Below are 70,363 nucleotides of genomic sequence, written 5' to 3'. Positions count from 1 at the left end.
CATCCAATAGCACAGCTATATACAAGATACTGGATACTGTACAGCAAATCATAACAAAAGGACTTTTCAAAGTTAACCCAATTAACAAATAATGTGATGATAACATTAACTATCGATTGTCTTTTTGAACCCTAAGACAGCAGGAACCTCACATCTCCACTATAGAGCCCCTACTTCCCCCAGTCCTGGAACCCTTGGATAGGGCCCACTTTCCTGTATGCATCTCCCAATCCAAACCAAATAATATTGCATCCGCCAATCACAACCTAACCAACGCAAAGATTGCCACCTCAACATGCTTCACCTCAGACTGTGTCCAGAGACTTCACGTGTGGAATGATAACCCTTCAGCTTCACTACTCGGGTGAGACCTTTCCTTTTATAGTACACTCTAATTTCATCTCAGGTAGTTCACTTTCTAACAAAGTCCCATAACCTAGATATACACCAGTTTCTGTGAGAGAGAGCTTATGTTCACACGTATCCATAAACTATTGCAAAATATATACCTGAAAGCAGAAGTACACTAGAGTTTGCAGTGAGTACCTCCCTAACACTTCCTCTCCACTATTCCAAGCTTGGGATCCATGATTGCTCAACAAATTGTTTGGCTTCGTATGTTAACTCTCTTTTCAATCACCAGGTTCCAGATGCCACCAGGATGCTGGCCAGGCTTCCCTGGATTGAAGACCCCACCAATGTGTCCTGGAGCTCAGCTTCCCCAGAGACACACCTTACTAGGGAAAGAGAGAGGCAGACTGGGAGTATGGACCGACCAGTCAACGCCCATGTTCAGTGGGGAAGCAATTACAGAAGCCAGACCTTCTACCTTCTGCAACCCTCAACGACCCTGGGTCCATGCTCCCAGAGGGCTAGATAATGGGAAAGCTATCATGGGAGGGGGTGGGTTATGGAGACTGGGTGGTGGGAATTGTGTGGAGTTGTACCCCTCCTACCTTATGTTTTTGTTCATTAATCCTTTCTTAAATAAAAAATTTTAAATAAATAAAGAAGCCATCTAAATATATCAAACTTCTACTGAAAGAGCTACAGCAATATATTAACAGTAACACAATCATAGTAGGGGACTTCAACACCCCACTCTCTCAACTTGGCAGATCATCCAGGCAGAAAATCAATAAAGACATAAGGGAGATAAATGAAGAGATAGATAAACTAGAACTATTGGACATTTTCAGAGTCATTCACCCCAAGAAATTGGAATACACATTTTACTCAAATCCACATGGGTCATTCTCAAGGATAGACCATATGTTAGGCCACAAAGACAGCATCAGCCAATTCAAGAGCATTGAAATCATCCCAAGTATCTTCTCAGACCACAATGCAATTAAACTAACGCTTAACAATCAACAAAAGATTAGTAACAGTCCCAAAATGTGGAAGCTCAACAGTACACTTCTTAACAACTTCTGGGTCAAAGAAGAAATCAAGGAAGAAATCAAAATGTTTCGAGAGTTCAATGAAAATGAAGACACAAGCTATGAAAATACTTGGGACACTGCTAAAGCAGTCCTAAGAGGGAAGTTCATAGCTATACAAACACACATTAGGAAATAAGAAAAAGCACAAAGAAACAGCCTGATTGCACATCTTAAAGACCTAGAAGAAGAACAACAAAGGAACCCTAAAGCAACCAGAAGGTCAGAAATCACTAAAGTTAGGGCAGAAATAAATAACATTGAGAATAGGAAAACCATACAAAAGATCAACGAAAGTAAATGTTGGTTCTTCAAAAGAGTAAACAAAATCGACAAACCTTTAGCCAGACTCACAAAACAAAAAAGGAAGAAGACCCAAATAAATCAGATACTAAATGAAAGAGGAGATATCACAACAGACACTGCAGAAATTCAACATATCATGCGAGGCTTCTATGAACAACTATATGCCACCAAGCTAGAGAACCTGGAAGAAATGGACGATTTCCTAGATACCTACCAACTTCCAAAACTAAGTAAAGAGGAAGTGGATAGCATGAACAGGCCCATCACAGCTAATGAAATTAAAACAGTTACCAAAAATCTCCCCAAAAATAAAAGTCCTGGACCAGATGGTTTTACAAATGAATTCTACAAAACCTTCAAAGAAGAACTAATACCTCTACTTTTAAAAGTATTCCAGAAGATTGAAGACACTGGAATACTCCCTGCCAGCTTCTATGAAGCCAACATCACCCTGATACCAAAAGCATACAGGGACACAACCAAAAAAGAGAACTACAGACCAATATCTCTGATGAACATAGGTGTGAAAATATTAAACAAAATTCTAGCCAACCAGATACAGCAGTATATCAAAAAGATTGTTCATCATGACCAAGTGGGGTTTATACCAGGCATGCAAGGTTGGTTTAATATACATAAATCAACCAATGTGATCCACCACATCAACAAAAGCAAGACCAAAAACCACATGGTCATATCAATAGATGCAGAGAAAGCCTTTGACAAAATCCAACATCCCTTTATGATCAAAACACTACAAAAATGGGAATAGATGGAAAATTCCTGAAGATAGTGGAGTCTATATATAGCAAACCTACAGCCAACATCATACTCAATGGTGAAAAACTGGAAGCATTTCCACTCAGATCAGGTACTAGACAGGGATGCCCACTATCACCATTACTATTCAACATAGTGTTGGAAGCTCTTGCCATAGCAATCAGGCAGGAGCAAGGAATTAAAGGGATACAGATTGGAAGAGAAGAAGTCAAACTCTCCTTATTTGCAGATGACATGACAGTATACATGGAAAAACCTAAAGAAGCCAGCAAGAAGCTTTTGGAAATCATCAGGCAATACAGTAAGGTGTCAGGCTATAAAATTAACATTCAAAAGTCAGTGGCATTCCTCTATGCAAACACTAAGTTAGAAGAAATTGAAATCCAGAAATAAATTCCTTTTACTATAGCAACAAAAACAATAAAATATCTAGGAGTAAATCTAACCAAGGAAGTGAAAGACTTGTATACTGAAAATTATGAGTCACTACTCAAAGAAATTGAAAAAGACACAAAGAAGTGGAAAGATATTCCATGTTCATGGGTTGGAAGAATTAACATCATCAAAATGAATATATTACCCAGAGCCATCTACAAATTTAATGCTATCCCCATCAAGATCCCAAGCACATTTTTTAGGAGAATAGAAAAAATGCTACAAATGTTTATCTGGAACCAGAAAAGACCTAGAATTGCCAAAACAATCTTGAGAAAAAAGAAGAGAACTGGAGGCATCACACTCCCAGATCTCAAACTATATTATAGGGCCGCTGTCATCAAAACTGCTTGGTACTGGAACATAAATAGACACACTGACCAGTGGAATAGAATTGAAAGCCCAGAAGTGAGCCCCCACACCTATGGACATCTAATCTTTGACAAAGGGGCCCAGACTATTACATGGGTATTACTATTACAGAGTCTCTTCAACAAATGGTGTTGGAAACAATGGGTTGAAACATGCAGAAGAATGAAACTGAATCACTGTATTTTACCAAATACAAAAGTCAATTCCAAGTGGATCAAGGACTTGGATGTTAGACCACAAACTATCAAATACTTAGAGGAAAATATTGGCAGAACTCTTTTCCACATAAATTTTAAAGACATTTTCAATGAAACGAATCCAATTACAAAGAAGACTAAGGCAAGTATAAACCTATGGGACTACATCAAATTAAAAAGCTTCTTCACAGCAAAAGAAACCACTACCCACAGGTGGCACAAAGCACAAGGACCGGCGTAAGTATCCCGGTTCAAGCCCCCGGATCCCCACCTGCAGGGGAGTCGCTTCACAAGTGGTGAAGCAGGTCTGCAGGTGTCTGTCTTTCTCTCCCCCTTTCTGTCTTCCCCTCCTCTCTCCATTTCTCTCTGTCCTATCCAACAACGACATCAATAACAACAACAATAATAACTACAACAATAAAACAACAAGGGCAACAAAAGAGTAAATAAATAAATAAATAAAAATTTAAAAAAACCACTACCCATACCAAGAGACCCATCACAGAATAGGAGAAGATCTTTACACGCCATACATCAGATAAAAGTTTAATAACCAACATATATAAAGAGCTTGCCAGACTCAACAAATAACCCCATCCAAAAATTGGGGGAGGACTTGGACAGAATATTCACCACAGAAGAGATCCAAAAGGCCGAGAAACACATGAAAAAATGCTCCAAGTCTCTGATTGTCAGAGAAATGCAAATAAAGACAACAATGAGATATCACTTCACTCCTGTGAGAATGTCATACATCAAAAAAGGGAACAGCAGCAAATGCTGGAGAGGGTGTGAGGTCAAAGGAACCCTCCTACACTGCTGGTGGGAATGCAAATTGATCCAACCTCTGTGGAGTGTCTGGAGAACTCTCAGAAGGCTAGAAATGGACCTACCCTATGATCCTACAATTCCTCTCCTGGGGATATATCCTAAGGAACCCAACACATCCATCCAAAAAGATCTGTGTACACATATGTTTTTGGCAGCACAATTTGTAATAGCCAAAACCTGGAAGCAACCCAGGTGTCCAACAACAGATGTGTGGCTGAGCAAGTTGTGGTATATATACACAATGGAATACTACTCAGCTGTAAAAAATGGTGACTTCACCGTTTTCAGCCGATCTTGGATGGACCTTGAAAAAATCATGTTGAGTGAAATAAGTCAGAAACAGAAGGGTGAATATGGGATGAGCTCACTCTCAGGCAGAAGTTGAAAAACAAGATCAGAAGAGAAAACACAAGTAGAACCTGAAATGGAATTGGCGTATTGCACCCAAGTAAAAGACTCTGGGGTGGGTGGGTGGGGAGAATACAGGTCCATGAAGGATAATAAATGACATAGTGGGGGTTGTATTGTTAAATGGGAAACTGGGGAATGTTATGCATGTACAAACTATTGTATTTACTGTTGAATGTAAAACATTAATTCCCCAATAAAGAAATAAATTTTTAAAAAAGCCAAAAAAAGATATTTAAAAAAAGAAAAGAAAAAATGAAGAAAAAAAATAAAAATAAAATTTATAAAAATAATGACAGTATTAAACAAAATTTTTAATTTTTAATCTGGGAGATGGTGCAGTGAATAAAACATTGAACTCTCAAGAATGAGGCCCTGAGTTTGACCTGTGGCTTTGCATGTACCCAAAGTGATGCTCTGGTTCTCTCTCACTATCTGTCTCATTAAAAAAATATTTATAGGGGGAGGGCCAGGCAGTAGAACACCTGGTTAAGTGCTCACATCACAGTGCACAAGGACACAGGTTCAAGACTCTGGTCCCAACCTGAAGGGGGGAAGCTTTACAAGTAGTGAAGAAGGGCTGCAGGTGTCTATCTATCTATCTATCTATCTATCTATCTATCTATCTATCTATATCTATCTATCTATCATCTATTTATCTATCTTCTCCTACCCTCTTAATTTGTGGCTGTCTGTATTCAATAAGTAAATATAAATTAAAAATTAAAAATGTATATTTATGGGGTTAGATAGAATAATGTTTATGCAAATAGATTTTTAATGCCTGAAACTTCAAAATCCCAGATTCAGTCCCCTGCACCACCATAAGCCAGAGTTGATCGGTGCTCTGGTCAAGAAAGAAATTGAAATTTATTAATGGGGCTGGGGAAATAGCGTGATGGTTATGCAAAAGACTTTCATGCTTGAGGCTCTGAGGACCCAGGTTCAATCCCCAGCACCATCATAAACCAGCATAAACCAGAGATAATAAGTTCTCTTGTTAAAAAAAAAAAAGGGAGTCGGGCTGTAGCGCAGCGGGTTAAGCGCAGGGGGCGCAAAGCACAAGGACCGGCATAAGGATCCCGGTTCTAACCCCGGCTCCCCACCTGCAGGGGAGTCGCTTCACAGGCGGTGAAGCAGGTCTGCAGGTGTCTATCTTTCTCTCCCCTTCTTTGTCTTCCCCTCCTCTCTCCATTTCTCTCTGTCCTATCCAACAACGACAACAACAATAATAACTACAACAATAAAACAACAAGGGCAGCAAAAGGGAATAAATAAATAAAATAAATATTTAAAATATATATATATATATGCTTGAGGCACCAAAGGTCCCAACTCCAATATCTAACACCACCATAAGCCAAAGCTGAGTTGTGCTCTGGCAATATATATGAATTAATGAGAGAGAATCATCACTCTGGTGTAATGCCAGGCATCAACTCAGGGCTTACTGTCTGAGGGTTCAACACTTAATATACAGGGCCACCTCCCAGGTCTTAGGATGAAAACATTTAGTATTAACTACTAGCAACTTTTTTCCAGCAATGTTGAATAAATTCAGGATTTCACACATATTCAATGTGAGAAAGGAGAGAGTGAGGCAGAGAGGGGGGGGGGAGAGACACCACCAACACCATTCTACCATTCATGGAGCTCCCATTAGTGCTGCCCAGGGTGCTCCCATGTGGTTGGTCCCTGAAGTTGAAAGCCAGGGCCTCAAACGTGGTAGAGGAGGTGAACTATCTCTGGTCGGTCTCTCTGTCTCTCTCTGTCTCTCCCTCTCTGTCTCCCTCCTTCCCTCCAGGGTTATTGTTGGGTCTTGGTACATGCACTAAGAATCCAATGCTCCTGGAGGCCATTTCTTACATTTTGTTGTTGTTGTCAGATAGGAGAGAGAGAGAAATGGAGAGAGGAGGGGAAGACAGAGGAGGAGAGAAAGCCTGCAGACCTGCTTCACCGCTTGTGAAGCAACTCCCTTGCAGGTGGGGAGCCAGAGGCTCGAACTGGGATCCTTATGCCCATCCTTGTGCTTTGTGCCATGTGTGCTTAACCCAATGTGTTATCGCCCGGCTCTCTCTCTCTCTCTCTCTCTCTCTCTTTCTTTCCCTCTTCCTCTCTCTCTTTTTCTTTCTTTCTCCAGAATATTGCTCAACAGTGGTTTATGGTGGTGCTGCGGATTGAATCTGGGACCTTGAAGTTTTCATCTTGAAAGCCTTTTTGCAGAACAACCACTATGCTCACTCTCACTCTCAGTAACTAACTTTCAGATACACAGTTGCACTAAGTGAAGTAAACATGCTGTACATGACTCCCCAGAACCATTTGTTTTATAACTAGAAAGAAGTCTGTACCTGTCAGCAGTATCTTTCACCCACATCACCCAGCTTCCACCACCTGCCTCTGGCAATACCCTCCTCCCCCCATCCCACCCCCAGGCCCCAAATGAGCTCGGTTTGTTTTTTGTTTTTGTTCTTTTCAGATTCCAAGTCCAAGAAGCTTCCAAGTCAAGTGAAATCACAACAGATGAATTTCCCTTGAGAATGTAAGCCCCGGAGGGGAAATGAGCCAGTTTTGTTCTGTGCCAGGCAGTGGTGCGGTTAACTGAGAGTTGATTTAGGCTGATTTCCTGTTCTGAAGCTGTTTTTTATTTTGTTTGCTTGGTTTGTTTTTTTTTCCATGGGATCGCTCTTTGGGGGGACAGGTGGGCGGAGGGGTCATTTTTACCGTGAGGATTGCTCTGTGCCACCAATGTTCTGTTCTGTGTCACGTTTCAGCAACGATACCCACGGTCCAGATGTCCCCTCTGTCTCAGGCTGCTCCTGGAACAGAGCGGACACTGGAATGCTCCAGGGACTGTACTGGCTGTTCTCTCGGCCCCATAGGCTTTGGCATCTGCCGCTCTCATCTCCCACTGCCTTCACGGGTTTGTTTTTTTTTTGTTTTGTTTTTGTTGTCTATTTTTTTTCTTGCTCTCCCTCTAAAAAAAAAAAAATCACTTTTCGACAAGGCCTGAGCTGATTATACCAAATATTTAGGTCTCCAACCTCAGTAGCATACCCCTTTTTCCTAAAAAAAAAAAAAAAAATTCTTTTGGGGCCAGGTGGTGGTGCACCTGATTGATCACACATGGTACCGTGCACGAAGGACCCAGGTTCGAGCCCCAGTCCCCACCTGCAGGGGAAAGCTTTACGAGTGGTGAAACAGGGCTTTCTATCTTCCCATTTTGATTTCTGTCTGTTTCTATCCAAAAAAAAAATAAAGACAAAATTTTTTTTAATTCTTTGGGGGGCTGGGGAGATAATAATAATAAAACAAACTTTCTTTTAGGTAGGGGAGACAGCATGATGGTTCTGCAAAAATTCTTTCATGCCGGAGGCTCTGAGGTCCCATATTCAGTCACCAGAACGTCGTGATAAACTAGAGCTGAGCAGTGCGCTGGTCAAAAATAAATAATAATAAAGAAAAATAAACAACAAAAAAACTTTCTTTTGCGTAGGAGACACAGCATAATAGTTCTGTAAAAAGACTCTCATGCCTGAGGCTCTGAGGCCCCACATTCAATCTCCAGATACTCCAAAAACCGAAGCTGAGCAAGTGCTCTGGTGTGTCTCTCTCTGTCTCACTCTCGCTCTATATCTTTCTCTCTATCTTTTTCTCACTAAACTAACATAAATACAATCTTAAATTATTTTATTCTTTTTATTTCTTGGCTATAGACAGCCAGAAATTGGGAGGGAAGAGGGAGATAGAGAGGAAGAGAGATCGAGAGACACCTGCCACAACTGCAACATTCCTTCACCATTCACAGAGCTTCTCCCCTGCAGATGGGGACTGGGGGCTCGAACACCAGTCCTTGTCATTGTAACATGTGCACTCAACCAGGTGCACCACAACCTGGTCAGTTAAATTTTTTTTTTTATTGTTGTAGTTACTGTTGTTGTTGTCATTGCTGTCATTGTTTTTGGATAGGACAGAGAGAAATGGAGAGAGGAGGGGAAGACAGAGGGGGAGAGAAAGATAGACACCTGCAGACCTGCTTCACCGCCTGTGAAGCGACTCCCCTGCAGGTGGGGAGCCTGGGGCTCGAACCGGGATCCTTATGCCGGTCCTTGCGCTTTGCGCCACCTGCGCTTAACCCGCTGCGCTACCGCCCGACTCCCAGTTAAATTTTTTTTACATAAATAAAATATTCAAAAATATTTGAAAAGAAAGAAAAGACTGATTTGAACAAAATTTTTTTTTTCTGTTTTTAAGCTTTATCGATTAATGAGAAAAAGAGGGAGAGAGAGAGAGGGAGGGAAGAAGGGAGGGAGGAGCAGAGCATCACTCTGGCACATGTGTTGGCTGGGGACTGAATTCAGGTCTTTTTTTCTTTTTAATTTATTTATTTATTCCCTTTTGATACTCTTGTTGCTTTATTCTTGTAATTATTATTGTTGTCTGTCTTCGTTGTTGGACAGGACAGAGAGAAATGGAGAGAGGAGGGGAAGACAGAAAGGAGGAGAGAAAGATAGACACCTGCAGACCTGCTTCACCACTTGTGAAGCGACTCCCCTGCAGGTGGGGAGCCGGGGGCTCAAACCGGGATCCTTCCATTGGTCCTTGCGCTTTGCGCTACGTGCGCTTAACCCGCTGAACTACCGGCCGACTCCCTGAATTCAGGTCTTCAAGCTTGAAGGTTCAACACTTTATCCACCATGCCATCTCCCGGATTTCAGTATCACTTTATTGGGGTGGGGGTGCTTTCCAGGATGATTGTTGTCACAAGGGTACGTTTCTCTATTTCCCCAAGAGAAATGTCCGTGCATTTCATCCTTCACCAAACCATTCTCTTGTTCCACTTGACTCCCCAGCCTCCACTCAGTGCTCCTCCTCTTTTCTAATTCACACCCTTCCTTCCTTCCTTCCTTCCTTCCTTCCTTCCTTCCTTCCTTTCTCTCTCTCTTTTTTTAAAAACAAGCTAGTGACACAGTAGGTGGCACAGTGGCTATAATGCTGGGACTCTGAAACATGAGGTCCAAAGTTTGATCCCTGGTATCACATGTGCCAGAGTAATGCTCTGGTTCTCTCTCTCTCTCTCTCTCTCTCTCTCTTAATAAATAAATATTTAAAAATAAACCAGAAGGGGCCCGGAGGTAGAGCACTTAGTATGAAGTGCAAGGACCCGCTCAGGGATCCTGGTTCGAGACCCTGGCTCCCCACCTGCAGGGGAGTTGCTTCACAGGTGGTAAAGCAGGTCTGCAGGTGTCTCTCTTTCTCTCCCTCTCTGTCTTCCCCTCCTCTCGCCATTTCTCTCTGTTCTGTCCAACAACGACAACAATGGAAAAAGGATGGCCGCCAGCAAGGCATTTGTGGTGCAGGCACTGAGCCAAAATGATAAAATAAAATAAAATAAAATAAAATAAAATAAAATAAAATAAAATAAAATAAAATAAAATAAAATAAAATAAAATAAACAAAAATAAAACGGGAGAGGGTCAGGTAGTGGATTTCCTGGTAAAGTGCACACATTACAGTGTGTAAGAACCCAGGTTCAAGACCTCCCCACTTGCAGCGGTTGGCGGGGGGGGGTGGGGGGAGAAGCTTCACAAGTGGTGAAGCAAGCCTGTAGGTGTCTTTCTATTTCCCTTGCTCCCTCTTCCCTGTAAATTTCTCTGTGTCCTATCAAGTAAAATAAAGTTAAAAAGTAAAATCAATTATAAAATAGGTAAATAAATAAATAGAATGAGAGAGAGAGAGAAATAAGAACCAGAGCATGACTGGTGCATGAGTGACCAGGGGTCTAACGTGGGGACTTCATGTTTACAAATACACTGTGCCCTAGTCACTGCACCACCTCTGAGCACAATTATCATAGCAGTTAAATACAAGCTTCTCCAAACTTGGACCTCTGAGTACCCCTTACTGGCTTGATTTTTTTTTTCTACTAGGGTTATTGCTGGAGGTCAGTACTTACATGGTTCCACTATTCTCAGAGGTCATGTTTTTCCTTTCTCATTTTTATCTGCTTGATAGACTGGAGAGAGAGAGAGAGAGAGAGAGAGAGAGAGAGAGAGAGAGATATGAAAAACTTGCAGCACTACTCCACTGTTCCTGAAGCTTCTCCCCTGTAAGTGGTGACTAGGGGCTTGAACTCGGGTTCTCATGCATTATCACATGTATGTTCTACTGTTGAACCATCCATCGCCTAACTCTAATACTTAATTTTTTTTTTGCCTCCAGGATTATTGCTGAGGCTTGGTGCCTACACTATGAATCGAATCCTCCTGCAGGCCTTTCTTTTCCATTTTATTAGTGTTGTTATTGTTGCTACTGTCGTTGTTGGATAAGACAGAGAAATCCAGAGAGGAGGGAAAGACAGAGAAGGGGAGAGAAAGACAGAGGGAAGAGAAAGACACCTGCAGACCTGCTTCACTGCCTGTGAAGTGACCCCCCTGCAGGTGGGGAGCCTGGGGGCTCGAACCAGGATCCTTATGCTGGTCCTTGCACTAGGCACCATGTGTGCTTAACCACTGCCTGACCCCCAATACTTAGTTGTTTTTTTTTTAAGACTTATCTTATTGATTGCTTATGAGAAATAAGAAGAGAGGGGAGGGGAGGGGGAGGAGAGAGGAGAGGAGAGGAGAGGAGAGGAGAGGAGAGGAGAGGAGAGGAGAGGAGAGGAGAGGAGAGCCAGAGTACCATGCAGATATGTGTGGTGCTGGGGATTGAACCAGAAATCTCAGGCATGTAAGTCTGATACTGTGCTAGTTGAGCTGTTTCCTCAGCCATTCAAAAAGTTTACTCAGTATATGATTCTAAGAAGCATTTGGAGGGTGGTTACAGGAAGTACAGAAGTGAGGAAAAAGGAGGCAGCCCCAGGAAAGTATTATTAAGCAACAGTGGGCAAGTGAAACCTATTCCTACCGCACGGGGGGGAGGGGGCAGTGGAAAACACACCCCATACAGTTTAGCGATGCCGCTCTCATCAGTCACTGGTGCTGAAGGCACAGAGGGCTGCTGCCAGGGGGAGGTTCCTCTCTAGCCTGCCAGTCCTGGGGGGAGAATGGCCTTCTACATGTTGGGGTTTTTTTTTTACTTTTAAAATCATTTTAGAGGTTTTATTCATTTAATTTTAATGAGAGAGATCCAGGTGTCCAAAAACAGATGAGTGGCTGAGCAACTTGTGGCTTGTGGTATATATACACAATGGAATACTACTCAGCTATAAAAAATGGTGACTTCACCGTTTTCAGCAGATCTTGGATGGACCTTGGAAAATTCATGTTAAGTTAAATAAGTCAGAAACAGAAGGATGAATATGGGATGAGCTCACTCTCAGGTAGAAGTTGAAAAACAAGATCAGAAGACAGGTTCTACACAAGTAGAACCTGAAATGGAATTGGTGTATTGCACCAAAGTAAAAGACTCTGGGGTGGGGAGGGAGAATACAGATCCAAGAAGGATGACAGAGGACCTAGTGGGGGCTGTATTGTTATATGGAAAAATGATCAATGTTATGCATGTACAAACTATTGTATTTACTGTCGAATGTAAAACATTAACTCCCCAATAAAGAAAGAAAAAGAAAGAAAGAAAGAAAGAAAGAAAGAAAGAAAGAAGAGAGAGAAAGAAAGAAAGATACAGAGAGTTCTGGTTTATGGTGGTGCTGAGAATTGAACCTAGGATCTCAAAACCTCAGCCATGACAGTCATTTGCATAACCGTTATGCTATTTCCCCAGCACATTCTATATCTTGAAGGCAGGCCCTCCAGTGAAGAGGCACTGACCTTGGCAGTTGGCAAGTGCACACTATAGTAAGGCCTCGTGGGATCTGAGCAGGGGATGTACAGTGTCCGTCCCAGGCAGGGGCTATGACTCTCTGTTCATGGGGAACAAGCAGAGAACAAGTGCTCTGTTAGCTTGAATTATAGAGCTGATTCCTATCTTGTGTTGATGGATCAAGATTGGGTCCAGTATACCGAGGTTCAAATAATTCCCAAGTTCAGCAGGGAAGCAATTCCAGAAGCCAGACCCACCACCTTCTATTCTGCATCCCATAATGAACCTGGGTCCATACTTCCAGAGGGGTAAAGAATAAGATAAGTTTTCAAGGAAGAGAATGGGACACAGAACTCTGGTAGTAGAAATTGTTTGGAATTGTACCCCTCTTATCCTATGGTCTTGTTGACATTTTTATTTTATAAATAAAGTTTAAAAAAAGAAGAATTTAAAAAGAAAAAAATCCTTGGGGTCAAATGGAACTGTGAAAATATTATCAAGTTCTCTGACTGTTCACACTGACCACACACACACACACACACACACACACACACACACTACCCAGGAAATTCCTGAGGACAGAGTTCCTGATAAATCCTAACCTTTGAGTTGGAACATCCCCCCACACCAGTGGGCATCAATTTTTTAACAAGGGGGCCCAAACTATTAAATGGAGGAAGGAGGGGCCGGGCAGCTGTGCATCTGGTTAAGAGTACACATTACAGTGTGCAAGGGTCTGGCTTCAAGCCACTGGTCACCACTGCAGGGGGAAAGGTTCATGACTGCTGAAGCAGAGCTGCAAGTCTCTGTTCCTTTCCCTGTCTATCTCCCCTTCCCCTCTCAATTTATCTGTCTCTAGCCAATAAGAAAGAAAGAAGGAAAGAGAGAAAGAAAGAGAGGAAGAAAGAGGGGAGAGTCTCTTCAACAAATGGTGTTGGAAAAATTGGGTTGAAATATACAGAAGAATGAAACTGAACCACTATATTTCACCAAACACAAAAGTAAATTCCAAATGGATCAAGGATTTGGATGTTAGACCAGAAACTAACAGATACTTAGAGGAAAATATTGGCAGTGTTCTTTTCCATCTAAATGTTATAGGCATCTTCAGTGAAACAAACACAATTGCAAAGAATACTAGAACAAAAATAAACCTATGAGACTACATCAAAGTAAAAAGTGGGGAGTTGGGCTGTAGCGCAGCGGGTTAAGCACAGGTGGCGCAAAGCACAAGGACCGGCATAAGGATCCCGGTTCGAACGCCGGCTCCCCACCTGCAGGGGAGTCGCTTCACAGGCGGTGAAGCAGGTCTGCAGGTGTCTATCTTTCTCTCCTCCTCTCTGTCTTCCCCTCCTCTCTCCATTTCTCTCTGTCCTATCCAACAACAACAACAACAATAATAACTACAACAATAAAACAACAAGGGCAACAAAAGGGAATAAATAAATAAAATAAATATTAAAAAAAAAAATAAAAAAGTAAAAAGTATCTGCACAGTAAAAGAAACCACCACCCAAACAAAGAGACCCCTCACAGAATGGGAGAAGATCTTTACAAGCCATGCATCAGACAAGAGGCTAGTAACCAAAATATATAAGTTGTTCACCAAACTCAGCAACAACAACAAAAACAAGTGTCCCCTCACAAAAATGGGGAGGGGGGCCGGGGCCAGGCAGTAGCACAGGGGGTTAAGCGAACATGGCACGAAGTGCAAGGACCGGCATAAGGATGCCGGTTCGAGCCCCAGCTCCCCACCTGCAAGGAGTCGCTTCACAAGAGGTGAAGCAGGTCTGCAGGTGTCTATCATTCTCTCCTTTACTCTGTCTTCCCCTCCTCGCTCCATTTCTCTCTGTCCTATCCAACAACAATGACAGCAAAAACAACAACAATAATTATAAACAACAAGGGCAACAAAAAGGGAAAAAATAGCCTCCAGGAGTAGTGGATTCAGAGTGCAGGCACCGAGCCCCAGCAATAACCCTAGAAACAAACAAACAAAAAAAATGGAGAGAGGATATGAACAGAATATTCACTATAGAAGAGATATAAAAGGCTAACAAACATATGAAAAAATGCTGCAAGCATTTTTGTCAGAGAAATGCAAATAATGGCAACAATAAGATTCCACTTCACTCCTGTGAAAATGTCATACATCAGAAAGAGGAGCAACAACAAATGCTGGAGAGTTTGTGGGGGCAAAGGAACCCTCCTGCACTGCTGGTGGGAATGTAAATGGGTCCAACCCCTGTGGAGAGCAGTCTGGAAAACTCCCAGAAGGCTAGAAATGGGCCTACCCTATGAGCTTGCAATTCCTCTATCCTAAAGAACCAAACACACCCATCCAAAAAGATCTGTATATGCCTATGTTCACAGCAGCACAATTTGTAGTGTATGCACTTAACCAGGTGAACCACCACTTGGGTCCAGCAGCATAATTTGTGATTGCCAATATCTGGAAGCAACCCAGGTGCCCAACAACAGATGAGTGGCTAAGAAATTTGTGGCCTATATACAAAATGGAATATGTCTTAGCTATGAAAACAAATGGTGATTTCACCTTCTTCACCTCATCTTGGATGGAGCTTGAAGGAATCATGTTAAGTGAGATAAGTCAGAAAAAGAAGGATAAATATGGGATGATCTCATTCATAGAAGTTTAGAAATAAGAACAGAAAGGAGAAACACAAACAACTTGGACTGGGTTTGGTCTATTGCACCACAGTAAAGGACCCTGGGGGTGGTGGTATCAGGTCCTAGTTCATGATGATGGGGGAGTATCTAGGCAGAGGAAGGTAGAGTATTTTGTAGAAAACGGAGACTTTTTTTTAAAAAAATAATTTATTTCTTTATTGGGGAATTAATGTTTTACATTCAACAGTAAATACAATAGTTTGTACATGCATAACATTCCCCAGATTCCCATTTAACAATACAACCCCCACTAGGTTATTCATCATCTTTCATGGACCTGTATTCTCCCCACCCACCCACCCACCCCACCCCAGAGTCTTTTACTTTGGTGTAATACTCCAATTCCATTTCAGGTTCGACTTATGGAAAACGGAGACATTTTATACATGTACCAATAACTGTATTTAATGTAGACTTTAAACTACTAATTCCCTCAAACATTTTTAAAAGGTCACTCAATCACCAGAATGACTAAAAGGAAAAAGATGGAGGAGATAATACGGTGGTTCTAAAAAAGACTTTCATGCTTGAGGCTCCAAGGTCCCATTTTCATTCTCCAGCAAGCCAGAACTCTCGCGAAAGCTAGAAAGAGAGAGAAAGAGAGAAATTGAGAGAGAAAGAAGAGGAACAGAAGGGAAAAGAGGGGAAGGGAAAGGAAAAGAAGAAAAGCTGCGTCCTGGGACGTTAGATTCTCAAGCGTGAGGTCCTGAGATCTGTGGTGTTGCATGCACAAGAGTGATGCTCTGGTTCTTCCTCCTCCTCTTCCTCCGCCTCCTCCTCCTCCTCCTCCTCCTCATGCTCCTTCTCCTCCTCTCTTCCATCCTCCCCTCCTCCTCCCCCTCTTTCTTCTCTCTCATGAATATATCCTAGATATAGGGTGGTTGGAGATAGCATAATAGTTGTGCTATCTCACCTGGTCGCTTCACAGGCGGTGAAGCAGGTCTGCAGGTGTCTTTCTCTCCCCTCTGTCTTCCCCTCTTCTCTTTTTTTTTTAATTTATTTTTTATTTAAGAAAGGATAAATTAACAAATCTCTAGGGTAGGAGGGGTACAACTCCACACAATTCCCACCACCCAATCTCCATATCCCACCCCCTCCCCTGATAGCTTTCCCCTTCTCTAGCCCTCCGGATGCATGGACCCAGGGTCGTTGTGGGTTGCAGAAGGTAGAAGGTCTGGCTTCTGTAATTGCTTCCCCGCTGAACATGGACGTGACTCGTCGGTCCATACTCCCAGCCTGCCTCTCTCTTTCCCTAGTAGGGTGGGTCTCTGGGGAAGCGGAGCTCCAGGACACATTGGTGGGGTCTTCAGTCCAGGGAAGCCTGGCCGGCATCCTGATGGCATCTGGAACCTGGTGACTGAAAAGAGAGTTAACATACGGAGCCAAACAAATTGTTGAGCGATCATGGACCCAAAGCTTGGACTAGTGGAGAGGAAGTGTTAGGGAGGTACTCACTGCAAACTCTAGTGTACTTCTGCTTTCAGGTATATATTTTGCACTAGTTTATGGATACGTGTGAACCTATGCTCTCTCTCACAGAAACTGGTGTATATCTAGGTTGTTAGAAAGTGAACCACCTGGGATGTAATTAGAGAATACTATGAAAGGAAAGGTCTCATCCGAGTAATGAAGCTGAAGGGTTGTCATTCCACACGTGAAGTCTCTGGACGCAGTCTGAGGTGAAGCATGTTGAGGTGGCAATCGTTGTGTTGATTAGGTTGCGATCGGCAGATGCAATATTATTTGATATGGATTGGGAGAGGCATACGGCAAAGTGGGCCCTATCCAAAAGTTCAAGGACTGGGGGAAGTAGAGGCTCTATAGTGGAGATGTGAGGTTCCTGCTGTCTTAGGGTTCAAAAAGACAATGGATAGTTAATGTTATCATCACATTATTTGGTAATTGGGTTAACTTTGAAAAGTCCTTTTGTTAGCCCCTCTTCTCTTGATTTCTCTCTGTCCTATCCAGCAACAATGATAGCAATAACAATAACAGCAAAAACAATAAACAAAAGGCACAAAAGGGAAAAAATGGCCTCTAGGAGCAGTAGATTCTTAGTGCAGGCACCAAGTCCCAGAAATAACCCTGGAGACAAAAAGAAAGAAAGAAAGAAAGAAAGAAAGAAAGAAAGAAAGAAAGAAAGAAAGAAAGAAAGAAAGGAAGGAAGGAAGGAAGGAAGGAAGGAAGGAAGGAAGGAAGGAAGGAAGGAAGGAAAGAAAGAGGGAGTCGGGTGGTAGCCCAGCGGGTTAAGCGCATGTGGCGCAAAGCGCAAGGACCGACATAAGGATCCCGGTTCAAGCCCCCAGCTCTCCACCTGCAGGGGAGTTGCTTTACAAGTGGTGAAGCAGGTCTGCAGGTGTCTTTCTCCCCCTCTCTGTCATCCCCCCTCCTCTCTCCATTTCTCTCTGTCCTATCCAACAGCAACAAAATCAATAATAATAACAACAATAAAACAAGGGCAACAAAAGGGAATAAATAAATTTTAAAAAAGAAGGAATTTTTTTAAAAAGGAAGAGAAGAAAGAAAGAAAGAAAGAAAGAAAGAAAGAAAGAAAGAAAGAAAGAAAGAAAGAAAGAAAGAGGGAGTCGGGCTGTAGCGCAGCGGGTTAAGCGCAGGTGGCAGCAAAGCACAAGGACCGGCATAAGGATCCCGGTTCGAACCCCGGCTCCCCACCTGCAGGGGAGTCGCTTCACAGGCGGTGAAGCAGGTCTGCAAGTGTCTATCTTTCTCTCCTCCTCTCTGTCTTCCCCTCCTCTCTCCATTTCTCTCTGTCCTATCCAACAATGACAACAACTATAATAACTACAACAATAAAACAACAAGGGCAACAAAAGGGAATAAATAAATAAAATAAATATTTTTAAAAAAGAAAAGAAAGACAGAAAGAAAGAAAGAAAGAAAGAAAAACAAAGGAAAGAAAAAGAAAGAAAGGAGTTGGGTGGTAGCGCAGTGGGTTAAGCGCAGGTGGCAGCAAAGCACAAGGACCGGCATAAGGATCCCGGTTCGAACCCCGGCTCCCCACCTGCAGGGGAGTCACTTCACAGGCGGTGAAGCAGGTCTGCAGATGTCTATCTTTCTCTCCCCCTCTCTATCTTCCCCTCCTCTCTCCATTTCTCTCTGTCCTATCCAACGACAATGACAGCAACTAACAACAATAATAATAACCACAACAAGGGCAACAAAAGGGGAAAAATATTGCCTCTAGGAGCAGTGGATTTGTGGTGCAGGCACTAAGCCCCAGCAATAACCCTGGAGGATATATATTAAAATTTAGATGGAAAAGAACACTGCCAATATTTTCCTCTAAGTATTTGATAGTTTCTGGTCTAACGTCCAAGTCCTTGATCCATTTGGAATTTACTTTTGTGTGTGGTGAAATATAGTGGTTCAGTTTCGTTCTTCTGCATGTTTCAACCCAATTTCCCCAACACCATTTGTTGAAAAAACTCTCCTTTTCCCATTTAATAGTCTGGGCACCTTTGTCAAAGATTAGATGTCCATAGGTGTGGGGGCTTATTTCTGGAATCTCACTTCTAATGTACTCGTCAGTGTGTTTATTTATGCTACAGTACCAAGATGTTTTTATGACAATGGCCTATAATACAGTATGAGATCTGGAAGTGTGATGCTTCCAGTTCTGTTCTTTCTTCTCAAGATTGTTTTGGCAATTCTAGGTCTTTCCTATTTCAAAGAGTGGCATTTATTTATTTATTTTCCCTTTTGTTGCCCCCTTTTTATTATTGTTGTTGTAATTGATGTCATCGTTGTTGGATAGGACAGAGAGAAATGAAGGAGAGGAAGACAGAGAGGGGGAGAGAAAGACAAACACTTGCAGACCTGCTTCACCGCCTGTGAAGCGACTCCCCTGCAGGTGGGGAGTCGGGAGCTGGAACCCGGATCCTTCCGCCAGTCCTTGAGCTTTGCTCCACGTGTGCTTAACCCACTGCGCTATCGCGACTCCCAGAGTGGCTTCTTAATAGCCTCAAATAGAAAACGACCCATAATGTTAAGTGAAATAAGCCAGAAAGTGAATGAATATGGGATGATCTCACTCATAGACAGAAGTTGAGAATTATGAACAGAAGGGAAACACAAAGCAAAACTTGGAGTGGGTTTGGTGTATTGCACCAAAGTAAAGGACTCTGGGGCAAGGTAGAGTGTTCGAGTCCCACAGCATGATGGTGGAGTAGGACCTAGGTGGGCGAGGGAGAGGGGTTACAGTGCTAAGCAGAAAACTGAGAAATGTTACACATGTATCAACGACTGTGTTTACTGTCAACTGTAACTACACGCCATGCCCCCAAAAAAGGTTAAAAAATGTAAACAAAGCCAGGGGAGATAGCACCACCTGTAGCACCACAGACATTCATCCCTGAGATTCCAAAGGTCCCAGGTTCAACGGCACTAGCATAAGTCAGAGATGAGCAGTGTTTGGTGCAAATATAAAATAAAAATAAAGTAACTAGGCAGGTTTTTTTTTAATATTTACTTACTCCCTTTTTGTTGCCCTTGTTTTTATTGTTGTAGTTATTATTGTTGTCATTGATGTCGTCATCGTTGCATAGGACAAGAGAGAAATGGAGAGAGGAGGGGAAGACAGAGGGGGGAGAGAAAGACAGACACCTGCAGACCTGCTTCAATGCCTGTGAAGCGACTCCCCTGCAGGTGGGGAGCCGGGGGCTCGAACCGGGATCCTTATGCTGGCTCTTGCGCTTTGCGCCACCTGCGCTTAACCCGCTGGGCTACCGCCCAACTCCTAGGTTTTTTTTTTTCTTTCTTTCTTTCCATTACCAAGGTTAACTGGAACTTTGCATCTATGTGATTATTCTGCCGCTCCCAACAGACTGTTTTCTTTTTTCCATAGAGAGGGAAAGAGAAACAGAGTCACTCCATTATTCATGTAGCTTTCCCTGTGCATGATGCTCCCATGTGGTAGCCGGTGGGCTTGAACCCAGGTCTTTTGTGCATGGTAAAGTGTAAGCTATCCCCCCTACCATACTCTTTCCCTTACACACATTTTATGTTTTTTAAGCTTTTGCTTTTATAAATTTAAGTTAACCTGACAAACTCTTAATTAGCTCCTTTTAAAATTATTTATTTTATTGATAGAGATAAGAGAGGTAGATACCAGAGCACTACTGAGTTCTAGCTTATGGTGGTGCTGAGGATTGAACCTAGGAGCCTCAGGCATGAGGTGGGTTTTTTGTTGTTGTTTTACATAAGCATTATGCTATCTCCTCAGTCCACATTTTATTCTTTAAAAGGTTTCATTCATTTATTTTAATGAGAGAGATACAAAAAGAAAGATCAGGGAGTCGGGTGGTAGCTCAGTGGGTTAAGCGCATGTGGCGAAAAGCGCAAGGACCAGTGTAAGGATCCCAGTTCGAGCCCCCATCTCCCCACCTGCAAGGGAGTCGCTTCACAGGCGGTGAAGCAGGAATGCAGGTGTCTATCTTTCTCTCCCCCTTTATCTTCCCTTCCTCTCTCTATTCCTCTCTGTCCTGTCTAACGATGATGACATCAGTAATAACAGTAACTACAACAACAATAAAAAACAAGGGCAACAAAAGGGAAAATAAACTTAGAAAAAGAGAAAGCTCTGGCTTATTATGGTGGTGCTAGGGATTAAACTTGGCACACTCCCAGTGGCGCTTCTTTTCTTTGATAGGACAGAGAAATTGAAATGGGGTCAAGAGAGAAATTGAAATGGGGTGGAGGGAAGTAGAGGAGAGACATTTGCAACAGAGCTTCACTGCTCTTGAAGCTTCCCAGCCCTGGGTTTGAACCCAGGACCTCGTGCATAGGAATGTGTGCACTCAACCAGGTGCACCACCACCTGGCCCTTCCTCTTTTACTTCTGTAGTCCCAGTAACTGCAGGCTGGAGAGTGCTTTCCTTGGCATCCAGCATTTTTTAAAGTTTGTTCTCTATTAGATGCGGCGTTTTTTTTTTTTTTTGAGTGAGTTAACATTGATTTACAAAATTACAAGACAACAAGGGTATAGTTCAACCCAGAGTTCCCCCCACCAGAGTTCTGAATCCCCAATCCCTCCACCGTAAGCTACAGCAGTTTTCCTAAGGTTGCAAATATGGTTTAACTATTATTTATGGAACTATCTGTCTATATTTGTATATAATTACCCATTTTTTTAAGATTCAATCTTCTCTTCCTTTCCAAGTGACACATACACCTATTACTACATACAAATGTCCCTATTTCTTCTTCTCTCTACAGGTCCTGTTAAGAGTTGGAATTCAGAGCCCTATGGTCATCTTCCCCCTGTCACTTCTTTCCCACTGGGAGTAAAGACCAAAATTATTTCTGGGGGAGTTGGGCGGTAGCACAGCAGATTAAGGGCAGGAGGCATAAAGCACAAGGACCAGCGTAAGGATTCCAGTTCTAGCCCACGGCTCCCCACCTACAGGGGAGTCGCTTCACAAGTGGTGAAGCAGCAGGTGTCTTTTTTTCCCTCCTCTCTCCATTTCTTTCTGTCCTATCCACCAACGACATCAATAACAACAATAATAACCACAACAATGACAAAACAACAAGGGCAACAAAAGGGAAAAAAATAGCCTCCAAGAGCAGTGGATTTGTAGTGCAGGCACCAAGCCCCAGCAATAACTCTGGAGGCAAAAAAAAAAAAAAAAATATATATATATATATATATATATATATATATATATATATATATATTTCTGGGGTGCAAAAGATGGGAGTTCTGGCTTCTGTAATTGCTTCTCCATAGGACATATGCATTAGCAGGTCAATCCATATCCCCAGCCTGTTTCTATCTTTCCCTAGTGGGGTAGAGCTCTAGAGACATGAGGTTCCAGGTCACACTGGTGAAGCTGTTTTCCCAGAAAGGGCTGAGCGGTGGCGCAGCAGGTTAAGCGCTAGTACTGAAGTGCAAGGACCCTGGTTTGAGACCCCGGTTCCCCACCTGCAGGTGGGTGGCTTCACAAGTGGTGAAACAGGTCTGTAGGTGTCTGTCTATCTTCCCCTCCCATCTCAATTTCTCTCTGTCCTATCCAAAAAAAAAAGTGGCCTGGGAGGTGGCACAGTGGATAAAGCATGAGACTCTCAAGCATAAGGTCCTGATTTCAATCCCCGGCAGCACATGTACCAGGGTGCTGCCTGGTTCTTTCTCTCTCCTCCTATGTTAATAAATAAATAAAATCTTTAAAATAAAAAAAGGAAGGAATGAATGAGACAAGGGAGGAAGACAAACACCTATGGTCAGCAGTGAAAACTTGCACTGATTCACTATACTCCATTCCTGGGTCATCCTGGCCCTTCTTCCAACCTAGGAGGTCCCAGCACTCTTCCCTAAAGATGACAGCTAGCAATTTCTTTATATGTTGTACCTCCAGCTGGAGCCTTAAGCCACCATGTTAAGAAGCCAGACTCATCTGCTGCAGAGAGGCCATGTGGAAGAAAACTGAAGAGCTAAGACATGTGAAGGGACATGCAACTTTGGGTATGAAGCCCCATCCAGTCTTCGGGTGACTTCAGCCCCAGCCAGCATCTGGCTGCAACCATTCAGCGCCCCATGAAGAACCATGCAACTGTGAAAGCTAATAATGAATCATCATTTGCATTCACTAAGCTTTAGGGTGCTTGCTACCTAGCAGATGACGAGATACCCAGAAAAACTACGAATTCCCCCTCACAACAAAATCAACAATAGCCAGTCAGAACTTCAGTCCCTTTAATTAAACACTCTGAGAAGGCAGAAGGGAGGGTAGGGGCGTCTCGAGTTCCTTCTGGTAGTCGGTCAGTCCTTGTCAGCTGGAAGCTGGATCTTGCTGGGGTCAAAGTAGTTGGATTCCATGAGGGGGAGACCGTGGGCTTCCCGGTATTTCACAAGCCTCTCAGCTTCCTGGCGAGCCCAGTCCTGCGCACTGGAGGGAACATCATGGGGTACATGTGAAGGAGGCTCAGTGGACACCACCACCCCCCTTTTTAGTGCCCCCATACCTCCACCCCTGCCTCAGCCCCCAACCCATCCTACTCTCTTGGACACCCCAATGCACCTGGTGTCGGGCAGGTAAGCCACAAAGGCGGTGCCAAGGACCAAGACGATAGAGAAGCCGAAGAAGAAGACAACCCGCATGTTCCAGAGGTCTATGACAGGGTCCTTGTCGAAGCCATGGGTGTCTGGGTTCTGTGGTGCGGCAAGGAGAAAAAGACGTCGGGAAGGCCCTGCTGCTGCTCCATGAAGCCTTGGGTTGGCCAACAACCTGATCTCCAATTCCACTGAAGACCTTCCTTCCCCTCCTTCTTCTCTTTCTGCTCTTAAGACTTGTCTAGCGCCTTCCTACCACAAGGCTTTCGTTCTTGCTTTTCTCTCTCCCTGGAAAGCCCTTCCCCTAGATCTAGTCTTGTTATTCCAAGTGTTAGCTTCATGATCGCTTCCTTCAGGAGGTACCCCCCCCCCAGCCCGGTTAACCAGTTAAGTCAGTCTACAGGAGATAACCATTTTATAGATAAAAAAGGTTAACTATTGTTGACAGGGAGGTGGTGCACTGGGGGATAAGGTATTGGACTCTCAAGCATGAGGTCTTGAGTTCAGTCCCTGACATCTCAAGTGCCAGAGCGAGTCCTTGGTTTTCTCCCCTCCCCCTTTCATTAATAAAGGAATATTTTTAAAAGATTTTTTTAAAGGAGTCGGGCAGTAGCGCAGCAGGTTAAGCACAGGTGGCACAAAGCGCAAGGAATGGCCTAAGGATCCTGGTTCAAGCCCCCAGCTCCCCACCTGCAGGGGGTCGTTTCACAAGCGGTGAAGCAGGTCTGCAGGTGTCTATCTTTCTCTCCCCCTCTCTGTCTTCCCCTCCTCTCTCCATTTCTCTCTGTCCTATCCAACAACAACATCAATAACAATAATAATTACAACAACAAAACAATAAGGGCAACAAAAGGGAACAAATATTAAAAATAAATAAGTAAATAAAATTCTGGCTGGAGGCATAACATAATGGTTATGCAAAAAAAAAAAAAAAAAAGACAAAAAACTTCCATTTCCATGCTTGAGACGTCAAGGGTCCCAGGTTCAATCCTCAGCATCTCACCATAAACCAGAGGTAAGCAACGCTCTGGTAATAATAATAGAAATAATAATAGTTGAATAGGGCTGGGGAGATAGCCTAAGGGTTATACAAACAACTTTTATGCCTGAGGCTCCCAGGTCCCAGGTTCAATCCCCAGCACCACCACCATATGCTAGAGCCCTGGTAAAAAGAAATAAAATAAAAATAAAAAATGGAATATTAGCAATGGCCTATGGCTTAACCTAATAGAATACCCTCCAAGTCACTTTCCATCCACCACTGCTTTTTTTGTAGTATTACTAGCTTACTCCCTCAAGTGGTCTGTATTACATTATCATTGACCTCATACTCTATATAACTGTGTTCTAACATCACACTTGCTTATTTTCTGTCCTCCCCTATCATGTAAGCTCCGTGAGCACTGAGGATTTATCTGATTTCCACACTGCAGGATACCGGGTGTCCTCAAGTGTATCTCACATACAGCAAGCCCTCAACGTATTTATGGAAGGAATGAAAACATAAGCGAGCATTATATATATATTAAGCCTCTCCACCAGTAACGATTATATGCTAGGTCTTTTCACAATATCCCAGCGAGATAGTGGTGGAATAGCTAACACTTTGTAACAAGGAGTGAAAGCTGCAGTCCTGAGCATTTTGACTAGTCAGATAACATGAAGCAGATGCAGCATTTCATTTTTTATATGGCATTCTAATACCTTCCGCATTTTATAGAGATAGTAATGGGTTAAGCTTCTTGTCCAAGGTCACCAAGGCAAGTGACTGTCAGTACTTCTATTTTAACTTGGGCATTCTGATTTTACAGCCCTGCTATCGATACAACACAGCAGATCTGGGAGAACTAAGTCCAAATACTGTCTCTGCTACACATTCAGCTATGTGAGTGAACTTGTGTGAGCCACATGCCTTAGTCTCATCTGCAAAATGACCACAGTGAAAGTATCTACTTTGAAACAGGGATGAGAATTAGACTGAGCTAATGCGCGTAAAGAGGGCTTACAACACTGTTTAAAACTATCTGGGGCTGGGCCTTCTTGCTTCTAACAAATTCTGAGTACTACTTCGAGCTTGACGTTTGTCTGAAAAATTAGGGAATCCCAACTCTAGCCTTGAACCCAAATGATCAGGTGCTAAAGGAAAGAAACAAACTAGGCTAAATTCCCAAGTCTTGGAGGATTCCGCCCGCTGTGCAATCCTCAGGCTCCTGAGACCGTCCTCTATGGTGCCTGCTCCGCCGGCCCCGGACTGACCCTTCCGACCCCGTCTCCCCTCCCTCTCACCTTCTCATAGAGGTTTTCGTCCTCGGGATCCGGGTCCTCCTGCCAATGCACAGTCGCTGGAGGCACCCGCTTTCTCGCCAGGGCCGCCGGGGCGATCACAGCCCTGGAAGAGCTGGATTCCCAGCGGACAGGGGCCACCAGGCGCCCTCGAGTCGCCAGTCCACCCAAAAGGCGGCGAGAGCACAAACCTAACAGCCCGGCCGCCATGACAAACTTTCCGCAGGGGCTTGGGGGCGGGGCCGGAAGTGTGGTTCTGCGCAGCCGCAGTCGGCCCGGCGCGATAATTGTCGCTCCGCCTTCCCCCCTTCAACAGCACTAAATAGGTCGCGAGTCCGGGTTCTGTTTTCTAGCCCGGCCTACCGCTGACTCGCCTTCTCCCCCTCCTTCTGACATGGCCTCATGGGAACCACCTATTTCTGCCTCTCCTCAGCAGGCTAAGAACTTTCTTAGGGCTGGGTCTGCTCAGTTCCGTGATGAGAAGGCAGCGCTGACATCTGGGAGGCTCAAGTTCCCAGCCCTTGGGGAAAAGAGGAGGGGTCTCCAATGGGCCCGCCCCACCGGAGGCAGCCAAGCCTCACTGTATTAGCCAATAGCTACATCTTTTCTCGACTTGGGGGCGTAAGCCCAAGCGTTGGAGAGGCGGCAGGCACTTGCCAATCAGCGTCGGCCAAGGCAGGCCGATGGCGGCCGGGGACCAATAGACGCAGCCGGCCAGAGCGCGCTCCCTTAGTAGGTGGCTGGTGGTCGGAGAGCCGGTTCCCTTCTTGCCGCCGCCATTTTGTGCTGGGGATCGCGGCTGGCTGGGAGTAGGCGGCAGTGACTTTCCCGGGGAGGGTAGCGCGCCAGGCGCTTCTCCCCTCCCTATTCCGCCCTTTTTGGCCTCTGGCCGCCTCCAACTTGGTTGTTAACGCGGGACGGCTCCAGTTGAGGTGGGCGAGTGGGGAGAGGTGGCAGCGGGCCGAGGTGATGTCCGGGAGCCTTCCCTTGACAGCCGGGTCCGAGAAGGTGAGCGTCGACACTGGGCGTGGGGCGGAGGTGAGAACTCGGGGGGGGGCGGGGGGGCGGTGAGGATTCTGTAGAGGAGCCACGCGGGCAGAGTGCGCGCTGCCGACCTTGGCTGCTCCGGTGGAACCGAGGGTTGCGTGCATGGTCTGCACCCGGGATGGGGGTGCTTTCTCTCCCCCCACCCTCATCCTCTTTATTTTAATTAATTAATTATTTTTTTTACCTCCTTTTGAGAGTAGAGGCGCGTGCGCGTTTGGGACGCTGAGTGGGTGCTCGTGGCTTGGGGAGGGGAAAGGAAGGGTGGGAGTGGGCCGCCGTGTCCCCGCCAGCGAACTTTTAGAGGTGGAGCGCGTGTTTCCGACTTTGGCTTTTATGCCTAGGGGAGAGGGGGAGATGTCTGTCCTGTGCGACTTCGGTACTTCTCTCCCTACTAGGGGGGCGGGGGGGAGATGTATGGCTCTGGCCCTAATTCTCGATTGCAGAAGAAGGAGGTGGGGGGGGGGGGTCGGGGGAAGACGTCTGTAAGACTGGCGTTATCCTGTGTGCCTCTAACTCGGTTCCTTATCCATAGGGAAATCTTCCTGCTCCTTTGCCCTACCCTACTCACCGGGCACTGTGGGAATGCAAAAGGAATGTGTCTTTGACTCAACGCTCCTCCTTTTTCTGGGGGGCTCCTGCGGGTGACTCATCCGTTGTTTAAGGGGCTCGGTGTGTGGTTCCGGCTTGGATTTAGTGGAGGTTCAAGACCGGTTTTGGCCCGCAGTTCATTCGACTCGTGTCTGTGACTTTGATCTCTAGTGGTTGGTGAATGGCAGGGTCTCCTGGGGGTTTGGTATCTGGCACTCGTCCACTGGGACCACTGGTTTTGATCCTTATTCTTAAATCATCTGGGAACAGGTGGCTTAAGGAGGAAGAGAAAAATGAGCGGGGTGTGTGTGTGTCTGTGTGTGTACACACATACATGGAAGAAAGATGTCCCTGCAGCCTGGTGTCGGTCAGGTGCTGTGACGACCTTGGCTTTGCTCGATTCCTCTTCATAGGGTGGGGTCTAAAGAGGTTAGGATACTTCTGCTGACCCCAGTGGCTCTTGGGACACTGTTAGTTCATTCAGTAAGGGGTCGGCTGAAGCCACTGGCCCTTCAACCCCAGCAGTATAACCTGGTGGTTTGGAACAATCACCTTTGCTTTGGGAAAAGAGAATTAAAAAATAAAAAATCATGAGCCCAGAGCCCTTGGGGGAGGGAGGGAGAGGGAGGCCGACCTCTTGGGACCTGTCTGCACATAAGAAACACAGCCCTGGGCTGAGGCAGTTACTGTGAGGGCAAAGGCTGTGTTGGCGAAGAGCCCAGGGAGGTAAGGGCTTTCTGCTTGGCAGGTTAGCCCCCCTACTCTGTTCTTGGTCTCCTGCTGTCTTGTAGGGGACAGCCAGCATCTGATTGGGTCCAGGATGGAATATCTTGGGGGTGGGGGGCTTGGAGGGAGTCAGGTGGGTACCCTGAACTCTGCGTGATGTCTTGCCTCCATGCCCAGTGTGCCTGATCTTGGACAGATCCTCCAGCCCTTAGAACCACCCCCCTCTTGGGCATGCAGCTCCAGGCTTCAACTTGTTCACTGCTGTCAAGTGGCACTAGCGGTCCTGCCTTTTTGCAAGCTGCCTGCTGTTTCTAGGGTGGTGGGTTCTAGCCTCCCACTGGTGGGGAAAGGGAGAATCAGGCCAGTTCGGAGGCTGCCTTCCTGCCCTGCTCCACAGGAAAAGACCATCCCAGCACATCGGCATAGAACTTTAACAATTGAAGGTGTCTCGAGGAGGCCCTTCTCTGCCCCTACTGCCTTGACCCCTTTCTTCCTTCTACTCTCCTTAGAGTCCCTGCAGGAGGCATCATCCAGACTGGCAGATCATGGTGGCAGCAGCGGGGGTGGCTGGGAAGTGAAACGGAGCCAGCGGCTGAGGAGGGGCCCCAGCAGCCCCCGCAGGCCCTACCAGGTCATGGAGTATGAACGACGGTGAGTGATCTGCTCCTTTCCCTATTTCCAGCAGCCTAGGCTTATCCTCCTGGATGCAGGAAGGTGGGAAAAGGAAACAGTGCCCGCAGATGAGTGGTGTCTTTTCAGTGGACATTGACTTGGCACTTGCTGTGAGCCAGGGCCTGTGCTAAAAACTCTGGGGAGCAGTGCACTTATGAAGCAGACTGATGAAATTGCAGCCTTCTCTTTAGTGGGGGCTTCCTCACAAGGGAGACCATACAGTTTACAGGTGGTTCAAAAAGAGCTTGATGGGCACCATGGTTGGTCCTGAGTTATAGCTCACAGTTATCATGTGGGAGTACCAGGCAAAGGGGAAGCTTCATGAGTGGTGTTGTGGTCTCTCTCTTTCTTATTTTATTTGGGGGGGGGAGGGATGACAGAGACCAGAGCACTATTCAGCTGTGTCTCATGGTGGGCTGGGAATTGAACCTGGGTCCTCAGAGCCTTAGGCATGACAGTCTTTTGCAGAACCATTATGCTGTGTCCCCAACCCTCTCTTTTGTTCTTTTTGATGCTCTGTCTCTTGCCTCATATCTGGGAAATGAGGGTCTACTAGGGACAGTGGAGTCCCAGCAAAGCCTTAGTGGCAGGGAGGGAGGGAGGGAAGAAGGTAGGAAGGTAGGAAGGTTTATCTCGATCTTGCTTGGGAAAAGCCAGGTTAGATAGTGGGAAACTCTTAAGGACAGGGTGGACTGGAGCTGGTGTGATAATCATCTTGGAACAGGACATGCTCTCAGTTAAAATATCTGGTAAGAACACTTGCCAGTTGGAAGACTTGGTAAGATTTAGAGATCGTGGGTGGATCATACCCCTGCCAACCTGGTAAGCCACCCCAGTTGGTGCTAAAACAGATGATGTAGTCCTGACATTTTAAGATTGCATGGCAGAACTTACCTGCCTGCCCCCAGAAAGCCTCTATTAAGAGTTAAGTAGAGAGCTTGGGAGGTGGATAAAATCCTAGGACTCTCAAGCATGAGGTCCCAAGTTCAATGCCCAGTATCTCATGTGCCAGAGTGCTGTTCTGGCGATCGCTTTCTCTGTGTGTCCCTCTCACTAACAAATAAACATTTATTAAAAGAATAGGTAGACTTTAAAAAAAAATCAAGGACGAAGTGGTTTTTAAAATGCCTAGTGGATGGCACCGTGGATAAAATGTTGGAATCTCAGACATGAGGTCCCTCGTTTGATCGGCAGCATCGCAGGGGCCAGAGTGATGCTCTGATTCTCTCTCCTTCTACATAAATAACTAAATCTTTTAAACTTGGCTCACAAGGGATTTCTTCTACCCTCACCCTTTTCTAAAATGTGAAAATAATAGTTTGGTTTTCTGAAAATGAAGCCCAAACTTGAGAGGTGTAGTCCTTATCTAGTCTTAACCTTTTAAAAATGTCATAAAAGAGAGAGAGACACCAGAAGCCTGCTCATTTTTGCTTATGGTGGTGCTGGAGATTGAATCTGGGGCTTTGGACATAGAAATGATGTGCTCTTGACATGTTGAGCTATCTCCCTGACCAACTAGGGCCTCTAAAGAACCTCAAAGAGGCAGGCAGGGGCGGACCTGGTTGAGCACACACATGACAGTGCACAAGGACCTGGGTGCAAGTGCCCAATGCCCACTCGCAAGGGGAAAGAAACTTTGGCAAGCGATGAATTCCTACAGATACAGTCTGTCCCTCTGTTGTGTTTGATACATATCTTTCTGAAACATGTAGCTTTGTTCTAAGTATCTTTGTTTGCAGTTTACACAGATGACAGCATTCCAGTCCTCGTTTTCTTCTCTGAGCACTCTTATCTCCCGGCACTGCATTTTCAGCTCTGTGTGTATTACCGTGTGTATGCTCGTGCTTTGCTTTTAATTGGTCCCAAGGATACAGTGGAGTTTGCCTGCTGCCTTTTACTTAATGATTCCCCCAAGGATGAGTACTTGCTCTTAATCTTAGTGTGCTAAAAGTCATCCTTTTTGTCTTAATCTGTGCTTTGCTTTCGTAGTGTTCTTTCTCGTGGCTTTTCTCTGGGTCACAAAGATTGTTTCCATACCTTAGCTTTACCTTCCGCATCCAGCCTTTTTTTTTTTTTTTTTTTAATTCACATGAGAGGGAGAAAGAAGCGAGTGTACTGTTCCCTGAGGCTCCAGGGATAAAACTGAGAACCTCAAGCACGCAGGCCCCACTCTCTACCAGTTGAACTGTTTCCACTGCTACCTCCATTCAACCTTTTTTTTTTCTTTAATAATTTTTTTAAACGATGTTTTTTTATTTATTGGCTAGAGACAAATTGAGAGGGAAGGAGAAGTAGGGACGAACACACACACCCTGCAGCACTGCTTCCTTATTCACGAAGCTTTCCCTTTGCAGGTGGGGGCCAAGGGTTTGTTTGTTTGTTTGTTTTTTAAATATTGATTCCCTTTTGTTGCTCTGGGGACCAAGGGTTTTTATGGTTTCGTTTTAGTTTATGGGAAAATCAATACAGACACACCAGAGTGAGTATTGTTCTGTCATGCGTGGTGCTGGGGACCAAGCCTGACACTTCATGCTTGCAAGTAATGTGCTCTACCAGCTGAACCACACTTCTAGCCCACATCCAGTCATTTATTTCAGGAGATAGGTAGGTAGCTTGAGGAGGAGGCGAGAGGGACTGGAGTAACACTCTGGCTGATGCAGTGCCCGGGATCGAACTCAGGACTTCCTGCTTGTAAGTCCTGAGCTCTAGCACTGCACCATCTCCTGGGCTATAACTTCTGGTTTTATTTTCCTCCATATAGAGGAGCAGTTTTCCCAGCACCACCTCCAGAATAGTTCATTCTCTCTCTGGGTTTGCAGTACTTTGTCTTATTTCAAGTTTCTTCGTGTATATGGATCTGGTTTTGAGTGATCTAATTGATTGCAGTGATCTGTTTGCTCATTCTTGTGCCAGAACCTGACTGCTTTTATTAACAGGACTGTCTGTAAAGTCTCTCTTTTGGGGATCGGGAGGTAGCACGGTGGGTTAAGCGCATGTGGCACGAAGTGCAAGGACCGGCGTAAGGATCCTGGTTTGAACCCCCCCGGCTCCCCACCTGCAGGGGAGTTGCCTCAGAGGTGGTGAAGCAGGTCTGCAGGTGTCTTATCTTTCCCCCTCTCTGTCTTCCCCTCCTCTTTCCATTTCTTTCTGTCCTACCCAACAACAATGGCATCGCTAACAACAATAATAACCACCACAATGATTTAAAAAAAAAAAAAAAAACAAGGGCAAGAAAAGGGGAAAAAATAGCCTCCAGGAACACTGGATTCGTCCACCGGGCCCCAGCAATAACCCTGGAGGAAAAAACAAAAACAAACAAAGTCTTTTTTTTTGACACGTCACCTAGAAAGGAAGCCAAGACCTCACACTTGCTCAGCATTGCTCAGTGGTCTCCCCAGCTCAGCCTTTCCGATAAGAGGAGGGAGAGGCACCACAGCCCTGCTCCACCGTTCATAGAGCTCTCCCAGCTCCATCTGCAGGATCCCATTTGGTACTGGGGCTTGAACTCAGAGCACACTCTATTGGGTCTGCTACCCCCCCCCAACACACACACCCTTAATAGTTGCCACTTCGTTTTTAGCTTTATTGCCACCAGGGTTGTTGCTGGGGCTCAGTGTTGGCACTGCAAATCCACCACTCTCCTCAGCTACCCCCTCCTTTGATGGTCTACCCCCTTCTTTGATGGTCTTTCTTTGATGGACACCTGCAGACCTGCTTCACCGCTCATGAAACACCCCCTCTGCAGGTGGGGAGCAGGAACTCAAACCCAGGTCCTTGCACATGGTGATGTGTGTTCACTTACTGGTGTGCCACTGCCCAGTCCCCACGATTTGTGGAACTTTACATGAAAAGCTGTCAAATCCCAGGCAGGGCTGCCAACCAGACTTCCCTAGGCAGACGACCCCACCAATGTGTCCTGGAGCTCCGATTCCCCAGAGCCCCGCCCCACTAGGGAAAGAGAGAAACAGGCTGGATCAACCTGTCAACACCCATGTTCAGCAGGGAAGCAATTACAGAAGTCAGACCTTCTACCTTCTGCACTCCATAATGTCCCTTGGTTCATACTCCTGGAGGGATAAAGAATAGGAAAGTTGGGAGTCAGGCAGTAATGCAGTGGGTTAAGCACAGGTGGCACAAAGCTCAAGGACCGGCATAAGGATCCCGGTTCGAGCCCCCGGCTCCCCACCTGCAGAGGAGTCGCTTCACAGGCGGTGAAGCAGGTCTGCAGGTGTCTATCTTTCTCTCCCCCTTTGTCTTCCCCTCCTCTCTCCATTTCTCCCTGTCCTATCCAACAACGACGACAACGATAACTACAACAATAAAACAACCAGGGCAACAAAAGGGAAGAAATAAATATTTTTTAAAAAAGAATAGGAAAGCTATCAAGGGAGGGAATGGGATACGGAGTTCTGGTGGTGGGAATTGTGTGGCGATGTACTCGTCTTATCCTATGGTTTTTGTCAGTTTCCTTTTTATAAATAAAAATAAAAAAATAAAATCCCAGGCAGGGGAGACAGCATAGGTTCTGCAAAAGACTCATGCCTGCGACTCTGAAGCCAGACCTGAGCATGTGCTCTGGTCACTATCTATGTATGTATCTTTTTCTTTATAGTTCTCTCTTGTTAAAGTAAAAGAAAAATATTTTGCAAAAGATATCAAACCCTCAAAACACCACGTATTTTGATTTAAATAACACTGAATTTATATATTGATTTGTGGACACTTGTAATCTTTGTGAGTTGTTTTAGTCTATACCTGTATGGAGAATATTTTAGGGGGGACCAGGCGGTGGTGGACCTTGTCAAGCACTCACATTACAGTGCACAAGGCCCCAGGTTCGAGCCCCCATCCCGACCTGCAGGGGGGGAGGTTTCACCAGCAGTGAAGCAGGGCTGCAGGTGTCTCTCTGTCTCTCTCCCTCTGTATCTTCCCTTCCTCTCTCAATTTCTCTCTGTCTCTATCCAATAATAAAGAATACAAAAAAAGAAGAAAGGGGATCAGCTGATCCTTTGTAAAAAAACAAAAGAATATTTTAGGTATCTTGTTATTGATATTTGGTGTTTTTTTTTTTCTTTTTTTTAAATCAGAGCACTGCTCAGCTCTGTAATTTCTGGTAGTGCTGGGGATTGGACCTGGGACCTTGGAGCCTCGGGCATGAAAGTCGTTTTGCGGACCCACTGTGCTTTCCCCCTGGCTATTAAATTTTGTTTCAATACCCCCCCCCCAAAAAAAAAAAAAAACCTGAGTAAATGAAAACACAGATCTTAAAAATTCTTTGCTAAAGTAATTTCTGGACAGTTGAGTAGTTTTTGTGGTCATCTTCTTTTCCAAGCTGATATTTGCCAAGGTTGAGGAAAGCAATTGTTGTAATCTTCATTCTTAATCTGTTTTTTTTTTGTTTTTTTTTTAGTTGTTGGTCATTGTAGGCAAATCATTCCTGTCACTTCTAACCTCTTTTATTGCTTGATGCAATGTCCAAGACTTTTTTTTTTTTTACATCTTTATTGAATAGAGACAGCCAGAAATTGAGAGGGAAGGGGATGTTAGAGCGGGATAGAGACAGAGAGACACCTGCAGCTCTGCTTCACCACTTGTGAAGCTTTCCCCCGTAGGTGGGGAGCCGGGGGCTCAAACCGGGATCCTTACGCCAGTCCTTGTGCTTTGTGCCACCTGCGCTTAACCTGCTGCGCTAACACCCGACTCCCTGTCCAAGACTTTAAAAAATATTTATTTATTCCCTTTTGTTGCCCTTGTTTTATTGTTGTAGTTATAATTGTTATTGATGTCATTGTTGGATAGGACAGAGAGATGGAGAGAGGAGGGGAAGATGGGGACAGAAAGATAGACATCTGCAGACCTGCTTCACCGCTTGCGAAGCAACCCCCCTGCAGGTTGGGAGGTGGGGCCTCGAAACCGCATCCTTAAGCTGGTCTTTGCACCACCTGCGCTTAACCCGCTGCGCTACTGGCCCGATTCCCGTCCAAGACTTTTAGTACCTTGTTGACGTACTTTCAGTGGTGCTGGGTGACCAAATCAAGACTGATTTGACAGGTTATGACAGAAAATTTAAAGACTAATGACTTAATGTTTTTTTTTAAGTTCCTATGTTTCTGTTTTCTAGATTCCACATATGAGTGAAACCATCTGGTAGTTATCTTTCAAACAACATTAAGTCATTATTCTTTGAATTCTTCTGTCATAACCTGTCAAATGATTTTTCTTTTTTGCCACCCAGCACCACTGATTTGTCCCAAGTCATCTTTTTTTTGATTGCAGAGGAGTATTTCATGGAGTATGTGTTCCGTAACTTCTTTATCCAACGGCCTGTTGTTGGGAAGTTCAGCCGCTTCACTCTTCGGCTACTATGAATAATGCAGTTATGAACGTAGGGGTGCGTGTGTCCCTTTTTAAATTTTAATTTACTATTGGATAGGGACAGAGAAATTGAGAGGGGTGGAGGTGATAGAGAGGGAGAGAGACGCAGACACGTGCAGCCCTGCAGGTGGAAACCGGGAGCTTGAACCCAGGTCCTTGCACACTACAGTGTGTGCGCTTAAACAGGTGTACCACTGCCTCTCCCCATTCTGTCCCTTTGAATTAATGTTTGCATGTTAGAATGTAGTCTTTAATAAACCAAGAGAATTCTCTGATCCTGATTTACTGAGACTGATCAAAAATAAGTGTTAAACTTCATACTCATGCTTCTTCCCCCCTTCCATTAAGATATATGCTTGGAGGGAGTCAGGCGGTAGTGCAGTGGGTTAAGCGCACGTGGCGAGAAGCGCAAGGACCGGCATAAGGATCCCGGTTCAAGCTCCCGGCTCCCCACCTGCAGGGGAGTCGCCTCACAAGCAGTGAAGCAGGTCTGCAGGTGTCTATCTTTCTCTCTCTGTCTTCCCTTCCTCTCTCCATTTCTCTCTGTCCTATCCAACAACGATGACAACAATAAAATAATAAGGGCAACAAAAGGGAGTAAATAAATTTAAAAAAGGATATACTCTTGGCATTCTTTTTTTTTAATTTCTTATTTGTAGTATATATGTTTTTTTTGTGTGTGTGTTCTTACTTTGGGGGAAAAATCAGATTTAAGTGGTTGAGGAGGTGGCACAGTAGATCAGTTGTTGGACTCTCAAGCATGAGGTCCCAAATTCAACCCCCAGCAGCGCATGTGCCAGAATGATGCCTGGTTCTTTCTCTCTCTCTTCCTGTCCCTCTCATTAATAAATAAAAAAGATGATTTTTTTATAATTTTTATTTATAAAAAGGAAACACTGACAAAAACCACAGGATAAGAGGGTTACAACTCCACACAATTCCCACCCCCAGAACTCCATATCTCATCCCCTCCCCTGATAGCTTTCCTGTTCGTTATCCCTCTGGGAGTATGGACTCAGGGTCATTATGGGGTGCAGCAGATGGAAGGTCTGGCTTTTGTAATTGCTTCCCCGCTGAACATGGGCATTGACAGGTCGGTCCGTACTCCCAAAATCAGATTTAAGGAAAGTTCCAAGTACAATAAGCTAGCAGATATCCTCTGCCTAGAACCACTAGTTGCAAAAATTTTGCCACATTTGCTTTTCCTACCTGCCCATCCTGCCCCCCCATTTATGATGCTTTTCTTTTTTTTTTTTTTTTAATAATTTTTAACATTTATTTTCCCTTTTATGGCCCTTGTTGTTTTTTATTGTTGTAGTAGTTGTTATTGATGTTGTCGTTGTTAGATAGGACAGAGAGAAATGGAGAGAGGCGGGGAAGACAGAGAGGGGGAGAGATAGACACCTGCAGACCTGCTTCACCACCTGTGAAGCGACTCCCCTGCAGGTGGGGAGCCGAGGACTCAAACTGGGATCCTTACCCCGGTCCTTGCGCTTCACGCCTTATGATGCTTTTCTGAACTGAATCAGTGATAGGTATGACCCTTTTAAGTGCTGTAACATGTATGCATTAAGAGCAAGGACTTTCAACGCTGTATCTATTTGTTAATGAGAGAGATGTCCAGGATTGAACTTGAGACATCATGCTTGGGAGTCCAACCCTATCCACTGTGCCACCTTCCCGGCTGCTATTATTTTTCATGGTTTATTTATGAGTGGCAAAAGAGGGTAAAGGAGAAAGAGGAGAGAGCCAGGGCATTGCTCTGGCACATGCTGTGCCAGTGATTGACCTCAGGACCTTACACCTGAAGGTCCAACACTTAATCCATTGCATCAGATTTTTTTTTCCCTTTCTTTTTGTTAGAGACAAGAGAAGTTGAAAGGGAAGGGGTAAACGGAGAGAGAGAAAAAGAGACAGCTGCTGGACTGATTGTGGGGCTTCCCCTCTGTAGGTGGGGACCAAGACCTTGAACTTGGGTCCTTGCAAATGGTAATATGTGTGCTCTACCGGCACACCCCCTCCTGATTTCTTCTTACTCGTCATTTCCAAGCCGCTGTTGAACAGTTCATTCATCCCTGGGATATAAGTAGGACCCACTTGCATGTAAACTCTTGAGGTTGAAAAAAAAAACACATCTGTGATATGGGATGCTCTCACTCTCAGGCAGAAGTTGAAAAACAAGAGCAGAAGAGAAAACACAAGTAGAACCTGAACTAGAGTTGGCGTATTGCACCAAAGTAAAAGACTCTGGGGTGGGGGTGGGGGGGGAGAGTACTGGTCTAAAAAAGATGACAGAGGGCCTAGTGGGGGTTGTATTGTTATGTGGCAAACTGAGGAATGGTATGCATGTACAAACTATTTTTTTCACTGTCCCCTGTAAAACGTTAATCCCCCAATAAAGAAATTTTAAAAAAGAAAGGAAAAAGGAAAAACACATCTGTGGACCAGGCCGTGGCACACTTGGCTAAGCACACACATGGCAGTGCACTAAGACCTGGGTTCAAGCCCCTGGGCCCCACCTACAGGGGGAAAGTTTCACGAGTGGTAAAGTAGGCCTGCAGGTGTCTCTGTCTTGTTCCTTTTTTTAATTTATTTATTGGATAGAGAGAGCCAGAAATAGAGAGGGAAGGGATTGATAGAGAGGGAGACAGATGTGGGGATAGATAGCATAATGATTATGCAAAGAGAGTCTCATGCCTGAGACTAAAGTTCCAGGTTCAATCCTCCACCCAACCATCAGCCAGAGCTGACCATTGCTCTGGTTAAAAAAGGGGGGGGAGGCTGCAGGCAATGGTGCATTGGCTTAAGCACACATAGTATGAATTGAAAGGAACCCCACAAGGATCCCAGTTGGAGTCCCGGGCTCCACATCTGCAGGGGGTTTGTTTCACAAGTGGTAAAGCAGATCTGCAAGTGTCTGTTTGTCTCTCTCCCTCTCTATCTTCCCCCTCTCCTCTCAATTTCTTTCTGTCCTATCAAAATATATATATTGAAAAACTGGCCAGGAGCAGTGGATTCGTAATGCAGGCACCAAGCCCCAGTGATGATAATCCTGGAGGCAGAGAGAGAGAGAGAATGAGGGAATAACGAGAGGAGAGAGACAGCAAGATACTTGCAACACTGTTTCACCACTGGCAAAGCTTTCCCCCTGCACGTGGGGACCGGGGACCGGGACGCGAGCTCAAACCCAGGTTCCTGTACTTTGTAACACATGCACTCAACCAGGTGCATCATCACCCAGCCCCTGTCTCATGTTCCCTCTCTATCTCCCCCTCCCCTCTCAATTTCTCTCTGTATTATTTATCCACTACTAAATAAATAAAGGAAAATCATATCCGCATGGTCCGGGAGGTGGCGCAGTGGATAAAGCATTGGACACTCAAGCACGAGGTCCTGAGTTCAGTCCCTAGCAGCACATGTCCAGAGTGATCTCTGGTTCTTCCTTCCCATCTCTCTCTCGCTCTTTCCTCACCCTCTTATCTTTCCCATTAATAAATAAATCTTTTTTAAAAATCACATCTGTTTTTTTAAAATTCTTTATTATATTTATAGGATAGAGACAGCCAGAAATAGAAAGAGAAGGGAGAGATAGAGAGGGAGAGAGACAGAGACACCAGCAGCCCTGCTTCACCACTCGCAAAGCTTTCCCCCTGCAGGTGGGGACCAGGGGCTTGAACCCAGAACTGTAACATGCACTTAACCAGGTGCACCACCACTTGGCCCCCACATCTGCTTTTTTCACCACTCACATCCTATGGCATGTAGCTGTCACCTTGGCCTTCAGGTATATTTATACAACTTGTTCTCAAGCACACCAGGATGCATCAGATTAGCCGTAACTAAAAATCACCCTGAACTCTAGTAGGGGCTGCTGGTTTTACTTTCTTTCTTTCTTCCTTCCTTCCTTTCTTTCTTTCTTTTTGCCCTTTTGTTGCCCTTGTTTTATTGTTGTTGATGTTGTCGTTGTTGGATAGGACAGAGAGAAATGGAGAGAGGAGGGGAAGACAGGAAAAGAGAAAGAGAGACACCTGCAGACCTGCTTCACCACCTGTGAAGCGACTCCCCTGCAGGTGGGGAGCCGGGGGCTCAAACTGGGATCCTTAATGCTGATCCTTGCACTTGGCGCCACGTGTGCTTAATCCACTACCGCCCGACCCCCGGTTTTACATTTTTAAAACACTGTTATATCTGATCAAATATGGCATTACTTGAGCTACTTGTGTCTTCAGAGCTTAGTAAACTCCACTTTAAGAGTGCCTGGGTATTCGTTATTGTATTATTTTTTGAGGGGGTTTGTTTGGTGGGGTGAAGTGCTCAGATATTACTATTCAGTCCTGCTTCTTGGAGATACATTTTGAACAGAATGCATCTACTTAAATACTTTTTTATTATCTTTATTTATCTGAAAGAGAGAGCCAAAAATTGAGAGGGAAGGGGGAGATGAAGAGGGAGAGAGGGGAGTCGGGCAGTGGCGCAGTGGGTTAAGCGCACGTGGCGCAAAGCGCAGGGACCGGCGTAAGGATCCCGGTTCGAGCCCCCGGCTCCCCACCTGCAGGGGAGTCGCTTCACGGGCGGTGAGGCAGATCTGCAGGTGTCTATCTTTCTCTCCCCTCTCTCTCTCTGTCTTCCCCTCCTCTCTCCATTTCTCTCTGTCCTGTCCAACAACAAAGCAACGTCAACAATGGCAATAATAACCGCAACGAGGCTGCAACAACTAGGGCAACAAAAAGGGGGAAAAATGGCCTCCAGGAGCGGTGGATTCATGGTGCAGGCACCGAGCCCAGCAATAACCCTGGAGGGGAAAAAAAAGAGAAAAAAAAAGAAGAAGAAGAGGGAGAGAGACACCTGCAGCAGTGCTTCACCACTTGTGAAGCTTTCCCCCTGCAGGTGGGGACCGGGGGCCCAAACTTGGGTCCTTGTGCACAGTAACGTGCAGTCAGCCAGGTGCGCCACCACCTGGCCCCTCAGAGTCTCCTTTAGAAGCATGTCTAGTCAGAGTGCTCCAGCTAAAATACTGTCACTTTCCAAATCTGTTCCCCGTGCTGGCAATCAAGCTCAAGACCTAATGCTTCCAAGTCCAGGAGCTGTACTACTGTGTCAATTCCCTGCCTACTTACTAGGCTTTGTTTCTACACTTTATTTACTTCATTTTAAATACATATATATATTTGGGAGCGGGGCAGTAAGCACAGCGAGTTAAGCGCACATGGCACGAAGCACAAGGACTGGAATAAGGATCCTGGTTCAAGCCCCCAGCTCCCCACCTGTAGGGGAGTCGCTTCACAGGCGGTGAAGCAGGTCTACAGGTGTCTGTCTTTCTCTCCCCCCTCTGTCTTCCCCTCCTCTCTCCATTTCTCTCTGTCCTATCCAACAACGACAACAGTAATAACAAAAAGGGGAAAATAAATGAATAAATAAATAAATATTGTCTTTGATTATTGGATAGAGACAGCCAGAAATCAAGAGGGAAGGGAGTGATAGAGAAGGATAGAGAGAAAGACACCAGCAACACTGCTTCACCACTTAAAGCTTTCCCCCTGCAGGTGGGAAAACCCAGTTCCTTGTATATTGTAATGTGTATATTCAACCAGGTGTGCCACCACCTGGCCCCTATTTAATTCATTTCAGTAAGAAAAAGGATACACAGAGAGAGTGAAATCAGAGCACTGCTCAGTTCTGACTTAGTGGCAATGAGCATAGGTCCCAGGACGTCAGAGCCTCAGGCATGAAAGTCTTTTGCAGAACCTTTACACTGTTTCCCCTGCCCCTTGTTAGTTGTAAAAATTGATTTTAGTGTATCTCTGTCTCATTGAGTGAGTGACCAAGGATCAAATCAGGAACCTAAGTTTGCTGCCCCATACGTTGCTTTTATAAACAAGTGTTTTTCATGAATAGCATTTTTGTGCGTGTGAAAGTATATTGTGTGTTAAATACCAGCAAAAATTAGGAGCCCGAGGATATATAGATTTTTCATTTGGCCCATTATCTCCAGTTTCTACTCCCACCAACAATATAAAAATGTCTCGTTCCCATATATCCTTGCCAGCAGGTCATTTAAAAAAAAGGAACAAGAAAGGGCAGAGAAAAAAATCTCACAAGACAAAGGAGACTAAGTTGACCTGATGAATAAATGAAATATGGGTGTCCTAAAACAGAAAGAGAAGGCATTTGTGGAAAAAATTGGTGAGATTCTAAGAAAGTCTATGTAAACCTAATAAAGTTTTTTTTAAAAAAAAAATTTTTAACAGCTGTTGTTTTGTAAGCGTTGGGGGAGGCTGAGTGAAATGTATGGAAACTCCTATCCTCAAACTTTTCTGTAAATCAAAATTGTTTGTAAATACATTTGAGTTCAAGATTAGGAAGTTTTGTGCCAGGGTCGTTGGTGTGCTTGGTTGAGTACACATGCTACCTACCATGTGCAATGAAGAAATCTAAAAAAAAAGAAAAAAGTGGTCCAGGAGGTGGCGCATTGGATAAAGCATTGGACTCTCAAGTATGAGGTCCTGAGTTCAGTCCTTGGCAGCACATGTACCAGAGTGATGTCTGGTTCTTTCTCTCTCCTATCTTTCTCATGAATAAATAAATTCTTTTTAAAAAAATAAAATAAAGAAAAACAGAAAGAAGGAAAGTTTTGTACTTCAGAGGACAGTATTCAAGAGAGTGAAAGGAAAACTCCCCTAGTGGAAGAATGTATTTCAAATCTTAGATCTGATTAGGTATTAGCACCGAAATAACACCAATCTAACAATAAGAGAAACCCCAGGGGAGTCGGGCGGTGACCAGGCGGAAAGATCCCGGTTCGAGCCCCCTGGATCCCCAGCTGCAGGGGGTCACTTTACAGGTGGTAAAGCAGGTCTGCAGGTATCTATCTTTCTGTCCTATCCGGCAACAACGACATCAATAACAACAACAACAATAATAAGCACAAGAATGATAAAAACAACAAGGGCAACAAAAAAGGGAATAAATAAATAAATATAAAAAACCAACAAGGGCAACAAAAAAGACAAATAAATAAATAAATAAATAAATAATTTTTAAAAAGGAGAGAGAGAGAGAGAGAAACCCCCAAGTCAAGAAAAAAATGAATAGAAGATTCAAGTAGATAATTTTTCAAAGGTGATACACGAATGACCAATAAGCACACAGAAAGGTACAAGATAAGTCAGTGAGAATGTGGAGGAACTGGGACCACTGCATTGCTGGTGGGAGTACAAAATGGCGCACCAGCTGTGAAACAGTTTGGTGGTTCTTTAAAAGAGTAAACGGAATCATCATATGGTCCAGCAATTCTACTCTAGGTACATACCCAAAATAATTGAAAACAGGGACTCAGACAGATACTGGTCTACCAGTGTTCATAGTAACATTATTCATAATATCCAAAACAACCAGTAGGTGGTTTTGGATATTATGAATATCAGGTGCCCAGCAACGTCTGAGTGGATAAACAGAACTGTGTGTGTGTGTGTGTGTGTGTGTGTGTTTGTGTGTGTCATATTTACATACATACTCAGTCTTAAAAGGCAATGAGATTCTGACACAGATGAACTTTGGAAATATCACGCTATGTGAAATAAACCAGACATAGGGGTAGATAATGACTCCACTTACATGAGATACTTAGACAAATTCAGAGACAGAAAGTAGAATAAAAGTCACAGGATGGATAGCTTCTGTTTGGAGTGACGGTAAGGTTCAGGCTAGTGACTGCACAAGATCCTGAGCTGACTTTGTGTTGACAAATGGTACACTTTTAGGAAGTCAGGCGGTAGGTATCACAGCGGATTAAGCACACATAGTGCAAAGCGCAAGGACCGGCACAAAGATCCCAGTTGTAGCCCCCGGCTCCCCACCTGCATGGGGGGGGGTCACTTCACAAGTGGTGAAGCAGGTCTGCAAGTGTCTGTCTTTCTCTCCTCCTCTCTCAGATTTCTCTCTGTCTTACCCAACAACAATGACAGCAGTAACAACAACAATAATAATAACAATGACGATACACAAGGGCAACAAAAAGGGAAAAAAATAGCCTCCAGGAGCAGTGGATTCATAGTGCAGGCACCAAGCCCCAGTGATAACCCTGGAGACACACAAAAAAGTGTATGCCTTTAAATGGGGCCAGGGATAGTGTCAGTGGTAGAGCCTGTGCCTTTTATGGGTAAGACTCTGGATTGGATTCCCAGCACCACATGAGAAAGCAACAAAGACAAAAAGAAGAGTAAACAAAACAAAACATGTTGAACTCCATGGGTAGTAGAGCAATGCTTGATTGTCTCTGTTATCTCTCTCTCTCTCTCTCTCATAAAATAAGAACTGAGCCAGACACTACATACACCAGGATGTAAAAGCCACTCTTGAGGGGCCAGGCAGTAGTGCAGCCGGTTAAGCGCACATGGTGCCAACAAAGCGCAGGGACCGGCGTGAGGATCCCGGTTCGAGCCCCCAGCTCCCCACCTGCAAGGTAGTCACTTCACAAGTGGTGAAGCAGGTTTGCAGGTGTCTTATCTTTCTCTCCCCCTCTGTGTTCCCCTCATCTCTTCATTTCTCTCTTACTTGCCAGCAATAACAGCAAGGGCAACAAAAATGGGAAAAATGGCCTCCAGGAGCAGTGGATTCATAGTGCAGGCACTGAGCCCCAGCAACAACCCTGGAGGCAAAAAAAAAAAAAAAACTCTTGAGAGTTAAACGTGACATTCTTTTAATTTGTTTTTATTATTTGAAATATTTATTTATTGTTGGATATATCCTTTTTAATTTTTGAAGAAATGTTGGTTTCACAGGATTGTTGTCACAGGAGTGTAGTTCCACGTCTCAAGATTAGTTGTCAATGCACCTCACTCTCCACCAAACTGTTTCTACCTTCTGCCATTGGGGGCTAAGCTAGTTTTTGTACACATACCCTCCTTTTTAAATATTTTATTTATTTTTTCCCTTTTGTTACCCTTGTTTTTTATTGTTGTTATTGATGTCATTGTCGTTGGATAGGACAGAGAGAAATGGAGAGAGGAGGGGAAGACAGGGGGAGAGAAAGATAGACACCTGCAGACCTGCTTCACCACTTGTGAAGGGCCCCCCTGCAGGTGGGGAGTGGGGGGGAACTATTATTACTATTATATAAAACAGAAAATGAGAAGGGAGAGGGAGATAGAAAGGAGGAAAGGACACCTACAGACCTGTTTCATCTACTTGTGAAGCATCCCCCCTGCAGGTGGGGAGCCTGGGGCTTGAATCAAAGGATCCTTGCATGGGTCCATTGCACTTCGTACTATGTGTGCTTAACCCGGTGTGCCACCGCCCGGCCCCCCAACCTGTTCACCTTTTTTAATTTTAGTTATTTAATAATGAGAAAGGTAGGAGGAGAAAGTGAAAGCCGAACATTAGTCTGGTACATGTGCTGCCGGGGATTGAAGTCAGGACTTCATGCTTGAGAGTCCAGCACTGTATCCACTGTTTGATCTCCCAGATCAAACACTATTCACTTTGAATTATAATTGAAGAGGGCAGGGGAGATGGCCTCATGGATATGTAGAAAGACTCAAGCCTGAGGCTCCAGAGTCCCAAGTTCAGTCCCCTGTATCATCATAAGTCAGAGCTGAGCAGTTCTCTTATAGACAGATAAAATGACTATAATTGGAGAAATGCCGATGTAATCAATTTTGAGACAGTAATCAATCATTGTGACAGGGAAAGACTGGCAAAGCAACTCTCAGTGCTAGCTAGTCTGTGAAGCAGAGGGACAGGGTGGGACAGTGCCCAGTGACGCGGAGGGAGAGGGGTCAGCAGGCACCTTGTCCCAGTGGACCCTGCAGGCCTTGTAGGACCATGGTGAGCATTGTTAGTGTCTCAGCTTAAGAATAACAGGAAGCCGGGAGTCGAGCAGTAGCGCAGCGGGTTAAGCACACATGGCACAAAGCGCAAGGACCGGCATAAGGATCCCAGTTCAAGCCAACAGCTCCCCACCTGCAGGGGAGTCGCTTCACAGGCGGTGAAGCAGGTCTGCAGTTGTCTGTCTTTCTCTCTCCCTCTCTGTCTTCCCCGCCTCTCTCCATTTCTCTCTGTCCTATCCCTATCTAACGACAACATCAATAACAACAACAATAAAAAGACAACAAGGGCAACAAAAGGGAAAATAAAATAAAAAGTAACAGGAAGCCATTAAGAAGATACAGTTGGGCTTGACTAGCTTTACCCCAGAGAGCATTTGCACTGGGATGCAGAGAGTGAACACTAGGAAGACCTAGGCGGCAGCGCCAGGCATACACGGGGTGGGGGTGCCAGCTCGCCCCTAGAGGTTAGGATTTCAGGATCCCAGGTCAAGGCTGAGGCTGAAGGTCTCAAGGGAGGGAGAATTGTGCGGTGTAACCCTAATCTTCCCCTTCTTCCTCCAGAGGTGGTCGTGGAGACAGGACTGGCCGCTATGGGGCCACTGACCGTTCCCAGGACGATGGTGGGGATAATCGCAGCCGAGACCATGACTACCGGGACATGGACTACCGTTCTTATCCCCGAGAGTACGGCAGCCAGGAGGGCAAACACGACTATGACGATTCATCCGAGGAACAGAGTGCAGAGGTGAGGGCTCGGGAGAGCCAGGCCAGGCCTGGGTGGGCAGGCTCCTTCCTGCAGGGCCATTGTCTGGCTATAGTGCCGTGTGCAGGCAGCTCTCGGCCCCCTCTCCCCCCGCCCCATGCCTTCAGACTGTGCTCGGTGGCTTTGCCTCACCTAGAGGGTCTGTCCCCATTTCCCTCACTGGGGGCGTCCCTCTCAGGTTGGATCTCCTTGACTTCCATATGCTTGGCTCTATACTTCTGAGGACTGCTGGCCACCCCCTCTCTCCCTTCCTCCCTGTTGCTCAGCTGGCATCCATGGTTCACTGCAAGCCCTGTTCTGCCTGCTCCCAGTCAGTTGGGGCACTTGAAGAGCCTCTTCCATGGGACCTGATGTCTGGGCTGGGGGAAGGGGAGCAATTGGGAAACTGAGTAGCACCATGCAGAACAGCTCGGTAGAGGTCAGGGGGAGGGCCAACTCCGTGGTGGTAGAGCACTAGGTAGAAGGAAAAACTCTCTTGGATGTTTCATTTAAGCTTGGGGGAGTTAATCCTAGCCTAAGAGGCAAGGGAGGCATGATGCTCACCATCAGGGAGCTCTAGTTTGAGGAGGACAGTTGGGACTCTGGTCCAAGCAGGCAGGTAGCTCTCTTATCTGAAGCAGGGGGTGGCTACTCCTGTAACCTAGCCAGGGAAGTAGGAGGGACAGGGTGTAGGCCTTTAGCCATGCCTCGCAGTCCAGTACATAGCCCTGTGGTGGGTACCCAGCATCCCTCTTGACAGTGAACTGTGCCTGGATGTTTCCAGAGCAATAGGTGTGGACCTTTGGGAGAAGTGGAAGCAGAGCACTCGAGTTATGTCCTGTTCCCCCCCACCACCACCACCACCACCACTACCACCACTACTTATAGGCAGGAGGGGTATGGCCCCGGGCCTGCCTGCTTTGTCCTGGAAGAAAGGGTTGAGTCCTACCCACGAATCAGCAGCCACACGCTGTTGGGAGGGAGCCTGGTGATGCTGGAAAAATGGCCAAGCAAGGAATTCACAGATCAAGGGATGGCGCTGTGGCCCCGGCACCTTCTTGGGCCGCTATGGCCTGTTCTGGTCAAGATCTCAGACTTCTAATACACACAAGCTGGTTGCAGGGCCCAGGCCCAAGATGGGAATTATAAACAATGTGTGGCACACATACACACACACACACACACACACACACACACACACACACACACAAAAAAATTGTGTGCCTACTTAGCTGAGCTGGCCGGCAAGGGAGGCGTGAAGTTGAGGGGGTACACACAGGGCAATGTTTAGGGTGCCAAGCCCAAGCCATCTTTTCCTAGCAAGTCTACACAGTGTCTGGTTGTCTGCCTCTCCCACACCTATATGGCCACCAGCACCCACTCCCCACCAAGGCAGCCATGGAGACTCTCCAGCTCTAGAAGGGGTGCAGTCCAAGCCTACCCTGCCTGCCTGCCCCACGCCTTTAGCCAAAGCCCGCCCACCCCCGGCTTTCAGAGCCTGCCTGCCTCAGAGAGCCAGCGGCCAGGCCTGGCCCAGGCTGACTGCCTGTCTGGTGTCTCTCATCTCATTCTGTCGGCCAGGATTCCTACGAGGCCTCCCCGGGCTCTGAGACTCAGCGTAGGCGGCGGCGGCGGCACAGGCACAGCCCCACCGGCCCACCAGGCTTCCCCCGAGACGGCGACTATCGGGACCAGGACTATCGGACCGAGCAAGGGGAGGAGGAGGAGGAGGATGAGGAGGAGGAGGAGGAGGAGAAGGCCAGTAACATCGTCATGCTGAGGATGCTGCCACAGGCAGCCACTGAGGATGACGTACGTGCCCCCCATGGCCCCGGGCAGGCGGCAGAGCAGGAGGCCAGGCTGGGTCTTCTTGAGGGCCCTCGACTCCCCCACCCTGACCTTTTCATGTCTTTTTCCCCGCCAGCTTCTGAGCCCCACCTCTGGGCAGCCTCTGGCGGCTCCCGGTCAGGAGAGAAGGAGTGTCCAGTAGGCTGGTTTGGCCAAAGGGGCTGTGGTGGCGGGTGTGGGAGGGAACAGAACATTCTTCCCACACATTCCCCTGCTCATCCAGCCATTCCACATGTGTTGACCAGGGCCAGCTCACTGGGCGCAGCGCCAGGCACTGTTGGGGATAGGGAAGATGCAGGAGCCCCGCCCTCCCAGCCTCCTCCTGTCAGCAGCAGTGAATCTCCTCACAAGCCTGGCCACAGAGCCTTGGCTGCTGCTTCATCTGCCTCCGCTGCTGCTGACAGCCTCCCCGCTTTAGTTCTCTTAGTGACATTCTTTCCCTCCCCCTTCCCTTCCTTTTCTTCTGTTTCCTTCTCATATATACTTCTGAGGGAGACCCCCCTCCCCAGAGGGCCACAACAACCTTCCTTCTTACTATCCCTCCTGCCCCAGTCTCTGCTCAGATCACCTCTGAGGTCTGCCAGCTGAGCCATTTTGTCATAGAAAGCCTCCCCTTTGTGTCTGAGAGAGCTTCTCAAGATCGAGCAGTAGCCAAATGCCGGCGTTTGTTGGGGTGTTATCGCAGGGTGGGCAGCGCACCAGGCCTAATTTGATCCTCACAGCCACCCTTCAGGGAAAATACTCTGTTATCTCCATTTGGTGCGTGAGTGAGCCAGGTCTCCGGCCATAGCAATGACGCAACTTACCCAAGGTCCCATAGTCAGTGAGTGGCAGGGCCCATCTGGGATGTGAACTCCAGATCCCACATTCTCGATGTTTCTTGAGCTCACCCTGTTTGCGGTCCTTGTAAACGTGTGTGTGTGTGTGTGTGTGTGTGTGTGTGTGTGTGTGTGTGTGTGTTCGCGCGCGTGCGTATGTTCTTTCTCAAGTTTAACCTGCAGCACAGGTGCAGTAAGTGTCTTGCCAGAGAATGCAGAGTGTAGATGCCCCACCTCAGTCTTCTGGGTGAGGATCCATAGACTGAGAGGCCCTGTCTCATTTGACCCGGATCCTTAAGTTCCCTCTGCAGTGTTCCTCCGGCTAACTGCCTCCAGGGAGACCTCCAAATTCATGGTCACACTTTTTTGTTCTTGCCCCCCCCCCGTCTCTGTGCCCCTTGTGGTCTCAGGCACATGACTGGTATTGGTCTAGACCCCACACTCTCCCTGCCCCAGGTCTCTTGGTACAAGTGGGGGGGGCGTTTCTTTGCGAGGTGCAGAAATGGCACCCCAGATTCCTTCACTTTGTGGCCGCACCAAGCCTGTTATCAGAATCTCCCCACCCACTGTTCTTGGTCTGCTTGCTTTCTTTTGGTCTTTTGCGCGCTTCCCTCTCCTCCAGCGGTCATCTTCCTGCCCTGCTTCACCCTGCTCTGCGCCTTTTTCTTCCTGTGACTCACTCTCTGCAAGTCTGGGGCCAAAAGCTGAGCCTGGGAATTGGTGTGGGTGTGTTTGGGCCTGTGCCCCACCCTGCTGGGGGCAGGCCCTGAGCTTGGGTTGGGTTTAGATGACCGCCTGTGTGGGGCCAGCCTCAGATACCCAGCAGCCCCCTTGTTCTGAGCCCACCCCAATCTGCATTTCCCCGTACAGATCCGTGGCCAGCTGCAGTCCCATGGCGTCCAAGCCCGGGAGGTCCGGCTGATGCGAAACAAATCCTCAGGTGAGCTTTTGTTCCCGGTGCCCTCCCCATCCACTGGCCAGCCTCAGCCTCCAAGTCTCCCTCCTGCCTCCCCTTTCTCCCCCACCCTCCTCACCCTGCCTCCCTGCCACAGCTGGGATTGGGCAGCTTTGCGGGGGTGTGGGGGGTGCCTTCTCTTGCCCTTATCCTGCTCTCCCCACAGCTGCAGCCAGCAGCCTTGGGGATGTCAGGGAGGGGGCCAGCACTAACCTGAGTGCTCCCCAGGGGCAGGGGCAGGGCCAGGCTCTGGGGACCCTCCTCTTTGCGATACTCCAGTATCTGAGTTGGAAATCCCCACCCCCACCCCAGTATACTCCCTTCCTTCTCATTACCCTACCCCTTGCTCTCCCAGTACATGTCTGGTACCAGCTAGAAAGCCAGTTTGACGTGTCCCAAGGGGGGAGACAGGGCTGGCTCTCCTTAAAGGGTGCATCCCTGCATCCCAGGGGGCAGTCACTGTCCGGCCTCGCTTGTTCCTTCCTCCCCCGGTAGGCGACAGGGAACTGGCCTTAAGTTAGCGAGGGGGTTGGGGGGAGTTGTTTCTGCAGGCCCTCTGGCCTAGGCTCCCCAAGGCAGGCCCAGTGAGGCCTCCTTCTGCCTCCCTGGGTGTCTCTCTCTCTCTCTCTCTCCCTCTCCCTCTCTCTCTCTCTCTCTCTCTCTCTCTCTCTCTCTCTCCATCTCTTAATTCTCCCCACACCTCCACATGCATCCGTCTAGATCTCTGTCTTCCTCTCCCCCAGGTTCTTCTTCCCCTCCCCCTCATTACACCATCTCATCTTCCTGTGCGCCCTAACAGTTATTCCTGTGGAGAATGAACCTTTCCCAAACCCCAGCCTCCCCCATTTCTGCCCGCCCCGTATGTTCATCTCCAAAGGAGGTGTTTTCTTGTGTCCTCAAGCCTTTGACTCTCTTCCCCAACCCTGGCCAGGCCTGGAGTCTCTCTCAGTTCCACGTAGGTCTCGCTCTGCTTCACCTCAGCAAGGCTCCATGCTGCTAGAGATTCTGAATCTCTTGCTCTAGTGTGGCGGCCCAGGTGCAGCCGCCTCTGTGACCTTGGGCACTTGTCCCAGACACCCACTGATCCTTTAAGGTCCTTCTCATCCCAGTGCCCAGTTCTCTTTTTGGAGGCCCCAGACTGTAGGTGGCGTTAATTGCCTCAAACTTGGCCCTGGTGAGCACTGCAGTGAGACTGAGGTGACCAAAGTGTCCCTAACCTTCCCACCCAGAAGCCGCCCAGGTTCCTGCTGGCCCTAGAGCCTTTGGACACCTGTCACTGGGCTCCGCTAGCCTTGTGGCAGGACCTTCCCTCCAGTTACTTATCCTGGCCCATGTTGAGCCAGCAGTCTGCCCGTCTGCCCTCCCTCTCTGGGGACAGACCTCTACTTGTACTCTTTCCTTCCTGATTTCTTTTGTCCCTCTCTGTCACCTCAGACTGGTCGGGCAGGTCTGCCTGACCCACGTCTTTCTTCCCAGCTGGTGTGTGTGCATTTCTCCCTGCGCTCCTGTCCCCACCTCTCTCCAACTGTTTTCCTATCCTTCCCTCTTTCTTGCCCTCCCAGCCATCTTCCTTGCCTCCCACCACCTTGGTCTTTCTCTCTCTGACTGCTTTTCTCTCTCCCTTCTTCATTTTTCCTCTCCCCCTTCCCTCTCTGCCCCTGGTCCTCTCCCCTCGGGTCCCGCCCCCGGGAACGCCGCGTGTCCAAAGCTGTTGACTAACCCACTGCGTCTGTATCTGAATGCTGTCTCCAGGTCAGAGCCGGGGCTTCGCCTTCGTCGAGTTTAGTCACTTGCAGGACGCTACACGATGGATGGAAGCCAATCAGGTTGCTTTGCCGCACTTGAACCCCCCCCCAAACAAATACTACTTTGTAATCGAGCGCTCCCCATCGCCTGATTCTTATGGACACAGTTCCCTGCCCCGTGGCCCTGTGTCCCAACCCCCACCCCACCCCCTCTCTCTCCCCTTCCTGACCCTAACTTTCTCCTCTCCCCATCTCTTGCTACCCACTTGACTTCCCTCCAGAACCCACGCTTACCACTGGCCCCTTCCCTCTGCCAGGTACTAGCCTTGCCCCTCCGCCTCTCCTGACTGAGCTTCCAGATAAAGGGCTGCTAGGGGTGGAGGGTCTTCCTTTCACCCAGACCCCCCCCACCACCACCAGGGGACTGACGTGCTCTGGATTTAGCCAGAATCCAGACTTCAAGCACAACTGGCTACCCAGCCACTAGGGAGCTTAGCCATTGGCACACTTGCTAGCAAGTTCTATTTTGCCAACTCCCTGCATGTGAGGCCCATCTTTTTTGAGTGGCACATGAGAGGTCAGTGCTGCTCCGTTGACCTAAAGCAGCCGTCAACTGCCAGTGACTGACTTGCTTCGGTCACACCAGCCCTCCACTCTCTACAGGGCAGCCTTGCCCTCTCAGCAAGGCAGGTGGCAGTGAGAAGGGACAACCCGGCTTCCCTCAGCCCAGTGTGGGCTCCCAGTCCAGCAGCTTTGGGACCTTCTTCTCCACTTACTTACCCCAAGCCCAGCTTGTTGAGGTGGGGCATTGGTGGAGAGCCATGGGGCAGGGCCAAACCCGAGGCCTCCTCTACTGGCCATAGGCAAGTGCCATGGGCCCAGAGCTGAGCTAGCCGTGGAAGACAGCCTCAAAAGCAGAAACTCCCTTCTTTTGAATATGGCTCTTACCTTTTCCCCCCCTTCTCCGGCACTAGCGCGTGTGCACACTGTACTTTGTTTTCTCTCTCTTTCTCTCTCTCACACACACTCTCTCTCTCTCTCTCTCCTTCCCTCCCCAGTACTCCCCCCCGTATCTCCCCTCCCTCTCCTGTCTCCCTGACCCCCAAAGGTAGCCTGTGTAGTGCTGGCCCTCGTGGCCTGGCAGTGGCAGGGCCAAATGGGGGGGGGCGTTTTTCCCACTGTCCAGCAAGCGTCGGCCAGCCAAGCACTGTGTGCCTGGTGGCATGTGTTCACGTGTGTATGCGTGTGCCCGCCCCAGGCAGCAAAACAGCTGCGCCCGAGGGCTGTGGCACCTGACCTCCCTCCTTCCCTTCCTTCTTCCCTCGTCCGTTCTCCGACCTCCCTCCGCTCCCTGTCCCTCATCCATCCAGCTGAAGGGTTCGCTCACTCTCTTCTCCTGTGCTGAGACGGTGCGTGGGGCACTGCTTCCTGGGCCTCACTGCAGTCTGCTTTTTCCCACAGCACTCCCTCAACATCCTGGGCCAGAAGGTGTCTATGCACTACAGCGACCCCAAGCCCAAGATCAACGAGGACTGGCTGTGTAACAAGGTACAGGGGCGTCGTGCGGCACTAGCCGAGGATAGAGGCAGTACCAGCAGTGGCCACAGCATGTCTCTGTCCTCGGGGCCTCCATCTTATGCAGTGTGGGTGCTCCAGCCCAGCTCAGTAACCCCCCTTAACCCCACCTCAACCCCAACTCCCTCAGAGGGCCCCATCTAACCAAAAGCTCCAGGAAATAAGTAGACTGGTGGCTGCAGTGAGGTAGTGCAGCTATGTGGCATGTGGACCTCACAGCCAGACTGGCTGCTGTGAGGCATCCAGGTCTGCCTTGGCTTTGGTCAAGGTTCGGAACCTCTCTGCCTTCTTCTCCCTGTATCTGAAACGTGAATACTAATAATACTTCTCCCTAAAGGTGGCTAGGAGGAGTTAAATGTGCTGATTGAGAGGGTAGTTCTTTGAGCAATACCCGGGGCCACATCTAGCACCGCATCCGTGTCAGCTGTTACCCTGAAGGCAACCACAGGTGCTTTGAGCACCTGTCAGGTGACCCAGTCTTGAGGCCCCCTCTGACCCAGACATGTCCCACCTGAGACTTCCAGGTACAAGGTTCAGGTTTTTGCAGTCACGTTCCTTAAGAGGAAACTGCGATTCACAGAGGGGACTTGAATTCACCCTTGGACTACCTTGGTCAGGACTACCTGGAGCCTGTGGGCAGTCCTGACCCCCGTCCCTGAGGAGAGCTCTGCTTAGGAAGGGCTGGAGCACCTGTCTGGTGCAAAAGCAGCAGTGGGAAGGGCAAGGGACACAGTGTAACAGTTATGCAAACAGACTGTGATATCTGACGCTCCCAGGTCCCAGGTTCAATCCCCCCACACCACCGTAAGCTCTGGTAAAGGGAAAATAAAAAAGCAAAAAGGGAAGAGAGAGAAGGAGCAAAACAGCATTGTGACTCCTGTTATTTTTAGATACTCCTTTTACTTTTTTTTTTTTTTTAATCAGAGCAGTGCTCGGCTCTGGTTTATAGTGGTGCAGGGGATATGAACCTGAGACTTTGGAGCCTCAGGCATGAGAGAGTGTCTTTGTGTAACTGTTGTGCTATCTACCCCCACCCCAGATACTCCTTATGATCAGATAATCCGCTTGCTTTCTCTCCTTCTCCTCCCACATTGTTGGTCCCCAGGTCCGGTCCACACGGTCCACCCCTCACCTGGGCAGTGACTGTGAACTCTCTCCAGTATACCAACCTTTTTCCTGCCTCCCTACTGGGACAGTCCCCTACGCCACCTCTAGCTGTGTTCATTCTCTACAAAAAGCCCCCTGTCTCTCTGAGCCTAAGCCAAGTATTTCTCCCCTGGTACCTTTTCCTCTCCAGATCTGACACAGGCTTTTCTCTTCTTCCTTTCTGAACCAGCTATGGGGAAACAAACAAACAAAAAACACACAGTCTGCCCTTTCTCCCTCTGCTAGCACCAGCTTCCCAGCCAAACCAAACTGCCAGGTCGCCCAGAACAAATATCCCTGCTGACTGTTACCCAGCTGAGTGAGCCAGTGCCCCCCCCCCCCCCGGTACTTTCTCTTCTCTGAGCCTCTGCCTGTTACTGTCTTCACAGACTGGCCTCCACACTGCTACATCTGCCCTCCACCCCCCCCCCCACTGGGAGGTCACAAGAACAGAGGCCATGTCCTGGGCTTGCAAAGCAGGGCTCGGCATGAGAGCAGTGCTCACAGAGTGGAATGTGGAAAGGGGTGGGGTACATCTTGAGGCCAGAATACCTGAGGGGTACTTCTCATGAGCCTTGAGCCATCTAGTCCTCAAGACAGTGAAGGAGCGGGAGTCTAGTTAGACAGTGGTGCTGTTGGCTTCTAGGGCTAGACATGTGATGGTTTGTGACCAGGGAGTGTGGAGAGTCACTTGCTTAAGAATGACGGCCAGATCCCTCCCCTTTCCCCCCCTTGCCCTGGCATCTCCCTACCTGAGGCACTGGAGTTCTGGGGGCCATTTGGGTCTGAGTTAGAGGTGCACTGGGAAGCCCCTTCACACACACATACCCTGATGGTCTGGCCTGTGCCTCACAGTGTGGAGTCCAGAACTTCAAACGCCGAGAGAAGTGCTTCAAATGTGGCGTGCCTAAGTCTGGTGAGGCTCTCCTACCTCCCCCATCCCTGGGATGTGGGGTTTGCAGGGAGGAGGGTGAGGGGCTGAGGCTCAGGGCAGGAGAACAAACACTCCGAGAGATCGAGAGAGTGTTTTTTTGTCACTGGCCTCTCTTCTGCTGTCCCCCCCCCACACACACAGAGGCAGAGCAGAAACTGCCGCTGGGTGCAAGGCTGGATCAGCAGACGCTGCCACTGGGTGGGCGAGAGCTGAGCCAGGGCCTGCTTCCCCTGCCGCAGCCCTACCAGGCTCAGGGAGTGCTGGCCTCCCAAGCCCTAAACCAAGGCTCAGAGCCAAGCTCAGAGAACGCCAATGACAGTGAGTCATGTGTTCCTTTTCCCTTCCTCTCTGCCCTAGGGTTTGTCTGGGTTGGGTTCTTCCGATGCCAGAGAGAAGGTGTAGCGACCAGGACTTGGTTCCTCCTTGGGGGCGGGGTGGGGGTGGGGTCTCTGTCGGGGGGGGGGGGGGGGGGCGTGGCTTGGGAAAATCTGAGAAGCAGCAGGTGCAGAGCTGAGGCCACAGAGGGTGGGGCTAGAGCAGAACGAAAGCCGGGCTGCCCCCTAACTCTCGGCCCTACCCCGCAGCCATCATCTTGCGCAACCTGAACCCACACAGCACCATGGACTCCATCCTGGGGGCTCTGGCGCCCTACGCGGTGCTGTCCTCCTCCAACGTGCGTGTCATCAAGGACAAGCAGACCCAGCTGAACCGAGGCTTTGCCTTTATCCAACTCTCCACAATCGTGGTGAGGGCGGCACAGGGGGGGGGCCGGGAAACCAGGGTCCCGGCCCCCAGGGTAGGGAGGAGGGAGTCTAAGCCCAGCCCCTCAGTGTGACCCCCCCCAGTCTAGAAACAGGGCAATGGAGCCGGGGACCTCCCCGGGCCTGACCGTTCTGTCCCTCTCTCTCTTCCTCCTCCAGGAGGCAGCCCAGCTGCTGCAGATCCTGCAGGCCCTTCACCCGCCACTCACCATCGACGGCAAGACCATCAATGTTGAATTTGCCAAGGGTTCTAAGAGGTTAGGGCCTCACCCCTATCCCTTCCCGGTGTGCACCTTGGCTTGGGACCTCCCGCCTCATTCCCCTTCTCTTACATCCCTCCCTCAGGGACATGGCCTCTAATGAAGGCAGCCGCATCAACGCTGCCTCAGTGGCCAGCACTGCCATTGCCGCGGCCCAGTGGGCCATCTCTCAGGTACTCTGACTCCTGCTCCCCCCACCCCAGCAACCCGATTCCCCAGGCTGCCTCCATCCCCCTGCACCCTCTCTGCACTCGGGAGGGCTGGCTCAGTACTGTGGCTTTCTGTGAACCCCAAGCTCTTTCATGGGGGCTGCTTCAGCTTTTTGGGAGGCCTGGCTGTGGTCCCCTTCCGTCACTGTCTCCCGACACCACTGTGGCCACTTGGCTCTACTGTTTGGTGGTGGTTTTGTCGGCCTGCCTCATTGCAGCTTGGTTAATGAAAAGGAATTCCTGGACCGGCAGGATAGATCACCTGTACACGACCCAGGTTCTAGCCCAGTCCCCAGGACCCTGGAGGAAGCTTTAATGCTGGGATATCTGTGTGTGTCCATCTCTGTTTCTCTCTCTCTCTCTCTCTCTCTCTCTCTCTCTCTCTGCTTCTACTTTGTCTCTACTTAAAAGGGGGGGTGGGAATTCAGAAGTGATTAAAAGTCTGGAGAAGAGAATGAAGAAGGGAAGAGGAAACTGGTTCCTTTCCCAGCCTGATACCTGGCACACTTGCCATACAGTGTTCACACCCTCAGCCATGGAGGTGTTTGGGTGTGTGTGTGTGTGTGTGTCTTTGTTCTGGTCTCATTCTTGCTGATGATGCCCTGCTCTGCGAGGACGGGCTGGTCTTTGCCCTTCACCTCTCTTGGGGCTGCATGCTTTTTTCTGTCAGACCTACAGGCCTCACCTAAGGGCAGATAACTTTTTTTTTAATATTTATTTATTTTCCCTTTTGTTGCCCTTGATTTTATTGTTATTGTATAGTTATTATTGTTTGTTGTTATTGATGTCATTGTTGGATAGGACAGAGAGAAATGGAGAGAGGAGGGGGAGACAGAGAGGGGGAGAGAAAGATAGACACCTGCAGACCTGCTTCACTTCTTGTGAGGCGACTCCCCTGCAGGTGGGGAACCGGGGACTTGAACCGGGATCCTTACACCGGTCCTTGTGCGCTTAACCCGCTGCACAACCGCCCGACTCCCAAGGGCAGATACTTCTAAGCAGGTCCCACAACCTCTTGCCCTCTCTTCCACTAATGAGCCCCTCCCACCTGCCCCTCAGGCCTCCCAGGGTGGGGAGGGTGCCTGGGCCACCCCCGAGGAGCCAGCAGTCGACTACAGCTACTACCAACAGGATGAGGGCTATGGCAGCAGCCAGGGTACAGAGTCCTCCCTCTATGCCCATGGCTACCTCAAGGGCACCAAGGGCCCTGGCATCACTGGAGCAAAAGGGGACCCCTCCGGAGCAGGTGAGCCACAGCCTCTCTCCATGAGCTTGTGATAGGGGTCAGGGTCTGGGGCCCCAGAATTCACAGGCTTGTCTCCCTCCACATCTCTCCCTCTCTCTAGGTCCTGAGACTGCGCTGGAGCCCGGGGCAGACTCTGTGTCGCTGCAGGCCTTCTCCCGCGCCCAGCCTGGTGGTGGCCCCGGCCTCTACCAGCAGTCTGCAGCTGATGCAAGTGGCAGCCAAGGTGCCACAGCCAACAGCCAGGTGAGGGGGTCTGGGAGAGCCCTGGGGGATGGGCAGGGGCGGGGCACAGGGTCTCCCCTGGCTGACCCTTAGCTGTGTTCCTGTCTGGCCCCATGACCAGTCATACACCATCATATCACCTGCTGTGCTCAAGTCTGAGCTCCAGAGCCCCACCCATCCCAGCTCTGCCTTGCCGCCAGCCACCAGCCCCACTGCCCAGGAGTCCTACAACCAGTACCGTGAGTGGCCACACACAGCCTGGGAGTGCAGCGGGGGGGGGGGGGTTGTTCAGGGGGACACAGGACATTCCTTAACAGAGTGGAAAGTGTATGCCATCCCCATTTCTTCCCTTAGCTGTTCCTGATGTGTCCACCTACCAGTATGACGAGACATCTGGCTACTACTATGATCCCCAAACAGGCCTCTACTATGACCCCAACTCCCAGGTGACAAGGCAGCCCAGGGAGTTCTGCTGGTCTCCAGGTCCCCTTCTGGCTTTTCCCTAACGCTTCCCTGCCTCCTCTCCCCCTCAGTATTACTACAATGCTCAGAGCCAGCAGTACCTGTACTGGGACGGGGAAAGGCGAACTTACGTACCTGCCCTGGAACAGTCATCTGATGGGCACAAGGAGACGGGGGCCCCCTCAAAGGAGGGCAAAGAGAAGAAGGAAAAGCACAAGACTAAGACGGCCCAGCAGGTGAAGGGATAGCGGGTATCCAGCATCGCCAGCTGGTTTCTTGAGGGTCTCACTGTGGCCGCGTTTCTCTTTTCTGTTACCCACCTGCTGCTAAGAAAGACAGGCGGACGGGGGCTGGAGTTACACTAAAGAGTGACCGAGGGAGTCGGGCGGTAGCGCAGTGAGTTAAGTGCACGTGGCGCAAAGCGCAAGGACCGGCATAAGGATCCCGGTTTGAGCCCCCGCTCCCCACCTACAGGGGAGTCACTTCACAATCAGTGAAGCAGGTCTGCAGGTGTCTGTCTGTCTCTCCCCCTCTCTGTCTTCCCCTCCTCTTTCCATTTCTCTCTGTCCTATCCAACAACGACGACATCAACAGTAATAACGACAGCAACAATAAAAACAACAAGGACAACAAGAGGGAAATTATAAATAAATAAATATTAAAAAAGAAAGTGACCGGCTCCTTGGGCTGGCAAACTAGCTCACATGGATAACTCCCTGCTTTGCCATGTGTACAACCCAGGTTTCAGGCTCTGCCCTTGGCCTTGTGATTTTGAGGCCAAACAATTGCCTTGGCACATGACAGGCCTTCCCACTTCCCAAACACCGCTGCCATCTACATGAGCCCCACAGGCTCTCCTGTCTCCCAGGGGGAACTGCAGTGCTGCTGGCAGAAGTGGGCCTGCCTGTGGAAACAGGGCCTGGACCCCTACTTCTGGGTGTCAGCCATGTCTGTGTTTAGATGCGTCTGTATACCACAGGCTTAGCAGGATGTGGGCAGTGGAAGGGAATCTCGGTGTCTGGAAGGAAGAATGTTAACAGTCTTGAGTGTTTCCTTAGCAACCTGGTGAATTCTGAAAACGGTGGTGTATTCTTGTGGAGAACGTAAAATAACATAATACCGCACATAGGAATTGAGATTACAGCTGACTTTGGATAGCGTACGACTTCGCCAAGTGTGTGACCCAGGTTGGATCCCAGATCCCAGCACATTAAAGAAAGCTTCAGTGCTGTGGTTTCTCTGGCTCACTCGTTCTCGCCCTCTCCCTCTCTCTCTCTCTCCCTCTCTCTCTCCCTGCTTTTATCTAAAAAAGAGAGAGAAAATTTGAAAATGAAGGTCATACACAGAGTTGGGCAGGAGGCAGCTCACCCAGTCGAGTGCCCACTTAACATTGTTTTTAATATTTATTTTATTTATCTATTCCCTTTGTTGCCCTTGTTTTATTGTTGTAGTTATTATTGTTGTTGTTATTAATGTCATTATTGGATAGGACAGAGACAAATTGAGAGAGAAGACAGAGAGGGAGAAGAGAAAGATAGATACCTGCAGACCTGCTTCAATGCTTGTGAAGCGCCCCCTCCCCGTAGGTGGGGAGCCGGGGGCTTGAACCGGTATCCTTAGCCAGTCCTTGTGCTTTTGTGTGGGAGCATCTTTTAAGAGTGAAAGAGGGGGCTGGGTGGTGGCACACCCGGTGCCCATGTTACAGTGCGTAAGGACCCAGGTTCAAGCCCCAGGTCCCCACCTGCAGAGAGAAAGCTTTGTAGGTGGTGAAGCAGGCCTGCAGGTATTTCTCTTTCTCTCTCCCTATCTCCCACTACCCTCTATTTCTGGATAGCTCTATCCAGGGGTAGCAGTGAGTGTCGCAGGGGCGGGGGGGAACTCCAGCATCTAGAAGGTTCCTAAGATTGCCACCCGCACACCCCTGCCCCGTCTGCCCCTAGATTGCCAAGGATATGGAACGCTGGGCCCGCAGCCTCAACAAACAAAAAGAAAACTTTAAGAACAGCTTCCAGCCCATCAGCTCCATTAGAGACGACGAACGGCGTGAGTCAGCCACAGCAGACGCCGGCTATGCCATCCTTGAGAAGAAGGTGTGTTGTGGCTGCCCATTGAACAACCTCTCTCTCTCTCTCTCTCTCTCTCTCTCTCTCTCCATCCTTCCATTTCCTCCACTGAGCCTTTGAATTTCTATGCACACACCCCCCCCCAGGGAGCACTGGCTGAGAGGCAACACACCAGCATGGAACTTCCAAAACTAACCAGCGACGATCGCCCGGTGAGTGCCCAGGGCAGAAACGGGTGAGAGACTCAAGACCCTCCAGACCTGACCTTCTGCCCTCACCCACAGAGCCCACCACGGGGCCTGGTGGCAGCCTACAGCGGGGAGAGTGACAGTGAGGAGGAGCAGGAGCGCGGGGGCCCCGAGAGGGAGGAGAAGCTCACTGACTGGCAGAAGTTGGCCTGTCTGCTCTGCCGGCGCCAGTTCCCCAGCAAGGAAGCGCTCATCCGGCATCAGCAGCTCTCCGGCCTCCACAAGGTGACTTGGAGAGGGGGTCTTGGCAGAGGCCTCGGGGCTCGGGCCCCTGACCCAGCCTAGCTGCTTCACTCTCTTGTCCCCTTTGCAGCAAAACCTTGAGATTCACAGGCGAGCCCACCTGTCAGAAAACGAGCTTGAAGCACTTGAGAAAAACGACATGGAGGTGAGGTGTGACCCACACCCAGTCAGTCCCCTTGGAAATTGGTGCTCAATTTCCAGCAGCCATGTCACAGCCGTGTCAAACTCTGTGCCTGTGAGGCCTCTTCCTAGTCCCCATCCCACCCCCACCCCACTCCCCCTTTCATGCTGGCTGCCAAAGGCTGTGAAGTCCTTCCCCGCTGGCAGGCCTAGTAACGAGGTCACACTCACGGTGGGGATCCCCCATTTGCTTCCACACTTTCAGCAAATGAAGTACCGAGACCGCGCTGCAGAACGGAGAGAGAAGTACGGCATCCCTGAGCCACCAGAGCCCAAGAGAAGGAAGTACAGTGGCGTGACCGCAGCCTCCGTGTGAGTGTCTGGGACTCGGGGTGGGGCCTGGAGCTAACCGGCTGCTCACTCACACTGTCCCACTGGCCCTTGCAGGGACTTTGAACAGCCTACTCGAGACGGCCTGGGCAGTGACAACATTGGCAGTCGCATGCTCCAGGCCATGGGCTGGAAAGAGGGCAGTGGCTTGGGCCGTAAAAAACAAGGCATTGTAACACCCATTGAGGTGAGTCTCCTGTGTGCCCGTCCCCGTCTTCTTGTCCCTCCTCAGTCCCCGGCCAGTCTGACAGAACATCTCTTACACAGGCCCAGACCCGGGTGCGGGGCTCTGGCTTGGGTGCCCGAGGCAGCTCCTACGGGGTCACCTCAACCGAATCCTACAAGGAGACACTGCACAAGACAATGGTGACCCGCTTCAATGAGGCCCCGTGAGCAATGACAAGATCTGCTTCTCCATGGGCGGGGGGGGGGGTCCAGCCCAGAGCAGGGGAGGATGATGTATGGGTGGTCTGTGTGGGGCCCTGCGCCTGTCTTCCAGCCCACTCCCCTGCCAGAGAGGCCCTGACCAAGTCAAACTTTGAGTTGGTGACTTTTCTTGGAAAACTGGGCTAGGATCATATTCTTTTTGTAATAAAATCTGAAAAGTCTACAGCCTGCTTGTCTCTTTTTTTCTCGTGCCCCAGCGTATTCTGTGGCCCACACAGAGATGGAGACACAGGGCTTTGTTGGGCCCAGGTAGGTGACATTCACAGTGTTTGGTGCCCAGTGGCCACCAGCTTGATGGGAGGAAGGCAAACCCTAGGATCTGACCTGTGTACCCCCAGACCCACAAAATCCTGGTCACAGCCACTCATCATTACTGATCTAGCTGGGAAATGTAGCACCAGCAAGACATTGCCAGGCTTCATTCCCCCAATGTCAGTCAGAACTGGAAAACAGCCTCCCCAGCTTCTGGACACACTGCCCACAGTTGGAACTATTATGTAGACTTCAGGCTAAAACTCACTTGGCCGCCCCCGGGTCAGTCTGTCCAGGGGTGATGCTTGAGAAGCTTCACGAATAGTGAAGCAGTGCTACGGGTGTTTCCTATCTCCCCCTTCCATCTCAGTTTGTCTCTGTCTAATCGATGAATAAATGAAAATCTTTAAAATTTTATATATTTATTTTGGATAGAGACAAATTGAAAGAGAAGGGGTAGATAGAGAGATGCCGGGAGTCGGGCGGTAGCATAGCGGGTTGAGCGCACGTGGCACAAAGTGCAAGGACCAGCGTAAGGATCCCGGTTCGAGCCCCCGGCTCCCCACCTGCAGGGGGGTCGCTTCACAAGCAGGCCTGCAGGTGTCTATCTTTCCCCCCTTCTGTCTTCCCCTCCTCTCTCCATTTCTCTCTGTCCTATCCAACAACAACGACAGCAACAACAACAATAATAACAACAACAACAAGGGCAACAAAAGGGTAAGAAGTAGCCTCCAGGAGCAGTGGATTCATGGTGCAGGCACTGTTTCCCAGCAGTAACCCTGGAGGCAAATAAATTTTTAAAAAAGAACAAAACAATTACACATATATTTGGGAAAGCTCAGTAAGAAGGAAATAGGAGCTGGATGGTAGTACACCTGGTTGAACTCACATGCGACCATGCACTAGGACCTGGGTTCAAGCCTCCAATCCCACCTGGAGGGGGGAAGCTTCACAAGAAGTGAAGCAGTGTTAAAGTTGTCTCTGTCATCCTCTCTCTATCTCCTCCTTCCCTCACAATTTCTCTGTCTCTACCCACTGAATAAAGTATTAATAAAGAAGGAAAGAGCGTTACGTTAATGAAATAGAAAAAAAATAAAACCAAAACCAGATTATCCTACAACAAAAATTAAGTGGAATGACAGACCACTGGCAATATACAGAAGACACAAATAAATGCACAATTAAAGGAAGCATTTACTAAAACAACCTTTAAAAGATGATTCATGGGGGTCAGGCGGTAGCGCAGTGGTTAAACGCACATGACGCAAAGCTGTCGGACAGGCATTAGGATCCTGGTTCGAGCCCCAGCTCTCCACCTGCTGGGGGGTCCGCCTCACAAGTGGTGAAGCAGGTCTACAGGTGTATTTCTCCTCTCTGTCTTCCCCTCCTCTCTCCATTTTTGTCCTATCCAACAACAATGACATCAATAACAATAATAACCACAACAAGGGCAACAAAGGGGGGAAAATAGCCTCCAGGAGCAGTGGATTTGTGGTGCAGGGGCGACAAAGGGGGGGGAAATAGCCTCCAGGAGCAGTGTATTCATGGTGCAGGCACCAAACCCCAGAAATAACCCTGGAGGGAAGAAAAAAAAAAGTGACTCATTGTTGGTATGCATGAGACCCCTTCTGTTTCATTTGGTTTAAATCCCCCCTGCTTAACACTATTCTATTTACATAACCACTTCATTCTATTTACATAACCGCTGTTAACAAGCACCTCCCTCCAGGGCATTGGTTCAATCCCCACTGTTTCATGATATGTTTTTGCTCCACCCCCCCCTCCTTGTCACACCCTGATCCCTTCTTTATCACACCCTGATTTTTACCAGTCACTTTTCTCTCCACCCTCTCTATGTCACATCCTGTTTCCACCCTACTTGGGAAGTATATATAAAGACAGCATTGTGAGTTTTAGAGTACTGTACTTTGAGTTTAACTTAGCTCGTCTTAGATTGTGCTGCGTCCTGCATGAATAAAGAGATACTGCCTACAGCTCAACCATGAGTCCCTGGTCGTCTGTTACCCGCCCGTGAAGCCAGCCCGGCGAAAACGACATAACCTGTCGAAAACAACAACTCATTTATTCACGAGAGAAAGACAACCAGAGAGCATCACACTGACATGCAAAGCCAGCTAGCTGTCAAGCTCAAAACCTCATTCAAGTTCCATGCTCTACCTACAGTGCCACCTCCTGGTCTACCGGGTAAACAGCTTTTAAAAAATACATCTGGGGTGCCAGGAGGTGGCGCACCAGCTTAAGCGCACATAGTATGAAGCACAAGGACCCGCATCAGGATCCTGGTTCCAGACCTCCGCTTCCCCATCTACAGGGGTGGGGGGTCACTTCACAAGCTGTGAAGCAAGTTTGCAGGTGTCTCTGTTTCTCTCCTCTGTCTCCCCCTCCCCTCTCAATTTGTCTCCGCCCTATGCAATAAAAATTAAAACCAGGAAGCCAGGAGGTGGCATGGCTGGTTAAGTGCACAAGGACCCGGGTTCAAACCCCTGGTCCCCCACCTGCACAAATGGTGAAGTAGAGCTGAAGGTGTATCTCTGTCTCTCCTCCTCTCTATCTCCCCCTTCACTTCTCAGTTTTTCTCTATATCTAATAAATTAAAAAATAATAACTTTTAAAATTAGGAAAAAATAGCCACCAGGAGCAGTGGATTCCTAGTGCAGGCACCGAGTCCCAGCAATAACCCTGGAGTCAAAAAGAAAAGATATTCGGGGACTGGGGAACTAACATAATGGCTCTGCAAAAGACCTGAGCGCCTGAGCCTCTGAGATTCCCGTTTAGTCCCCAGCATCACCATAAATCAGAGCTAAGTAGTGCTCTGGTCTCACTATCTCTTTCATTAAATAAATATATTTTCTAAAGTTTATTAAAAACTTTGAGATGGGGCAGGGCAGGTGGTGGTGGTGCACCTGGTCAAGTGAACATATTACACTATGCAAGCCCCTCGTCCCCACCTATAGGGGGAAAGCTTCATAAGTCATGAAGCAGGGCTGCAGATATCTATCTCTTTCCCTCTCTATCTCTCCCTGCCCTCAATTTCTCTGTCTTTATCCAGTAGTAGATTTTTAATTTTTTTTAAGTTTATCTGGGGCATAGTGGCGCACCTGGTTGAGTACACATGTTACAATGTGCCAGGACCTGGGTTTTAGCCCCCAGTGCTCACCTGCAAAGAAGAAGCTTCCTGAGTGGTGAGGCTGTACTGCAGGTATCTCTCTGTTTCTCTCCCTCTCAAATTTTGGCTGTCTCTATCCAATAAATAAATATATATTTTTAAATATTTATGTATTGGGAGTCGGGCGGTAGCACAGCAGGTTAAGCGCACGTGGCGCATGGCGCAAGGACCGGCATAAGGATCCCGGTTAGAGCTCCCGGCTCCCCGCCTGCAGAGGAGTCGCTTCACAGGCGGTGAAGCAGATCTGCAGGTGTTTGTCTTTCTCTCCCCCTCTGTCTTCCCCTCCTCTCTCCATTTCTCTCTGTCCTATCCAACAACGACATCAATAACAATAATAATAACTACAACAATTATAAAAACAACAAGGGCAACAAAAAGGAAATAAATTGTTGTTTTTGCCGGGTTATGTTGTTTTCACCGGGCTAGCTTCACAGGCGGGTAACAGACGACCAGGGACTCATGGCTGGGTTGTACGCAGTATCTCTTTATTCATACAGGATGCAGCACAATCTAAGAGGAGCTAAGCTAAATTCAAGGTACTCTAAAACTCACAATGCTGTCTTTATATATACTTGCCAAGTAGGGTGGAAACAGGATGTGACATAGAGAGGGTGGAGAGAAAAGTGACTGGTGAAAATCAGGGTGTGATAAAGAAGGGATCAGGGTGTGACAAGGAGGGGGGGGTGGAGCAAAAACATATCATGAAACAGTGGGGATTGAACCAATGCCCTGGAGGGAGGTGCTTGTTAACAGTGGTTATGTAAATAGAATGCAGTGGTTATGTAAATAGAATAGTGTTAAGCAGGGGGGATTTAAACCAAATGAAACAGAAGGGGTCTCATGCATACCAACAATAAATAAATATTTAAAATAATATAAAACTATGTATTTATTTTCCCTTTTGTTACCCTTGTTTTATTGTAGTTATTATTGTTGTTCTTATTGATGTCATCATTGTTGGATAGGACAGAGAGAAATGGAGAGAGGAGGGGAAGACAGAGAAGGGGAGAGAAAGATAGACACCTGCAGACCTGCTTCACAGCCTGTGAAGTGAACTCCCTGCAGGTGGGGAGCCGGGGACTTGAACTGGGATCCTTATGCCGGTCCTTGCGCTTTGCGCCACCTGCGCTTAACCCGCTGCACTACCGTGCAACTCCCAAGTAAAGATAAATTTTACAAAGTGTGGGAGTCGGGCTGTAGCGCAGCGGGTTAAGCACAGGTGGCGCAAAGCACAAGGACCGGCATAAGAATCCTGGTTCGAACCCTGGCTCCCCACCTGCAGGGGAGTCGCTTCACAGGCGGTGAAGCAGGTCTGTAGATGTCTATCTTTCTCTCCCCCTCTCTGTCTTCCCCTCCTCTCTCCGTTTCTCTCTGTCCTATCCAGCAACGACGACAATAAGAACTACAACAATAAAACAACAAGGGCAACAAAAGGGAATAAATAAAATAAAATATTAAAAAAAAACTTTTACAAAGTGTATCTGGAACTGGGGAGATAGCATACTAATTATGAAAAAAAAAACCTTTTTTTTTTGTCCCTAGCTGCCGTGGGGAGCTTCATGAGTGCTGAGGCAAGACTGCAGGTGTCTCTCTTTCTCCTGCTCTCAGTTTCTGTCTCTATCTGATAAATGAAGAAATTATATATATATATATATATATATATATATATATATTAAAACATTTGTACTGTCTTTATTTATTTATTGGATAGAGACAACCAGAAATCAAGAGGAAAGGGGGTGATAGAGAGGGAGAGAGACAGAGAGATACATGCAGACCTGCTTCACCACTTGCAAAGTTTCCCCCTGTAGGTGGGGACCAGGAGCTTGAGCACAGATCCTTGCGCAATGTGACATGTGCACTCAACCAGGTGCGCCACCACATAGCCTCTCTCATTGTATTTTAATGAGAGAGATACAGGGAGACACACAGAGAAAGATGAGCAGGGGTAGACAGCATAATGGTTATGTGAAGAGACTCTCATGACTGAGGTTCAGTCCCCTGCAACACTGTAAACCAGAGCTGATACGTGCTTTGGTTAAAAAAAAAAAAAAAAAAGTGGGGCCAGGAGGTGGCGCACCTGGTTAAGGACACACATTACAGTGCGCAAGGACCCAGGTTCAAGCCCCTGGTCTGCACCTGCAGGGGGAAAACTTCATGAGTGGTGAAGCAGGGCTGCAGGTGTCTCTCTGTCTCTCTCCATCTCTCTATCTTCCTCCCCTCTCAATGTCTCTCTCTATCCAATAATAAATAATTAAATAAATAATATAATTTTTTTAAATAGAAAGAGTGGTCCGGGAGGTGGCACAGTGGATAAAGCATCAGACTCTCAAGCATGAGGTCCTGAGTTCAATCCTCGGCAGTACATGTACCAGAGTGATGTCTGGTTCTTTCTCTCTCTCCTTTTATCTTTCTCATAAATAAATAAATAAATAAATAAATAAATAAATTAATTAATTAATTCTTTTAAAAAACAGAAAAACAAAGAGTGAGAGACAGCAGATCTCTGTCTTATGGTGGTGTGAGGGATTGAACCTAGGAGCTTGAAGCCTCAAGCATGAAAGTCTTTTGCTGTGTCTCTAGACCTAAATCTTTCCAAAAGCATTCAAAAGGGGCTAGGCGGTGGTGCACCTGGTTAAGCGCACATATTACAGTGCGCAAGGACCTGGGTTCCCCCGGCCCCTATCTGCAGGGGGAAAGCTTCACAAGTGGTGAAGCAGTGCTGCATATGTCTCTCTGTCTCTTTCCCTCTCTATCACCCCCTTCCCTCTCGATTTCTGGCTGTATCTATCCAAACAAATAAAGAAAGATAATTTTTTTTAATTTTTTAAATTTATTTATTCCCTTTTGTTGCCCTTGTTGTTTTATTGTTGTAGTTATTATTGTTGTTGTCGTTGTTGGATAGGACAGAGAGAAATAGAGAGAGGAGGGGAAGACAGAGAGGAGGAGAGAAAGATAGACACCTGCAGACCTGCTTCACTGCCTGTGAAGCGACTCCCCTGCAGGTGGGGAGCCGGGGTTCAAACCTGGATCCTTATGCTGGTCCTTGTGCTTTGCGCCACCTGCGCTTAATCCGCTGCGCTACAGCCCGACTCCCAAGAAAGATATATATTTTTTAAGTATTCAAAATACCTATCTGGAGCCTAAATACTGGGCAGAGCAAGTGTTCTGGCAAGAAATGAAAATTCAGTGGGAGAGGGGTGGGGGGTAGATAGCATAATGGTTATACAAAGAAACTCTCATTCCTGACCCTCCAAAATTCCCCAGAACCACCATAAACCAGAGCTGAGCAGTACTCTGGTGAAAAAAAATCATTTGGTCCGGGAGGTGGCACAGTGATAAAGCTTTGGACTCTCAAGCATGAGGTCCTGAGTTTGAAACCCGGCAGCACATGTGCCAGAGTGATGTCTGGTTCTTTCTCTCTCCTCCTATCTTCTTCATTAATAAATAAATAAAATCTTTAAAAAAATCAGTGGAAGGGGCTAGGTGGTGGCCACCTGGTTAAGTATACACACTAATGAAGCCCCAGCTACCCACCTGCAGGGATGGGGAGCTTCAGGAGCAGTGAAGCAGGGCTGCAGGTGTCTCAAAGAAAGAAAAAGGAAGGGATGGGGAGACAGCATAACAGTTCTACAAAAGACTTTCATACCTGAGATTCTGAGGTCCCAGGTTCAATCCCAGACCCACCATAAGCCAGAGCTGAGCAGTGGTCTGGTCTTACTCTTGTGACCACCCCCCACATATTAAAATAATGTATCTTTAAAATTAATATTCATGCATGGAGGTGGATAGCATAATGGTTATTCAAAGAGACTCATATGCCTGAGGCTCCAAAGTCCCAAGCTCAAGCCAGAAGTGAATAGTGCTCTGGTAAAAAAAAAAAAAAAAGGGGAGTCGGGCTGTAGCACAGCGGGTTAAGCGCAGGTGGCGCAAAGCACAAAGACCGGCATAAGGATCCCGGTTCAAACCCCGGCTCCCCACCTGCAGGGGAGTCACTTCACAGGCGGTGAAGCAGGTCTGCAGGTTGTCTATCTTTCTCTCCCCCTCTCTGTCTTCCCCTCCCTCTCTCCATTTCTCTCTGTCCTATCCAACAATGACAACAACAATAATAACTACAACAATAAAACAACAAGGGCAACAAAAGGGAATAAATAAATAAAATAAATATTAAAAAAAAGAAAAAAAAGGGGGGGCAGATGCTGGTGCACCTAGTTAAGCACACACATTACAACGCACAAGGTTTCAGGTTCAAGCTCCTGGTCCCCACCTGCAGAGGGGAAGTTTCTCAAATGGTGAAGTTGGGCTGCAGGTGTCTGTCTCTTTCCTTCTCTATCTCCTCCTCCCCTCTCAATTTCTCTCTGTCTCTATCCAATAATAGGTATATATATAATTTTTAAATGAATATTCTAGTGGGAAGGACTGTCACCAAGGTCCCTTAGAGCAACCTGTGTAAGCACTGGACAACACGCACTACCCAGGAGGTTGCCACTTAGGGAGGATGGGAAGCACACAGGCTTCAGACAGGAAATCTTTAATGCCTGAGGCCCCAAAGGCCCTAGGTTCAATCCCCAGTACAACCATAACCCAGAAATGAATAGTGCTTTGGTTGAAAAATAAAAAAAAAACAGGGCGTGTACAGGCAGGGAGTGGGAGGGTATATTTATTGAATATAGAGGGGGAGAAATTGGTTGGGAAAGGGAAGAGACCTCTGCAGCACAGCTTCACCACTTGTGTAGCTTCCTCCCTGCAGGTGGGGACTGGGGTCTTGAACCCAGGTCCTTGTGTACTGTAATGTGTGTGTACTCAACCAGGTGAGCAACCATCTGGCCCCAAAATGAATATGTTCTTCTAAAAATATATCACAGGGTAGGGAGTAGATAGAATAAGGGTTATGCAAAGAGACTATCATGCCTGAGGCTCCAAAGTCCCAGGTTCAATCCCCCACACCACCATATGCCAGAGCTGAGCAGTGCTCTGGTAAATAAATAAATAAATAAATAAATAAAATAAATACATGCATACATACATACATGTATATAACAAAAATAAATAAAAGTACATAACATAGGCCAAAAGTAAATGTCAACCACTGAGCAGGGGAGGGGGACCGGTGGTGGCACACCTGGTTGAGTGCACATGTTACAATGCTCAAGGACCCAGGTTCGAGCCCCCAGTCCCCACTTGCAAGGGTAAAGCTTTGCAAGTGTTGAGTCAGGTCTGCAGGTATCTCTCTTTCTCTTTCCCTCTCTCTCACCCCTTCCCTTTCGATTTCTGGCTGTCTCTATCCAATGAATAAAGATAATAAAATGTTATAAAAAATTTTTTAAATGTTGACAAGCAGTCAGTCATGTATCCATACTTAAACCTTGAATGTATAAGTTAATGAATGCAATAGGAAATGAGTGGAGGGAGAAGGGAGTCTACAGTAGAACATTACAGAGCAATGCTAAATTTAAAAAAAAATCGTGGGGCTGGATGGTGGCACACCTGGTTAAGCGCACATGTTACAATGTGCAAGGACCTGGGTTTGAGCTCCTGGTCCCCACCTGCAGGGGGAAAGCTTTGCAAGCGGTGAAGCAGGGCTGCAGATCTATCTATCTATCTATCTATCTATCTATCTATCTATCTATCTATCTATCTATCTATCTATATCTCCCCTCCCCTCTCAATTCCTGGCTGTC

At 47.6% G+C, this 70,363-nt stretch overlaps 2 protein-coding genes across 7 annotated transcripts; one reads left to right on the top strand and one right to left on the bottom strand.

The window, feature by feature from the left end:
• Window positions 1-22,920: 22,920 nt before the first annotated feature.
• NDUFB11 (NADH:ubiquinone oxidoreductase subunit B11) lies at window positions 22,921-26,083 on the bottom strand. Its single transcript, XM_007529634.3, has 3 exons — window positions 25,578-26,083; window positions 23,260-23,390; window positions 22,921-23,127 (listed from the first exon to the last, which is right to left on the bottom strand). The coding sequence occupies exons 1-3, from the start codon at window positions 25,782-25,784 to the stop codon at window positions 23,001-23,003; spliced, it is 465 nt and encodes a 154-aa protein (XP_007529696.1). The 5' UTR covers window positions 25,785-26,083; the 3' UTR covers window positions 22,921-23,000.
• A 210-nt stretch (window positions 26,084-26,293) lies between these two features.
• On the top strand, window positions 26,294-61,404 carry RBM10 (RNA binding motif protein 10). 6 transcript variants are annotated; one of them, XM_060182466.1, is made up of 24 exons: window positions 26,294-26,612; window positions 28,447-28,586; window positions 45,371-45,554; window positions 47,133-47,363; window positions 49,088-49,157; window positions 50,925-50,998; window positions 52,379-52,465; window positions 54,494-54,554; window positions 54,714-54,890; window positions 55,157-55,317; window positions 55,493-55,590; window positions 55,679-55,766; window positions 56,862-57,048; window positions 57,149-57,291; window positions 57,392-57,509; window positions 57,625-57,716; window positions 57,804-57,968; window positions 59,673-59,822; window positions 59,942-60,007; window positions 60,080-60,268; window positions 60,357-60,431; window positions 60,672-60,778; window positions 60,854-60,983; window positions 61,064-61,404. In XM_060182466.1, the coding sequence occupies exons 1-24, from the start codon at window positions 26,544-26,546 to the stop codon at window positions 61,187-61,189; spliced, it is 2,988 nt and encodes a 995-aa protein (XP_060038449.1). In that variant the 5' UTR covers window positions 26,294-26,543; the 3' UTR covers window positions 61,190-61,404. The 6 variants fall into 6 exon arrangements, with proteins under 6 accessions (XP_060038449.1, XP_007529700.1, XP_007529698.1 ...); XM_007529638.2 differs by having other exon boundaries at window positions 26,295-26,582; window positions 28,445-28,586; window positions 55,157-55,314; XM_007529636.2 differs by having other exon boundaries at window positions 26,295-26,582; window positions 28,445-28,586.
• The last annotated feature ends 8,959 nt before the right edge of the window (window positions 61,405-70,363 follow it).

The sequence above is a fragment of the Erinaceus europaeus genome, chromosome X (assembly GCF_950295315.1).
Source record: "Erinaceus europaeus chromosome X, mEriEur2.1, whole genome shotgun sequence".
Taxonomy (NCBI): domain Eukaryota; kingdom Metazoa; phylum Chordata; class Mammalia; order Eulipotyphla; family Erinaceidae; genus Erinaceus; species Erinaceus europaeus.
Note: the sequence above shows the minus strand (reverse complement) of the source record. Positions and strands in the feature narration are given on the sequence as shown.

Coding starts and splice junctions, on each gene's coding strand:
- NDUFB11 (XM_007529634.3), bottom strand. CDS start 25,784: ATGGCGGCCGGGCTGTTAGGTTTGTGCTCTCGCCGCCTTTTGGGTGGA. Junction 23,391..25,577: donor ACGAAAACCTCTATGAGAAG/GTGAGAGGGAGG, acceptor GCCGCACCACAG/AACCCAGACACCCATGGCTT. Junction 23,128..23,259: donor GCTTACCTGCCCGACACCAG/GTGCATTGGGGT, acceptor TGTTCCCTCCAG/TGCGCAGGACTGGGCTCGCC.
- RBM10 (XM_060182466.1), top strand. CDS start 26,544: ATGTCCGGGAGCCTTCCCTTGACAGCCGGGTCCGAGAAGGTGAGCGTC. Junction 57,510..57,624: donor GGAGTCCTACAACCAGTACC/GTGAGTGGCCAC, acceptor TTCTTCCCTTAG/CTGTTCCTGATGTGTCCACC. Junction 59,823..59,941: donor ATGCCATCCTTGAGAAGAAG/GTGTGTTGTGGC, acceptor ACCCCCCCCCAG/GGAGCACTGGCTGAGAGGCA.